Source organism: Pinus tabuliformis, chromosome J (assembly GCF_031772625.1).
Source record: "Pinus tabuliformis cultivar Carrire ecotype Pingquan chromosome J, CPIR1, whole genome shotgun sequence".
NCBI lineage: Eukaryota > Viridiplantae > Streptophyta > Pinopsida > Pinales > Pinaceae > Pinus > Pinus tabuliformis.
Window position 1 is genome coordinate 1,194,877,116 of NC_142295.1, and position 63,973 is coordinate 1,194,941,088.

Here is a 63,973-nt window from a genome sequence, read left to right on the forward strand (position 1 = left end):
TTAGACAGTGGAGCTTCATTCCTCATGTCAGGTGACAAGAATATTTTTAGTACCTTGGAGGAGAAGAATCTCCAGATGCGAATCGAGATGGGCGATGATGGAAAGTACCATGTTTTAGGTGAAGGTACAGTTGTGTTTTAGAGGGAGCATGGAGCTCCTCTCACCCTGACTGATGTAATGTATGTACCAAGTCTGAAGAAGAATCTTGTGTCCGTTGCTATGCTAGAAGGTAAAGGCTATGATGTAATCTTTAGTAAAGGAAAGGTATTCCTGAGGCATATCAGCACTGGATAGACCAAGCAAATTTGGATTCGAGTAAAGAATCTCTACACGCTGGAGGTAGAAAACTGTGCTGCATTGAGTTCCAAAGCTGAGATGGTGTAGAGCCAAGATGTTGGCGAGCTATGGCATAAAAGACTGGGCCACTTGCACCATGGAGCCCTGAAGATCATGCAATAGATTTCTACTAGAATTCCCAAGGGAAAACTGGAGCAGAGGGATACATGCAAAGGTTGTACCTTGTAAGAATGCGAAATCTTCATTTCTGGATTGAGACAGCAGAGCTGGAGCAATCTTGGAGTGAGTTCACTCATATGTTTGTGGACCATTCTCTACAACCTCCACCGCTAAACAAAGGTACTATGTTATTTTTATTGATTATTTTTCTCGTAGATGCTGGATCTACTTTATGCAAAAGAAGGATCAAACCTTCTTGAGGTTTTGTGAGTTTAAAGCCTTGGCAGAGAAAGAATCTAGAAAGAAAATAAAAGCCTTGCATAGCGACAATCGTGGAGAGTATGTCTCCCAATAGTTGAAGGACTTATGCGCTGCAGAAGGAATTAAATGGGAGTTGACGACACCCCATAACCCACAACATAATGGGGTAGCTGAAAGGAAGAACATATTGATTGTGGGAGAAGCTCAAGCGATGTTGCATGACCAAAGCCTACCACTGCATTTGTGGGCTGAGGCATGCAATACAGTAGTATACTTGTAGAATAGAAGCCCGCACCATATACTGGGAATTAAGACACCTATGGAGGCCCATTCCGGGAAGCGACTAGATGTGAGTCACTTCCAAATCTTTGGATCATCAGTTTACTGTCATGTGACCAAAGATGCCTGGAAGAAGTTAGATCCAACAACTAAGTTGGGAATACTTGTGGGGTGCACTAATACACCCCACAACTACCGGGTATACCTGCCTACCAGTCAGAGGACAGTGGTACGTAGGGATCTGAAGTTTGATGAGTAGAAAGCCATGTGAGTATCACTTGAGAGGGAGCTCAAGTTGCATGCAGAGGAGGAACTTTTAGTTCCTAAGGAGGAGGAGCCTCAGATTGATGCGGAGCAGCCGCATGTAGAGGATCCGGGAGTGGAGACATCCACTCATGCTGAGTCTTCCAGAGATGGGTGGAAACGCTCAAGGGAAGCTGACAGGTTGATGCTGGATGCACAGGAGAATGTGGGACAACCATCTTCTCAGCGCAGACAAAGGAGGTCACCCGAGTGGTACACTGGGTACATGGCCCTGGTTGGGGAGTGCGTAGAGTCCAAACCTTCTTCATTTGAGGAGGCAGTGTAGTCTGGGTTGATGCAATGGTAGAGGAGTACGACTCTATCATTTAGAACAGTGTGTGGGATGTTGTCCCAAGACCTCAGGGCAAGTCAGTGGTGAGTTCCAGATGGATTTACAAGGTAAAGTAGGCAACTTATGGTAGTGTTGAGAAACATAAGGCAAGGTTTGTTGCCCGAGGTTTCTCACAGGTCGAGGGGATCGACTACGATGAGACCTTTGCTCATGTAGCAAGGTACTCATCTATTAGATTGATGTTGGCACTATTAGCTCAGATGGGTTGGAAGATCCATCAGATGGATGTGAAGACAACATTTTTCAATGGGAAGATTGAGGAGGAGGTGTACATTGAGAAGTCAGAGGGTTTCGAGACCTTTGATCGTGAGTCGCATGTGTGCTGACTCAAGAGGACTTTGTATGGGTTGAAGCAAGCACCTCGTGCTTATTACACTAGGATTGACAATTATTTCACCAGGTTGGGCTTCACCAAGAGTGAAGCAAATGCGAACCTTTACCACATCATGGTAGAAGGTAAGCCATTGATCATTGTTCTTTATGTCAATGATCTGATTTTGACAGGTGATGATCAGCTGATCCAGTCTTGCAAGGAGGACCTTGCAAGAGAGTTCGAGATGAAATACATGGGTCTTATGCACTACTTTCTAGGCATGGAGGTGTGGCAGAAAGATGGGGAAGTATTTATGTCTCAAGGAAAGTATGCCAATGAGATACTTAGGTGCTTTCACATGAAGAAGTGCAAGCCCATGTAGACTCCTTTAGCTGGGAACTGGAGGAAGGAGGATGCTACTTCAAATGAGGTAGTAGTTGCTACTATTTATCGACAGCTTGTGGGTTCACTTATGTATCTAGTGAAAACACAACCATACTTATTCTTTGTGGTGAACCAGTTGAGTCAAGCTATGGTTCAGCTTACCAAGCGGTTTTGGAAGGCAGCGAAGCATGTGCTGAGATACCTCAGAGGAACATCTTAGTTTGGATTGTGGTACAGCTGCACAGAGGGAGTGAAGCTTTAGGGCTTCACAGATGTGGATTGGGTAGGGAGTCCATCAGATCGGAAGAGCACTTCTGGAGGAATCTTCAACCTTGGTTCAGCTGCAGCTTCCTAGTACAACATGAAATAGAGGTCAGTTGCACTTAGCTCAACAGAGGCTGGATACATGGCTATTACTCAGGTTGCATGTGAGACCATTTGGATGTAGAAGATTCTAGTCGGATTGTTTGGTCAGAGGATGGATCCAACTATGATCTACAATCAAACTTGTATCAAACTCTCTGAGAATCTAGTTTTTCATGACAGGTCCAAGCACATTGATATCCGGTATCACCATCTTCGAGACTGTGTGGTCAAGAGGATCATGTTGTTGCTGTATGTTTTGACCGAGGAACAGGATGCATATATTTTCACTAAGGCATTGTCAAAATTCAAGTTCGAGTTCCACAGAGATAGGATTGGGGTTACTGATAATCCCTTTCTTGTTGAGAGGAAGTGTTGAAAATAGCAACAAGAAATGCTAAATATAGAAGTGCTAAGAATAGCACTGCCATAAATAGCATTTCGGGATACTGTCCTATTTTAGTTAGTCCCTGAACTAAAATAGAGAAGTAAAATTCTAATTTGATCTTAGCAGTTGTTTGTAAAATAATTAATTAATTCATCTTGAGTTAATTAGTTATAGAAAATCAAACATGAAGTCTATGTGGGGACATCCAACAGTTATCCCATTAATTGAGGAATTTATCCCTTAGTTAAAGAGATAAGGATGAGTTGCAATTTGAGTTGTAATTAGTTAGCTCAGTTAACTGAGTTAAGTCCAGTTAGATTAGTTCAAATAGTTGGTTGAACTAATTGCGAGTTCAGTTAGTTAATGCATGCATGCATGTAACTGCTGCACTTTAGATAACTGAATATTTTCTCATAAATAACTCATGCATGTCAGTTCAGTCAGAGACCTAGTTGAGATCAAATTATGGGATAATGTACTATCAGTTGTAGGAATATTCCATGGAGGATATCTCTTGCATGCAGACAGAATTCTTCTTTTGAGGATTGCACAGTTACTTCTTCAGTTTAGTGAGTGTGTGATGAGGCCAATCACACAGGTGGCATCATTGGACCCCAAGAAAAACTGTGCAAGGAAATAGGAGGCTTGGAGGGCTGAGGGAAGGCATATCTTATGTCTATTGAGTTTGTGAGTTGTATTTTTTGATTGCAGAGAGAGCAGGATAGCTCGTGAGCTATTTCTTTATGTAATCTGCACATATTTCCACTTGTATGATAATAAAGAGATTGGGTTTTTAGGCTATGGCTTTCCATGGGTTATTCTTCTGTGTTCATGCGTGATTGATTTCTCATTCTCAGTTATATGTGTTCTATTTGATATTGCTCATATTCGATTAAGCTTCCACAAGTTTGTTGTAGAAGTATATCTTGTATTTTTCTTTAGTATATTGCATAATCTGTTGATCTACAGTGGGAATTTCTACACACATTTTAATAGGGAAGAGTTTAGTCATGTCCTTCTCTTCCTTTTGATGGAAGCTATTCAGATTCACATCCTTTTATATTATAGTGTAGGCAATCATTTCATTTACATATGAGATGCTCTGTACATATTCTTCATTCCACAATGATCATGTTCTTCTTCTTGGCATATTTCTTGTGTTCCTTTGGATCCAACTCTTGTTGTAGCTTCCAACAGTTATATTTTATGCAATCATTGATACTACAATGGTTATAATGGTTGTTTTAATCCCTACACTGATGTGTGTTGGTTGTTGTCTTGTTATCCTTTCCTTTCCACTTCTTCTTTCCCTCCTTCAAAGCATATTGGTTGTATTTCTACTTGGAACCGCCCAATTCTTATTTATTCTTACCCCATATTCTCTAGCTATTGTTCTTGCGTACATGCCTCATCAACTATCCTAGGTTTAAATATCATCAATTACCTTCATAATTTTGTAGATGACCTAGATAATTGAGTAGTACATGTGGGTTATTGGAGAAATCCCCAACAAAATGGCCATTTTTCTAAACTTGGTGGTGTACCCTTGCACATTCTGCCCTTGCTTCTATTGAAAGTAATTCTAGTGGATCAATTGGCCATCTTCATACCTGGTAGGGTATAACTAGGAATTAATGATGATTTTAAACAATTCGAACTTAGTTATTGGGGGATAAACCTCCATCCCAAGCTTCTCCTTGTGACTTTCCCACCAACTTTTGGAATGCCCCTCCAACTTTAGTTAGAAACATGAAATTTTACTATTTTGCTGTGTACTTAACACTGAAAGAAACTTCTTATTGTTGCAAAAAATGATTCATCTAACAACATTAATATCACCTTGGTAGGGTTCGATATTCACTTTTTCTTCCACTTTAAATAGATGTTGATAATAAGTAATGGCACTAAAACTTGGTCTTTCTTTCTCTAAAACCTTTTTCGACTCTTTTTTTGGGTCTTCATTATCTTTAGATTTCCACTATGATCCACATTTTGAGTTGAAGCCACCATACTCCCCAAAAGATATGTCATTTTTCTCTAGAGTTTCCATGAGAATGACCATGTTATGAGATATGTCAATGACTTGTGCTTCTATCTTTGAAACTCTTTATTCTGACTTGTACAATGGAGCATTGCTATACTCATCCACCATGGCTAGGGTTTTCAAAACTTATACCAAGTTCTAGATCTTGTAACATCCCAACAACCCTAAAGAAAAATACTCTAACACTAATATGATGTATCTATTTCCATGGATATTCCCTTGGAATGATTCTCCACAGTATATATTATAATATTATATTATCTTTTCCCATGCAATATTTTTATTGAAGTTTGCACATTTAATGTTATTAATTTTGACACAATATTATTAAAAATAAGTTGACACAAGCTTGCATCAGTGCAGTTGTGACCCTCCAACCACATGCACAAGCCTGCATGAGTGCAGTTGTAACCCAAAATCCTCAGTTCAAAGGGTACAATCCCGAGATCTACGCCACAACTCTAGGCTAGCCTCTAGACCACTACCTAGAACTCCTTGAGACTTTCCAGAATGATAAATGACTTAAATACAATGCTAAACATAAAAAACTTTATCAAAGACTTGACCTAACTAGGCCTACCCATGACAGTCATTTCGTCAAACACATTGTGAACATGTAATCTATAGGTCATGAATGCATATCTAAATATAGGAGTCTTAAACTTATATGAGAATCACAAGGAAGGTATAATTCCCTCTCATAATAGTTGCAATACCATTTGTCAGCCCATGCATTCATTAACCATAAAATATTTATCAAATCCTGCTTAAGACATCACTATAGTAGATTGTGAAGCCATGCTTATAACCAACATATAAACAGATTATTAACCATGACATAACAACCATAAAATAATAATAATAACAAGTACAAGTGCTCATACATTACAATAGGAAAATAACTCTTATTAAGTGATGCAAAAGCCAACCAAGTCAGGGACTTCCACGTACCACTCGACCATAGATTGGGATGAACCAAATATTTCTTTTAGCCAATCACCCCCATGCCATATTCCAAGCAAGAATATGGGATCAAAAGACATAAATAGCCAGGGATTCTTGGATATTAAACCAACTCCACCCTTCGGATACCGAGATCCCGCCAAAATCAGTTAAGAGGTCACTAAGTCCAAAACAAACTTGGATGCCTCAAAGTTTCTTCAACAATACCTTGAGAAATTTTCATGTCTCCACCCACATTTAAAGGTCTTCCTAGAGATTAAACCACCTCCACCCCCAACCCTTGGGAATTTTCCTGAGACCACCTCACCTGGTTCCAAAACCTTCTGACAATCCAAGGCTCAACCGAGAAAAGAATCCCATCACACCATGGCTATTCGGAAATGGCAAGGCAAGGATAACACCACTGTCACACCGGGAAAAATCATGCTAATGACAACAAAAGAACCAAATACAAAAATCCATGTACTATGCATTCACAAACCAGCTAGGAAATCACATATGCAATCTGTTACCTGCAATCCTCCTACTAAAGCTACTTGATCCAACCATCTTTGCTTGTCCTTGCTTTCCTTGTCCTTCCTTTTCCTTCCTTTGCTTTTTTGTTTTCTTTCTCCTCTTGGTGCTCTTCTCTCTCTAAAACTAATTCCAAACAAAAAATTGACAAAAAAAAATGTGAACTGATCCTCATAAGCCTTTTTATCATTTTGGCCTCTCTTTTCTTCATTTTCCTTTATTTTTCCTTCAATTTCCCTCTCATGAAACTCGCAACCTTTCATCTCCTTTTTCACCTATTTTCCTTTATTTTCATAAAAAAATGCCAATTAATGCCTCTTTGCCTTTTCCATTGCCTTTGCCAATTTCCTTAGCCATAATAAACTGAAAGTGACACCCACTAGGATGTTTTTCCCAACATTCAACTTGGAATACATGTCCCAAGACCTTTGTATTATTATTTTTCCTTTATTAACCTTTATTACACGAAATTTTAACCCGGGGTTGTTACAAACCCCTCCCCCTTAGGCGAACACCGTCCTCGGTGTTCTATGACAATTATGATCAGAAAGGCCACTAAAAACCAAAACATACTACCCATAGAGATTTATAACTTAGCTCGATGCAATATTTACAATGAACAACCTGGAAAAGAAAAACCAACATGAAAAACATGACAATATGACAACCATACCACTTATTGGAGCTTTATAACACAACTCATTTGCTATATTTACAATAAAAACCATACATAGATATATACATATCATTATCATTATCTTCCTTACAACTTCTGATATCTACCTTTAGACTTCTCAAGGTATCTGTATATCATTATCATTATCTTATTTGCATCTTCTGATCTCTACCTTTAGACTTCTCAAGGTATCTACTATATCATGAGAGTACTAATCTCTATTCTGCTCATATGAACTTTAAGAAGAGTCTCATGAACTATAGTCCACCATTTTTCTAGTCATATCTGATCTTCTATCTCGTCTAAACATACCATGTAAGATAAACCAAATATAAACATAATTGACATACCTCAATGAAGTTCAGGGGAGGCTATCTCGTCTGCAAAATCAATCCAGATTAGCACGATACATGTATATACATAATCATATCAATATATCAACATCATGCATGATAACACTAACTGCATACAATGACCTCATGCATGGAAACTATAACCATGACAATGCATGCATAACAACCACATAGACATTGAAATGCATGTATGAAGATCACTTTTACCTTGAGGTTTAGTGCTGCAACTGCACTTCGACATCACCTTGTAAATACCCCCTCCCACATTTACCCAATTTCAATGGTTTGTTAGGGTAAACATGATATGAAGAGTTACTGTGACATGAACTAACCTCCTAGCTCCAGTTAAGGAAGTGGGGTCGACAACTGAGACTTACTGACCACAACTTGACATCCTACAGGGCTTACAAGACACTCAGGGGTCAAAGAACCACCCCAGCTAACGCAACCCTGAGCTATACTATTTTTTCAATGACTTAGACTCCCAACTACATGCACACACCTGCATGAGCGCTATATGACCCTCCAATCGCATGCACATTCTTGCCTGAGTGCGGTTGTAACAAAAATCCTCAGTTGAGAGGGTGTAGTCCCAAGATCTGAGCCACAATTCTAGGCCAACCTCCAGGCCACTACCCATAACTCCATGAGACTTTCCAGAATGATAAATGACTTAAATACAATGATAAAAATACAAAAATTTATCAAATACTTGACCTAACCAGGCCTAGCCATGACAACCATTTTGCCAAACACATTGTGAACATGCAATCTATAGGTCTTGAATTCATATTTGAACATAGGATTCTGAAACTTATCTAAGAATCACCAAGAATGTCTAATTCCCTCTCATAATAATTACAATAACATTTTTTAGCCCATGCATTCATTAACCATCAAATACTTATCAAATCTTGAACAAGACATAACTAAAGTACATTTCAAATCCATGCTTATAACCAACATATACCCAGATTATTAACCCTGACATAAAAACCATCAAATCATCATAATAAAAAGTGAAATGCTCATAGATTATAATAGGAAAATAACTCTTATTAACTTATGCAAAAGCCAACCAAGTTTAGGACTTCCATGTACACTCAACTGTAGATTGGAATGAACCAAATATTCTTTAAAACAATCACCCTCGTGCCATATTCCAAGCATGGATGTGGGATCACAAGACATAAAAAACTAGGGATTCCTAGAGATTAAACCACCTCCACCCTTAGGCTACCACGATCTTGCCAAAACCGGTCAAGAGGTCACAAAGCCAAAAAACAAGCTTAGATGTCTTAGAGTTTCTTCAACAATATTTTGAGGAATTTTCCTATCTCCACCCACCTATTGAGGGCTTCCCGAAGATTAAACCACCTCCACCCGCAACCCTTGGGAATTTTCCTAACTTCACCTCACTCGGTTCCAAAACCTTCCAACAATCCAAGGCTCAAATGAGAAATGGATCCCATGACATCATGGCTATCTAGAAATTGAAAGGTAAGGCTAAAACCACTGTCACACTAGGAAAAACCCATGCCAATGATAAAAAAAGAACCAAATACACAAATGCATGTACATTGCATTCACAAACTAGTTAGGAAATCACACATGCAACCTGTTACCTGCAATCCTCCTATTAAAGCGCTTATCCAACCATCCTTGCTTATCCTTTCTTTACTTGTCCTTCCTTTTCCTTCCTTTGCGTTCTTGCTTTCTTTCTCCTCTTGGTGCTCTTCTCTCTCTGAAACTAATTCCAAATCCAAACTAACAAAAAGATTTGAATTGATCCTAAAAAAGGTTATGCTTGTTATCTTCTTAATGATATTTTCTTTGATGAAAAGTGAAGTGTTCACGTGAAACTCATGGGTTAAAATTTTCTATGCATGTAAAACCAAAACTATGAGAACCTTTTTGAATGCCTACTTGGTAATGGACAAAACTATGCATATTTCATGGTTTCACTCTTTCTTAGGTAGATGATGATAAGCTTGTGCCTTGCTGATATATGGTTTTTCTCATATTCAACCCACATGTTCATGTTTTCACCCATTTTTGTGTAGGAAATAATAACCTTGTAACTTGCCCATTCATTATTTCACCATTTCTAAGCACAATCATGATTGAATACATTTCTAAAGAAAAACCTTTAAGAGTTTTCAATGTGGGTAATGTTTTTCAACTTAAACAAGGTGAGAATGTGGTCACACTTGTTTAATATTGTACATAGAACTTAGGATAGCACAATTATCTTTATTATATACTTCTAAACATATATTGATGACGATTTTTATTTATTAATAGTGATGACAAAGGTTTCGATTAAAAAAGGGGTAAAACCATGAATGGGCAGGTTAGAAATGAGGGAAGACTTAACAAGGTTATTATTACTTACTCAAAAATAGTTAAACCATGTAAGTTACAATGTTATGATAATCTACTAATAAATGACATTTAAAACCATGAATGGGCAGGTAAGAAATGAGGGAAGACTTGAACAAGGATATTATTACCTACTCAAAAATAGTTAAATCATGTAAGTTACAATGTTATGGTAATCTATTTATAAATGACAAAACCACTATATTAAAAATGACAAGACCACCATATTAGTTAAACCATGTAAGTTAGAATGTTATGATAATCTACTTATAAATGACAAAACTACTATATTAAAAATGACAAGACCACCATATTAACAAGGTTGTGATGAGGGTTGGAATTTCAAAATAGACCCACTTGTCAAATTTGAATGTTTTCACACTTCTCCATCCTTCTTCACAGTTTTGCAAAATTTTTCACTGTATTTGATGGGAAAATGACCATGTAATGGGAAATTTGCCCATTATAAATTGCATTAGTGATTGTAATAACTTATCTCAAAATAAATAAAAGCATAAAAATTTCATATTTCTACCCATTTTAAAGTAAATTATCATAACTTTTTATCCTTACCATTCTACTTATTTTCAATATATGTATTTATATTTTCAACTATTTCTAAACAAATAATTATATACAAATTCAAGCTCGGTGGTTCGAAAAGCGTGGACCTAAATCTACCAATGTAATGACTTATCTCACAATAAATAAAAGCATCAAAATTTCATATCTCTACCCATTTTTAAGTAAATTATCATAACTTTTTATCCTTAAGATTCTACTTATTTTCGATATATATATTTATATTTTCAATTATTTCTAAATAAATAATTATATACAAATTCAAGCTGGTTGGTTGGTTAGAAAAGTAAACCTAAATATATCAATATAATTTTTTCAAAAATTATTTTCAAATAATTATATATTTATTTACAAATCCACTTATATATTCAAATAATTATACACTTTTTTACAAATCCAATTATTTTTAATTTGCACATTTATATTTCCACCCATTTTCATGAAAGAATCATAACCTTGAAAATTACCATAATGTTGAATAACCTTCAAACTTACCATAATGATGAATGTTACTGTCCACGACCAACTTTAACATGTCTAACCTTCAAAAAGAACACCCACTGGTATATTCATGATTTTGCCATTCTAGAACTTCATACATTATTCCATCCATGCCTAGAACCACCATCCTGTGAGTACGGCCGCGCAGGTTGTCGAACATGGTATCCAATAAAACACAATTATTTTCATTATATAATTTAAATCATATCCGGAGGACTCTAACGGTAGCCAAACAAAAGTTGACCGTTATACGAACTGATTGGATTTTTTAAATTTTTATTATTTATTTGTATTTTTAAGTGTCATCTGCATATTATTTTTAGTTTATTATATTATTATATTGATTTTATTAATTATTTTATTTTTTTATTATTTAAATTTGATTTTTAAATATTCATTTTATTTTTTATTAATTGTTTTCCTTAATTTAATATTAACATCTATATTAAAATATTATCTATTTAATTAATCAAATCTAAATTTTTAATTTTTTTTTTTTTTTTTTCGACTAATCTATTATATTACAAAAAAGTCAAAAATTACAGCATCAGTGTTACAACAGGGCCGTAGCCCTGTGATTCCTGTTAAACATATCCAAAATTACACAGGTATAAAAATTGGAAGCGATGACCAACTAGCATAACGACACAGGACAGTGCATAAGACCGACACCTAAAACATATGGATAGCCGACACTTGGATTTTGAGATCCAACACATACAAGATGACAAGATGAGTGAAAACAGAGATGACAATGAGTGAAAACAGAGAAAACTTTCCCGTCCCAACGACTAAGAGCGAACAGCAGGTCGAGTTATTCATCGTCGGTGGTATGCGGTTCGTCCTCCTCCTTGCCCCTGAAGTGCTTGGGGATGTCCGGGTCGGAGAGATGGATCCTCTGCGCTGGTTCGCTGGGGCCTGCCTGAGAGTCTGGGGAAGAGCTTTCCTTGACGGGGCGTAACAGATCAATAGTAGGCATTTGCATATCGATTGTGGGAACAATCTCTGGAACCCGAGGAGGGTTTGCCTGCGGTGCTTCCTCTTGACCCCATGGATTGCCACAGTGCTCAACAGAAACCGAAACGATGAATGTGGAATTAGCCAAAGAGCAGGGAATTCGATACCTGACCATGGGATGCGCAGAGTGCCCGCAGTCCATGATTTCTCCATGCTCCGTTGCCCTACCGCGGCCAGCTGCTCGTCCCCGGGAGCGACGGTGGTCTGAAGTAACTTCAATTGATGAAGAGGGAGAAATTGCATGCCTCTGAGCCGAAGCACGACCCCTGGAGCTTCCGCGCCTGCTAATCATCCTCAAGCGCTCACGCTGCATCACCAAGTTAGCCAGAGAGCAGGAATATCCCTGCGCAATCTTCCACAGAACCAGAGAATAATCCGACGCTACCACCGAGTGCTCATACCTTATGCAAGAGTGCTGGAGAGTGACAGAGGTGCCAGGCCTTTGTAGCGCCATTTTTCCACTTCCCAGGAGAACAGTTAAGACAGAAATGACTGGTATTAATTCCCGCAGAGGGACAACCGCCGCCAGTCTTAAATAACCACCGGCTCTGTAATGCGTGGCTCGTCCGGGCTGACACATGCCCATGTGACGAGCCATTGGCCTGCTACGCGTTAGAGCCACCCGCATCCGGGAAATCAAATCTAATTATTATATTACAATAATTAATTTTTTTTATTATGACAAAAACTAAAATTTAATTAAATCACTCCAATCATTATGTAATATTCAATGTTAGGTGAAAGTATATATGGAATGTTCAAATAATCTAATTTCACTATGCATATCTACCAGTACACAATTAGCAATAAATACTATTTTCCCTCTCCATAAACGGAAAGAACTGTGAGAAAGGAAAATGTTCAGACCATTCAAACGCGAAAATTTGAATGGCGTAATATTCAATTATAAGGTCGGTGTTGTTAAAGAAAATCCAGGAGTTAAGGTATCGGAACTGAAGCTAACAACAATTATCGACCAGAGCACAAAGCATTAACTGTGCTCTTTTTAACTGTAAGTTATTTTAAAACTAGGGCAGTTGGGCTGTGATCTTAGCGGTAGGCCTGTGGGAATTTATCAGATTGGATTTCCAAAAAAATTGGGTGGTCTATTCAAGAAAATGTTCAGAATATGATATAGACCAATCCATGGTTTTGTGATCTGTTTTTAGTTTTTCAATGTCTTCAACTGGCAACGTCAGCTCTGGCATCCCCATGTCCGGGAATTCCCAGATCGATTATTTTTGCTTTGATCCGGAAATAGACTATGCTCAGGTTCTCACTCAGATGCCATGTCAGGCCGCCTCTCATAAATATTTGCATAAATATTTGCAGTTTGCATTAAGAGAAACCAGAAGAAAGCTGCATTTTACAGTTTTTAAGGATATTATTATATTGTAATGTTTTTTTTAATAATCAGTGTGGCTTTCACAGGTGCATGCAGAAGCTCAATCGCATCAACAGGGCAAGGAGGACGCTTCGTCTGTCTCGCATTTGAAAGCCCCATTGGATCAACTTCAGAAATCGGTGGAGGATTTGAAGAAAAAGAAGTCATGGAAGAGTTCTGTGTTCTTCTGGAGGAAATCCAGTGAGAAGAAGAAGCAGATGAAGAAGGCAGTTTCTGTGTTAGAATCTCAAACCAAGCCAATCTATATGAACGATATCGCTCCTTCCAACAGATCTGGTCGACCGACTTCCATTCCCATTACGCTGGCTGCCATGTACAGTGCGATGCAAAGAAAGAAGACCGATGTGCCCTATATGCCTCTGGTGCATCACAGCCATAGCCATAGTCGTACCAGGGTTTCTCTGTCCAGGCCAATATACTTGGTTACATAAAGTCTCTGTAATTTGAAGTGTAATGGCTCGTTTGAATATCTTGAATTTATATTGATGGTAGATTACTGGACTATTTTGAAATTAGAATATCACGAGATATGAATTGTTCGAGACCCAGCTTTGTAGAGACAAAATTTTAGTGAAAATAGTGGTGAAACATGAAGTGCAAAAGTTTTTTTTTTTTTTCTTGATTTTTATTGATAGGAAGAAATATTATATTGGGACCCTTCATATTACCTAAAAATTGATATAGACAATCATGACTGCCCACCAAGGTAAATATAAACACAGCAGAAACTACTAGTAGCAAAAATTTGCAAGAGGAAACTACCCTACTAGAATGCACGAAAGCTGGAAGCTGGGAACTACAACAAAGTGCAAAGGAAATTCGTTCGGCCTAACAGACTCGACATAGGTAATAAAATATGCTTAATCTATTTTGGAGTCGGAATGCTATACCTATAAAACCCAAAGCGAAGAAATCAGAGGCATTAAAATATTATCCGGTGGAAGATTTCCATGTGGCAGCCATATCAAAGCCACAAAGGCGTGACCTAGAAACCTGGTCACGATGTTAACCGTTTATTGCAGGTCACATGGTAATGATAATTTTGGTTTGACTTGTATATAAAACCATTTTAACCAACACATGGCCATCTGCAAATTAAATAATGAAATTAAATTATGAATCGCCCATGCCAATGCAGAAACATTGTCATTCCACTTCGACTTCGGTCGGATTTGGTCAAAATGTGCCCCCTTTTTTTCTCCCCGGTCCTTAGTTTAGTTTATATTTTATTTCAAATAATAAACTAGAAATGAATAACAACTTTGGAAATGAAATCACTTAATATTTACAATATTTTTTTTGGGTTTAAATATGACTAAAACTAAATCAAACATATATGCTAATTAATTATAATAAAAGAATTAATATTAATTAATAATTTTTAGTCTTTTAAAGTGCCAAGATTTAGTTACGAATTGGTTGAGTTTTTATTTTTAATTACTTTGTCGATTAAGAGATCACAGAGTCAATTCTCTTTGAGGCTTATGGAAAGAAAATTTAGTCCCTAGGATATGGGATCATATCAAATTAGTGGGTTATGAATGGTTCATTGAAGACTCAAAGATGAATGGTGTTGCAAGTATCATGAAGATTACTCATGAAGTGTCATTTACGAAGAAAGGAAGGGGAATTTGAGATCATGCTCGGGGTGGTCTTGTTTAGGATCACACTGAAAAATATTTATCTTTGATGATCAAAGAAGACGCAAGTGCAAACCACAACTTGGAGTGTCTCTATCATGGAATATCCTTCTTAGGCCACAAATATAGATTTCTCACATTTGTTTCATAACCCTTTTATAAACTTATAATCATCGAAACACCAAGAGTGCATCAAACAAGCTCTTCATTATTCTTCCACCCTTTACAAATGAGAAGGCCTCTTCCTTAAATATATTGAGCCTCAATTGGTAACAATGGCCAATTCAAAACAATATTGCTCAAACCATGGGTTGAAAGGCCATAAGTCAAATACAACTCAAAACTACCACCTTTGATAAATTCCCTTTAAATAAGGGTTACATTCCAAATCACGGGCTAATGAAGATCCTTTTGTTCAATTATAAATTAAAATACTTCACGTATAATTGGAAGTTAGGATAATGTTTAAGCTTGGCCATCTTCTTTAATGCTTGTCATTGATTAGAGTTGAAATGTCTACTAAATTTGTTGATGTGGCAACCTTTGTAGAATTGTTCATTGAGATCTTCAATAGAAATGGTCATTGAGATCTTCAATAGAAATGGTTATAAATAGCCCCTTGGGGTGATTAGATGATGCAAATCCCAACAATTCCTCTTGACATAGTATAATCGAAATTTTTTTGTTGAATTCCCTAAGTCTACAATGATAGACATTCACAAACCTTTACACATGCAGTCACAACCTAGGATAAAGTGTGTTTCCTACCAGGCTTAATTGTTATGCCAGGTGGGAGCTCTAGTATGAAATGAAAGGGGAAAACCTTCATGACATAACTCTCAAGCCTTTAAGAGAGTTAGGTCTTTCATATATGTCTATATTTTAGCTAGAATTTTGTCAACAACCTTTCAAGTGGGAGCATAAAGTATTGAGGGGTCATCCCTCTGCATCACTTAATACTCTTAAATAATATGACATTTGATACATTGAACATATGCCTTTTATTTTTATGTTCTATAGACGAGCCAAAGACCACGAGAGAGCCACATAATGACATGGCACCTTACTCAATCTTTATTTGTTTGATATAGCTCTCCACCTCCTTTTCTAATTTAGATATTCTTTAGGCAACATTGGTAATTTTAAATTTATTTAGGATTTATCAATTCATGCTTTCTTTCACACTAAGTTTTTACGCATTGAGCAAACATGAAGGGGGGATGATCCTTGTTACATGAATAGAGTGGAGGCGATGAAAAAAAGGTTGAAAGTGTTGTGTGAGGGGATATGTGGCATTGTAGTAAGTTGACATGAATACCCCTTGACTATGGAAAATTATGCACTTTACAAAGTAGACTATGTGCAATCATGACTTGATGAGACAAAACAATTGCTTGGGGACTATGAAATGATAACAAATTCGAGTCAGGAAAACATCACCACAATCACACTTAGAACCACAACACCATCCAATTATTTGTGTGCACTTTTCAACTATCATTCGTCACTTTGACATTTGAGTTGAGAAAAATTTAAAAAAAGCACCATAGTTGGGCTAGCATACTTGTGAAAAGATAATGAGATACTTGCGAAAAGATAATGAGAGAAAAGTTTAAATGAGAATTGTCACATATGAGAAAATAAATAAATTGAAATCGATAGTATACACCCATGAGGTGCCCTTTCAAATAGTTACCCTTTAAGAACTAACAAAATAAAAAATGTAAATAAAAGAAGTCATAAATGACAAAGCTGTCCATTACACCTAAAAATAAGTAAAACTATAAACATAAATGAGCAAAAATACAATGCCATGATTTCCTACTTAAAAATATACTACATCATGGATACACGAATGAAAAATGAATAAAACCATAACCAAATAAATCACAAAGTTATTATTTACCAAAAAAAATGATAAATCCATAGAGATCCATATTTTCTCCTATTTTCAAATAAACTATAATAACTTTATATCTTCACCATTTTTAACTAACGATGAGTGTTATAGTCCGAGCCCAACTTTAACTTTAACTTTAACCATAAACAAAGAAATCATAAAGTTATTATTTCCATTTTTAACGATGAGTGTTATAGTCCGAGCCCAACTTCAACTTTAACTTTAACCATAAACAAAGAAATCATAAAGTTATTATTTCCAAAAAAAATGGTGAAACCATAAAATTATGTCACAATATTATGATCCATATTTTCTCCATTTTCAAATAAATTTTAATAACTTTATATCTTCACCATTTTTAACTAACTAACGATGAGTATTATAGTCCGAGCCCAACTTTAACTTATCTAACCTTTTGAGGAAAAAATAATGATTTATATTTTCATGATGTTTCCAAATTGAGCCAAAAACATCATATATTGTTCCACATATTTCTGGAACTATCCTTGAGAGACTCAGTGGAGGAGGATGATATCGTGTAGGTCGCGCAAGTTGGCGAACATGGAATCCGATACAAAACAAATTATTTTCATTATATAATTTAAGAACATAATCATTAGTAACGGTTACTAAACAAAAATCGACCGTTAGACGAGAAGAGGGCTAAAGTAAAGGATTAAAAGTACATATGAAGTTTAAATTGAATATATCTTAAGTTGCTTTTCTAGAAGTTTAAAAGTTTTTTATTTGTTATATTAATTTTGAGAAAGAAAATTTTAGGGGTTAATATTTATATGTGGGTTTATTTTTCATGACTTAATAATTAGCGAATCTCCATTTTTTCTGAAAATGATTCGCCAGAATTTTATAACATAAAAATATTTTAGTTTAAAAATCCCTAAAATTTTATGGAGACTATTTAAAATCATTACAAAAAAATGGCCAAGGGTTTTGCAGTTTGTATATTAAAGATTAGGAATATTCGCCAAAGTTTCTAAACTTTAAAACAAATTTTTATTTTTAAAATTTTCCATGAATCTTAAAGTGGCTAGATTTACTGGTGATATTTTCACCATGAAATACCTTAACATAATACCTTGTCACCTTCTACTCTACTCCATGCAAACTATGTGTTTTAAATTTTTTGATTTGTTTTAGATGAAATATTTTCTAGTTAATATATATATATAATTTTTCTAAACATTTTGGATCACAAAAAATGTACCATTTTAATTTAAAAAAATCCCTATTTTGAACTGGAAAAAATACTATTAAAACGAACCAATTCAATAAAAAAAATTATATAAAAACACTCAAACATATTACATTTAAACTACGACTGCCCTTAAATATTTTGCAAACCGTCATCGGCAGTGGCTTGGACTGTGAACTGACACAGCAAGTATGCGGCATTGCTTGTGAGCCTGTGAACTGACACAGCAAGTAGTGCTGCAGGGAGACTACCGCAAAGCCCTTGCAGAGCCACTTGAGAATTTCATGTTTTTTTTCTGAGACTCCCATCATTGACATCATACCTCTGTGCTCTTTGTACATTTATCTTTTGTCCCATCATTGACATCACACCTCTCTCCATGTATATACCATTTATTGTTAGATACCCATCCGATAATGTATATTTACTCTCATGCAGCATTCAATACGCATATTATAGTGACATTCACCTTCGTTTAACATTGCGGATATCGATAAATAATAGTAACATTGTAGAGAATGATTTGAAATTTCTAAAGCTAAAAAAAAGAATTTGAAATTTTTAAAAATTAAAGTTTAGTTATTAATAGTTAAGATTAAGGTTTTGGTTATTGAGTTTATATTTATTAGTGAAAAATTTATCTATATACTTATGACATATATCAATCATATTTATTAATATAATTTTGACAGATATTAACCACATTTATTAATGTAGTTGTGTTAATAATTATATATTTAACAAATCATAAAATTTAATCAACATAATTAAATCTAAACCTAAACAACATGCCACAGCGAACACACCCACATAATTTTTTCATAAAAACTTCATTCATTAATTATACCTTTAAACTTCTTTTAAAATATAATAAATCCACCCCATGAGTGTAACAGACAAAAAGAGCCTCACGAGTTTAACCAAAGAACATGATCAGGGATGAGACTTTGTTTCATGACGTTTGGCACTACATGAGATGTCACATCTTTTGTTATCTTGTGATGTGAAAGTATGAAAGTAGATTGAGAAAGCAATTTCTTAACAACATGATTTATGTGAAATTGTATGGTTATCAAACAAATAAGCCGGAGAAGATAATTGAGATGCATACGACATATATAGCTAAAGCCCTTGCCTCTGTCATATTAGTATTAATGTTTCCTCGTACTCATTTCATTTCATTTATATAAAGAAACAGGTTGTTACTTGAGAATAAATCTTAATTTAAATTTTTTTAATATATTTTTATTTATTAATAAATGAATTTCAAACTGTATAAAATTAGTTATAGGAATGTACTTGATTAATCATAAAATTGGAATACTAGAAATAGTGGCTTCAATCTTTTTATGGTTGCAGAACCTCTTCTATTGTCCATTTTCTCATAGATTTTGAGAATCTTCCTTCCAATATAATAAAATGTCAATCTTCTAAGAGAATGAGGACCATTGAGGTAAGACTTAGCTTTTGATCTGTTATATGAAACACTACATCTTGTAGAAGAAGGGCATGCGATCTTTATCCATGAACTTGTAACAACCACCTCATGTTTATGTTTAAAATTTACCCCATCTGTACCCTAATCCTATGTTTCTAATGGTTAAATAAAACTACTAAAGTCCCTAAGTCAAAATTCATGCATTGCCTTCCATATCCCTAGATTGATACTAACACCACCACAATCCATGTTCTAGTCTTTCCCAAAAGCATAATTTTTTTTTGTAGGCCCTTTTCATGAAAAAACATAGGGGCAATCTCAACCTCGAGAATCTTTCCTTCCCTGCTTTAATTTTATCAAATGTATCATAACTATATAAGTTGTTTCTCATTTCTTGAATTCAGGTCAAGGATTCAAATCCCTCCATTGTCATCATAACTTTTTTCATGTTGGAGTCCATTTTCAACTATAATTTTTTTCATAGGATGAAATAAAATATTGCTAATCAAGAACTTGAAGGTATTGGTCTATCAATATGCCTCAATGGATTCTTATGCCTATTAAAATCAATCAAATGGACATCTTCAATCATAGGCTTGCATATAATTTCAACACATAGGGTTAGACTCTATAGATTGGCAGGATGATTTGAGGATAATCTATTTTGGAAAAATGGAACTATGCAACTATGTTGTTTCCGTGGTGAAACTACATTGGATTATACCAATTTAAGTGTCATAAAACAAATTTGTGTAATTTTGACATTATCCTTGAAACCATAGTTTCTAATAAGTTATGCAATTGCTTTTGTGAATTTTACATTTTTTTTTTTTTTGGTATCAAGGGTTAAAGTTAAAATTCATAATCTACATGAGATTAAGTAAAACATTGTTTCAATCCAATCGTACATCAAGCATTGTCAGAAGTTTTCCAATTATGTATTGGCCATTAGCTTTGTATATGCATTGTTTTTTTGATTTTCCATTTTTTTCCAAGATTTCATTGCCATTAAATTTTCAAGTGATTCTTTATTGTTTTGTACTTTTTCTAACATGTTATACTAGAACCTTAGAAATATCATTTTCTTACTTATTCCTAAATTGTAAGCTCTTTTATATGTGCTCGTTATTGTTTGCACTATTCAAATATTGCACCTGATCCAAAAAATTATGTATAGCTAAAAAATGGGCTTAAGGAAACCTCCCCATAAGATGCTTCAACGTTCTCTACTCTTCCTTTATACATAAATGTTGATTTCCATATTTGAAATTCTACTCATTTGTTTTTACATATTATGTTGCCACCATTTCCTGTACCATCTTAATGGGGATTCTTTTGCTACAACATTATGACACACATAGGGTTGCTTTTCTATTTGCACTTCTTGTGATAGCTTGGCTCATTTGTATCTGTGGAAATGGTATTCACATTGGAATATGAAAGTGTTCCAAGCACTTTCTACTTACGATATGGATAATTTTCTTAGGAAGACAAGATGTAGAGTGTTGGGTGTCCTTTGGAGGTATAGTCCTTTGCATCATAGGTTTGTGCCCATATCTCACTCGACCTTCAAAAGTGTGTTTGTGGTATTTGTAATCTTGTGTGATTTTGAATATTGAGGTTATGGAGGATGAAAATACATAAAAATTTAATTCATTTATATTAGTTTTCCAATGTGTGTTTGTTAGTTTCTAGCTTGTGATGCTATGTTTGCTGATTTGGGACATTTCACCCAGTTTTCAATTAAGGTATGTACATAATTGTGTATAAATAACTTCATGTATCTATATTCAATATAAATATTCTTTGTCTCAATAACTTCATGTATCGACATTTAATCTTCCAATACATTTATTTTTGAGTATGTTACCACATATGGCTTTCATAGGGTTGGTATATCCTACTTGATTATTACATACATAGGCCATGCTACTTTCCTCTCCAAATGTAAGTAGATGTTGGAGGGGCTTCAGATAAGCATATAATGTAAAGATGATTGTTAAGATAAGTCAAAGTAGTTAAGAAGTTTGGTCGGGCAGTTAGATTGTTATAACTGTCTTGACATGGTATAAATATTTGTTTATGTATCGATGTATCAGTTCAAATTTCCTTTTAACAGACATAACATAAAGTGTGGTTTTGTTGGTTCTCCATTACTTATCTCTTCTTTTCCTTTTAGTTGTGTTATTTTCTATGTGAATACTTGATGTCTATGCTACTGGTAACTATGTACACTTTTCCCTAGATTACAACATTGATTCCGTTGTCAGTATTCTGGACTCGAGTCATGAAAATGAAATCATAAATGTTAACTTTATAAGAGATACAATTGTGGTGGTGTTGTAGAGGCTACAAACTCCCTCCAAAATTTTGCCTATGCTTCATTTTGGAGCCTCCCTTTTAAACCACAACAACTCATCTCGTACTAATCCAGGTACTTGCACTTTGATTGAGATTTATTACTTTCATCTTGGATTGTGTTTGCTCACTTGGTTAATTTTCTAACCCGCAAGGCAATCTCTTGATTTGGTCTTTTGACAGTTCCGGACTTTCCTGAGAGAACTGCGTAATTCTTGAGGGCAATTAGGCTTTCTCTTGGGAATTGTGCAGTCCTGATTGCCAATGAGCATTGATCTCAGGAAATGCATAGTACTGGATGGAAGCCAACCTTGAGTTGGGAAATTGCGTAGAAAAGAGAGGTAGCCCAGAGCCACTCAACCCAGAAATTGCGCAGAACCCACTGCGCTCAGAAACTGCGCAATACATGAGCCTCAAAGTTGCCTGGTTCTTCCCAAAACTGGAGAATCTTTTCGGGCAATGCATGGCATTTTTCCCAAAAAAGAGAAAAAGAAAAAAAAGCAAAAAAAACATCCATAAAAAATAGGGACCTATTTTTAGCAACTCAAAGGAGGCACTTGAGTTGTTTTGGAAGCTGCCACCAAATGTCACTTTTCCCTTGATTTTTGGCATACGCGTCATAAAACCTAACTTGACCAAATCTATTTAATCGATGTTGCTAGAGATCATTTTCAAAATCGATCTTGGAGCTATAGAATTCTCGAGGAGATCAAGGACCCTTCGGTGTGATCGTCGTCACTTTTCTGGGTGACTATTTATTTTTTAGTGTTTCACCACTTTTTCTATCACTTTTTGTCGTTTATCTTGTGAGAGTGTTGTTTCACTTGTTTCTTTGAATGACTGTTGGTTTTTTAATTTTTTTTAGCTTGTAGAAGTGTTGTTTAAAGTTTTAGATTGACTTTCCCAAGTGTCGCATATGTTAACATTTTTTTGCACCAACTGTCACCATTGCAACGATTCATTTCACATGCTTCATTTTCCGTCAGTTTAATTGATTCATGCGCTTGTTTCACATGCATGCATTAACACAGTCATATCTGCACTCATCATCACACCATCCTTCAAATATGCTTGTTTTCCACACTCCCCTTGGGTAGATATTGCCCCCCTTACCCAAATCTCACACTTCACTACATACACTGTGCAATATAGGAGCTCAAGGCCTTTGCCTTGGCTTTTGGAATTTCACAAATTCTGTCCTAGCTCGGCTCCAACTAGGCACTACGTAGTTCAAGGAGCTAGCCTCCCAGCTTGGCCATTGCGCAGTCTCTCCCAGCCTTGGCAGAAGATTGAACTGCACATTGCACAACTCTAGTCATAAAGCTTCTCGATTGACTGTTGGGACTACACAATGTGTAGTTTCCACAATCAGCTAGTGGCCTCTGTCAGCTAAAATTGTGCAATCTTTCCCATCATGAGCTTGACTTGTTGCTTAATCTTGCCTTGAAGTTGCTTTGGCTTTAAGCTGACATTTTCTTGCCATGGGTGTCCTCTATGTCCCACAGGTACACCATTTGTCAGGCATCTGTCTAGTAGTTATAGTTAACATGGAATCCAAGAGAGCTGTATCAAAGGAAAGAACCGAGAGAAATACTGGGGAAGCAGTTGAGCAGCTATCAGTTGATCTATCAGTTTATGCATATACTTGGTTGTTCATCGAGAATGGTTCAACATTGACATGGAAAAAAATCAAATATACTTTCACAGAGAAATTCAAGGAAGGCTTAGAGGACTGATAGGTTTATCCTAGTATCCAACAGTAAGGCTTATACAAGGTTACATGTAGGTACATCGCCTTCCCATGTGCGAACATTATCAGCTAGATTGTCTCACACAAAGATGAATAGACTATGATATTGAGTAGTGCTAGAAGGATAAATCTTTTCACCTTCAGGGCAAAAAAATTCTGTACATTTATCATTTACCCCAGCCGGTGAAGTGCATGGACTCATTTTTCTATGCCACCCATAGCTTTGTGAACACTAGAGATATCATCAAGCGCTGGGTGAAAGAGCCGGCAAATTTTAGATAGACACCCAATCATGTTTACAGGACAAAGTCCCTCAGGAAGGCTTATTAATTCTTGATCATCTTTGTCTGCAAAATATATGGTTAAGAAAACACAAAAACCTTTCCTGAAGGGTAGGTAGTCATACTGGACCAGTTGGTGAATGATGGGAAGCCATTCAACTAGTTAAATTTGTTGGCTCAACAGTTGAAGATCCATGTGACTTACGCTCGAAATCCGTCCAAGAATGAGAAAGAAGGGTTTTACATGTCTGCATCTTACTAGATGAAATCTGTGCCTAGCAGTATTTCCCTGGCATGAGTTAGAGATGGACACCAAAAGAGGCTTTTGTCAACATATATTGCAAGTTTCTTTTCGATTGTAGTTATCGAGGAGTGATGGCAAGGCTAACTAACCATTTTATCATCCCATTGCACAAGCTTATATTTGAGTAAGATCCACCTTGAATGCCCCGAGAAGAAATGGAGGTAATAGTAAACATTGCAAATTGGTATGCCTCACCAAGTGGCACCTTCATCAGAGTGTTTGGCAGAGACAAGCCTCCACATGTTCTACCAAGGTATGCCATTGACAAGTTGATCATGCAAGAAGTGTCATATCACCTCTCTACAAGGTTGTCAGTAGGACTACATAGGAAGAAGAAAGCTCCATGTCCCGCTCTTCCTTTGCAGATTAGATTATACAAGATTAACAACTTGAAATATGCAAATGTAAAGGCTAAGGAAATAGTGAAATTCAAGTTCGGTACCAAGGACTTTAATTCATATGATCCCCACGGTATTTGCAAGACCACTGTGAGAGGGTGTATTTTCCATGGATCCATGGGGCATGTGATTGCCCAAAGGAGGACCCTTGGAGGTACTGTTAAAATTCCTCCAAACTCCATGAGCCAGTCAGTATAGACACAACTTGGAAGGTTGCTCTGCAGACAATAGAAACTCCGAAAGCAACAACAATAGTAGCAATAGGTAGTAATCTAGTGCAGGACAAAGGGAAGAGGAAGATTGTTGAGAACCCGAAGGCAAAGCAAAGCTAAAAGATGAAGGAAAATCCTCTCTTGGAGAAATCATCTTTGGTAGCGGAATAAAAGAGGGAGTAGTGCATAAAGAAAGAAGAGCGAAGGAAGAAAGAAAAGAAGAGGCTACATGAAGCAGAACTGAAGTTGCAGGAAATGAAGAATAAGTTGAAGGAAGAACATGAACTGAGGAGGAGCGAAAGAGTAGAGAAGAAAAAGTAAGAAGAGGAACAAAGGAAAGGTGCGATGATGGATAAAACAAGGCCCATACGGGTTGACGATTCAGAACAACCAACAACTAAGGAAGAGGGTGAACAGATGTAGGATCGAGAGCTTGTGCAATAGATTGAGCAACTGATTAAAGTGATAGAAATGGAGATGGAAAAAGCGCCACATAATGATGATAATGACCTTATGCCGAGAGCACTAAAGGTAATCTCTCAATTTGCACCACATCTAGTGTCAGAACCTGTAACATCCCTGGTGAAAATTTCATGTAATAAATGTTAAAAACAATAACCACAGATGAATGGGACACTTATTCCGAGTTGAATGTTGAGAATTTCATCCTAGAGGGTGTTTACTTGGTTTTTCATGGCTAAGGAAATTGACAAAGGATATGGCTAAGGCTTTGGAAAGGAAAAATGGCATTTTTGGCACAATTATTTATGAAAATAACGGAAATTAGGAGAAAAGGGAGGGAAAGTTCACAAGTTGCATGTGAGGAGGAAAATGAAGGAAAATAATGGCAAATGAAGAAAATAGAGGCCTCATTCATAAAAATTCTTCTAAGGATCAGATGGTAACCTTTTTTTAGTTCATTTTTGGAGCACTCTCATTATTCTCGCTCTCTCATACTCTTGGATAGTTAGCATTTTTCTTGGAGGACCTTGGCATTGGAGAAAAAAAAGGCAAAGAAGGCAAGAGAAACAAGCATCAAGGAGGGAAAGGTAGGATCAAGTAGCTACAATAGGCTTCATTGTAGGTATCAACTTGCATGTGTATTTTCCTTGCTAGATTTGGCATGCATGGTATTGCATGTGGTTCTTTTCTATCATGGCATGGGTTTTTCTAGGTGTGACAATGTTTTCAGCCTAGCCTTGTCATTTTTGGATAGCGATGGTGTGATGGGGTTCTCATGTTTGGTTGAGCTAGATTGCCAGATGGATTCAAAGTTGAGTGTGGTGGATCTTCAAAATGATAGAAAACATGGCCTAGTAACCCCTGAACCAGACTGTGGGTTGCGGTAAAGCCATATTTTGTGTTGCCTTGGATGGCCTAGGAATCCTTTGTGGTGAATGGAAGGATATACGGTAAAGCCTAAAGGTGTTTTTCTATTCGTTGGGGCATAGTAATCCTGGTTTGGGATATGGGTAAAGCTTGGAGAGTGGGTGTCGGTTTAGGGCCTAGTGATTCAGGTTTGGATTGCGGTAAAGCCTGAGAGACTAGGAGACAGGAAATTTCTCATGGTGTAGGTGGAGAAATCTGGTGGCTTCCATGTTTGTTTAGCCTAGTGATCAGGTGTAGATCATGGTAAATCTAGTTATGATGTGTTCATTGTGTTATCCTAGTGATCCATGATGGATTACAGTAAAGCATGGTTTCTATTGATGAGGGTGAGGTGGTTTAGCCTCGATATTCCTTGGTTGAGTTCTTTTGGTGTGAATCCCACATTAATGATTGGAATATGTAACGGGGGTGAATGGCTAAAGAGAGATTTGGCTCAAACATTCTATATTCGGGTGGAACGTGGTAGTCCCATCACTAGTTGGTTCATTGTACTCATTAATGATAAATTCATTTCCTTGATTTTATGCTGGTTAGATGTATATTTTGTCACAACAACTATGTATGGCTCTCAGCATGTTTTTACTAGTATGTGAATGGATAATGTGTCTATGACCTAATAGATGAATATGTGGCAAAAATATGAATTTTTCTCCAAAAATCTGCTAACCGAGCAAGAATTATGCCATGTGGTGGGCCATAATCGGTCAACACTGACTATCCATCATAAATCGATGGAGCCCTACAGTCTTATGGACTGTGAACTAGGCAGGCGATATGCGATTGCGATTTAGTTGACCCAACAAAATTCTTAATTGGAGCTTATAATTGTATCATGTCTGGGATCCTTTCATAATCAGTGGAGTACTGGGGTCCTGTATATGGAGGACTTTGTACTGTTTTGTGATTTACAATTGTGATATCGCATTGCAACCCAAACCTGCCAAGGCCGATTCTGTAGTGCTGTTCGATATGTGCGATCGCATCACAACTTGGTACCTGCCGGGTGTCAATTCTATAACACCTCCCTTCACCAATGTGTGATTTGTGAAATGCAGGGACCAAGGGTGGCATACCACCTGGCACCTCCCGATTTGCTGATGGAACCTTTCATGTCATCCAATCCTGCCATTTGAACAAGTCAAACCTGAATTTTGACTTGCTCTAACTTCTGCATACGAGATCATATTTGAGTGCCGTTCACATCGTTGGAATCATAATGATTAGCTCTTTGATATGAAGCTAAGTTTAACAAGATTCTGGCACTTTTATTTTTGAGCCTAATTTTGAGCACCTGATGACTTATGGTTGACATATATATATATATCTATCTATATATATATATATATATATATATATATATATATATATATTCTCGCTTCAATCATAGTATGGTATTGTTGAGAGTATAAGCAATATACGTTTAGTTTTTCGCTTTATTTATATACTTTAATTCTCATTCCAATTTCTTAGGAAATGTTGTTGAGGGTTATGTCTTCAAACCATATGAGGAGTTTTCCTCTTTCAGCGAGCTTTGTACCAAAGATTAATCATACTTCCAGTAACATTTTCCCCTTCAATCCATGCTTCAATCATGTGGTTTCGAATGGTACAATTTTCCATAATTAGTATTCGAATAAAATCATCTCTGATTATTTTTCTCCTACCTAACATGAAGCCGGGAGGAACACTTAGGGAAAAAATCTAAAATAATAACATTTCTTTTTAATAATGAAATAAATTATGGGTCCTCTAAATCTCTATCATAGAAAATGGAACCCTCTCTGAGTCAAATTTTTTGGATATTTTGATTTTTTTGAAGTTCCATCTCTCTAGGTTTGATAATATCAATTTAGAAACTAATTTTATTTATCCTTAACTAAAACCTAATATAACTTGTATGAGTGTAGATTTTCCTGTACTCATTAAGAATACATAAATGCACAGATAACCCTGTGGTCAATAAGATTATAGAGGAACAACCTATAATTGTAATATAAAATATTGGTATGTTTGGCTTCAACGCCAACGTAATTTATTCCATCACAAGCTGTTCTGCATGAAATTGTTTTTCTTTTTCTTTACAATAAGCCTCTATGTCTGTCCAATCATGATCAATCAAGTATTTAGAGATTCATAGTGTGTATGTTTTTTTCTATGGAATAATAGAAAACTATAAATTGTTTCGTTCCATATATTTTAATGGTTCCTGTGAGAATAATTTTTGTTCTACCAGTTCGAATATTTGAGAGATATGTTATGTTTTTTTGTCTACTCTTTTCCAGATTATCTGGAATCATCACGGTTCTATATTGATGTTTTACCATTAAAAGAAATAAGGAATCTATAAATTAAAGTGTATAAGTACAGACATAGTGAAATGCATTGTACTCTAGACATAACCCGACTAACTCTCAAATAGAATCATTTTTGTACCTTAAAGATGTCAGTACATAATCTAGAATTCACAACTTCTACATTAAATAATTCGGGAATCTCATTTGTCTACTATAATAATAAATTTCCTCTTTTATGCATGTGAGCATTTACTTTTGAATATATTAAATCTCTTTTTTTCCTTCTAGGTATCTACTAACTATTATTGAGTTTGCAATGCATAACTACACCGATCAATAAATTTGACATGAGGTGTTTCCCTTAAACCATCTCTAATCTTCGTGATCCCCCCTGCCCCAAACAAGATCCAAAAACATGTACATAATATATTCATGTACAAACTATTTAAATCACATTTAAGCTACTGCTAATTGTAAATATAACTTTTCCCACAACTCAAAAAACAACAAAACGTTCATATTGTAAACACTCAAAATGGTTCATGTAAGATAATAACTAAATAAATAAACATTCATTTAAATAAGTAACCATAAATTCTAGGCATCACACTTCTCAGATGTAAACAACATAATGTTTTTTCTGTAAATAATAAATTAACAACTAGAATCTCTCATCGTAGGTCAATTGGATCTTCTTGGGATGAACAAATTTCCACCCAAACTTGAACCTTCACCATTGGTTCCCCCTTAAGATGAGATCTCAATACCCCTAAATCAACAACCTCTTGTGATTCTACTTAATATATTTTTATGCCTTGCTTCCCTAGCAAACTTTCCTTAGTGACGTCCCGCTTTCTAGGGTCTGCCAACCCAATAGCCTAGGATTTTTCCTATATTTCAAAAAATGTATCTTACCTTTTTCTGTAAAAGCTCTCCTTTTCCTCCTGTGGTGCTTTATTCACCCTTACTCATTGTCCTTTCTATACTAGTGATTTAATAGATTTTTTTTTCTCCAATCATATTAAATCTCATCAAACAACCCATAGGGATTTTTAGGAGTAAAATTGAGCGAATTTTGTCTTGATATTATCCATCTACATTAGTTTTTGGATATGGGTAATGATATCTTTAACTTAAGTGTTCTTTCCCAAGTAAATCTCCAATTTTTTTATTTATTAAAATTTATTTATGACATCATCATAATTTATTTCCAATTGAGTTCACTATAGCTTTCTAGTCATCACAACTAAAAATATTTAAATCTAAACAAAAAATATTTACATAGGAATAAAGGGGTATTTCATTTCCACACCTTCTGCGCGATGTATAAATTGAGATATTTTTTATAATTTCATAGGTCAAAATTGTAGAAATTCTCACTGTAGATCACTTGATAATGCAATGTAACTAAAGAAAAATACTTGATCTACTTCTACAAACAAACTTGCGGAAGCTTAATCAATTTTGAACAAGATCAAATAGAACACATATAACAAAGAATAAGAAATCAATCACACATGAACACAGAATAATAATCTGGGGAAAGCCTCAGCTAAAAACCCCGATCTCTGTTTTATCATACAAGTGGAAATATCTCTAGATTACACAAAGCTTTAGCTCACAAGCTCTCCAGCTCTCAGTACAATCCCTCACTGCTGCTTATAGATAGAATAGACAACATATATGCCTTCCTTCAGTCCTCCAAGCCTCCTATTTCCTTGCGTAGTTTCTCCTGGGTCCTCAAGCTGCCACTTGTGTGTAATTACCCCACACACTGCTCACTAACCTCTGAAATAACTGTGCAATCCTCAAGGAAAGAATTCCTTTTGCATGCAAGAGATATCCTCGTGGGAATATTCCTACAACTGATAGTACACTGTCTCGTCCTTTGATCTCAACTAGGTCTCTGTCTGAACTAACACGCATGAGTTATTTATGAGAGAATATTTAGCTATCTAAAGTACACTAGTTGCATGCATGCATGCATTGACTAACTGAACTCACAATCAGTTCCACAAATTGTTGGAACTAATCTAACTAGACTTAACTCAGTTAACTGAGCTAGCTAGTTACAACTCATCCTGATCTCCTTAATTAAGGGATAACTATTGCATGTATTCACATAGACTTCATGTTTGATTTTCTCCAACTAATTAACTCAAGATGAATAAATTAATTATTTTACAAGCAACTATTGAGCTCAAATTCGAATTTTAATTCACAATTTTAATTTAGCGACTAATTAAAATTGGAAAGTATGCCGAAATGCTATCTATAGGAATACTTTTTTAGAATTTCTTGTTGCTATTTTCAACACTCCCTCTCAACAAGAAAGGGATTATTTGTCACCCCAATCCTGTCTTTGTGGAACTCGAATTTTCATTTTGACAATGCCTTAGTCAAAATGTCTACATCCTGCTCCTTGGTCGAAACATACTGCAACAACATGATCCTCTTCACCACACAGTCTCGACGATGATGATACTAGACATCGATGTGCTTGTACCTCTCATGAAATATTGGATTCTCAGAGAGTTTGATACAACTTTGATTATTGCAATTAATCACAATTGGATCCATCCTCTGATCAAACAATCCAACTAGAATTTTCTGCATCCAAATGGCCTCACATGCTGCCTAGCTTACAGCCATGTATTTAGCCTCTGCTAAGCTAAGTGCAACTGACCTCTATTTCCTGTTGTACCAAGAAACTATAGTTGAACCAAGGTTGAAAATTCCTCCTGAAGTGCTCTTTCAATCTGATGGACTCCCTGCCCAATCTGCATCTGTGAAGCCCTGAATCTTAACTCCCTCTGTTCGTCTGTACCATAATCCATACTGAGATGTGCCTCTGAGGTATGTCAACACATGCTTATCTGCCTTTCAAAACAACTTGGTAGGCTGAACCATAGCTTGACTCAGCTGGTTCACCGCAAAGCACAAATCTGGTCGTGTGTTCACTAAATACATCAATGAACCCATAAGCTGCTAATACACAGTAGCCGCTACTACCTCACCTAAAGTAGCATCCTCCTTCCTCCAGTTACCTGCTAGAGGAGTCTGCATGGGCTTGCACTTCTCCATGTGGAATCTCTTGAGTATCTCATTGGCATACTTGCCTTGAGACACAAACACTTCCCCATCCTTCTACCACACTTCCATGCCTAGAAAGTAGTGCATGAGACCCATGTCTTTCATCTCAAACTCTCTTGCAAGGTCCTCCTTGCAAGACTTGATCAACTGATCATCACCTATTAATATTAAATCATCAACATAAAGAACAATGATCAATGGCTTACCTTCTACCATGATGTGGTATAGGTTTGCATCCGCTTCACTCTTTGTGAAGCCCAACCTGGTGAAATAGTTGTCGATCCTGGTGTACCAAGCATGAGGTGCTTGCTTTAGCCCATACAAAGCTCTCTTGAGTAGGCACACATGTGACTCATGATCAAGGTCTCAAATCCTTCCAGCTTCTCTATGTACACCTCTTCCTCAATCTTGCCATTGAGGAATGCAATCTTCACATCCATCTGATCGATCTTCCAACCCATCTATGCTGATAGTGGCAACATCGATATGATAGATGAGTACCTAGCTATATGAGAAAAAGTCTCATCATAGTCAATCCCCTCAACCTGTGAGAAACGATGGGCAACAAACCTTGCCTTATGTTTCTGCACACTACCATCAACTGCTTGCTTTACCTTGTAAAGCCAATGGGAACTCACCACTGACTTGTTCTCCGGTCTCGGATCAACATCCCAAACACTGCTCTGAACTATGGAGTCATACTCCTCCACCATAGCATCAACCCACACTGGCTGCTGCACTGCTTCCTCGAAGGAAGATGGTTCAGTCTCTATACATTCCCCAACAAGGGCCATGTAACCAGTGTACCGCTCAGGTGACCTCCTCTGCTTGCATTGAGAAGATGGCTCTCCCACATTCTCTCTCACATCCATCAATAATCTGTTAGCTTCCCTTGAGCATTTTCGCTCATCACTAGAAGACTTTGTATGAGTGGATGTCTCCACTCCAAGATCCTCTCCATCTGGCTGCTCCACATCAGTATGAGGCTCATCCTCCTTAGGAACCAAAAATTCCTCCTCTGCATGCAACTTGAGCTCCCTCTCAAGGGATACTTGTATGGACTTCTACTCGTCGAACTTTAGATCTCTGCGTACCACTGTCCTCTGAATGGTAGGTAAGAACACCTGATAGTTGTGGGGTGTATTAGTGTACCCCACAAGTATCCCAAACTCAGCTGTTGGCTCAAGTTTCTTCCATGTATCTTTGGTCACATGGAAAAATATCGATGAGCCAAAGAACCTGAAGTAACTCACATCTGGTCTCTTCCTGGAGAAAGCCTCCTCTGGTGTCTTCATCCCCAGTATGCGATGCAGGCTTCTATTATGCAAGTATACCACTGTATTGCATGCCTCAACCCATAAATGAAGTGGTAGGCCTTGGTCATGCAGCATCACCTGAGCTGCTCCCACAATCGTTCTATTCTTCCTTTTGACCACCCCATTCTGCTGTGGGTTATGGGGTGTCGTCAACTCCCATTTAATTCCTTCTACTACACAGAAGTCCTTAAACTCTTGAGAGACATACTATCCACCATTGTCGTTTCACAAGGCCCTTATCTTATTTCCTGATTCTTTCTCAACCAAGGATTTGAACTCACGAAACCTTAAGAAGGCTCAATCCTTCTTCTGCATGAAACAGATCCAACATCTACGAGAAAAATCATCAATGAAAATAACATAGTACCTTTGTTTAGCAGTGGAGGCTGTCAACAATGGTCCACACACATCGGTATGAACTTGCTCCAAGATTGCTTTAGCTCGACTATCTCAATCCTAAAAGGAAGTTTTTGCATACTTACCTAAGGTACAATCTTTGCATGTATCCGCTTGCTCAAGTTTACCCTTGGGAAGTCCGGTAGAAATCTGTTGCATGATCTTTAAGGCCCCGTGGTGCTAGTGGCCCAACCTTCTATGCCATAGCTCACCAATATCTTGGCTTTGCACCAACTCTACTTTGGAACTCAATGCAACATAGTCATCTACCTCCAGCTTGTAGATATTCTTCACTCGAATCCCAATCCTTTTGGTTTGTCCCGTGGCAATGTGTCTCAGGAATGCCTTTCCTTTATTGAAGACTACATCATATCCTTTATCTTCCAACATTGTGATGGATACCAGGTTCTTCTTTAGTCCAAGTACATACTTTACATCCATTAGGGTGAGAGGAGCTCCATGCTCCCTCTGAAACACAATGGTACCTTCACCTGAAACATGGTACTTTCCATCTTTTCCCATCTCTATGTGCATCTGGAGGTCCTTCTCCTCCAAGGTAATGAACAAAATCTTGTTACTGGTCATGTGGAATGAGGCTCCATTTTCTAGGTACCAAACACAACCCACCATCGATGAAACCATGCATGCGATGAGGGTAAAATCCAATTCGAACTATGAGGCTAGTGCCTCACCATCTGATCCTTTCGAGGATCCCTTCTTGGATTTCTTCTGTGGAAAATTTGTTGCATAATGGCCCACCTCATGACAATTAAAGCATCGCACTTTAGATTTGTCAATCTTCTTCCCACCATGGGAAGAACTCGATTTGGAATGGGAAGCCTTCCCTTTCCCTTTCCTCGCCTTACTCGCTAAGGCTAGATTTTCTTCATCATCATGCTTTGATGAAGAACCATCTCTGGTGCTTCTCTGATCTCCTCCTGCATCAGATCAGACCACAGTCGTTCCCAATCTAGCAGTTTCTCTCTTCCATTTACTGAGTCTTGGTAGCTATGCCAGCTCTTAGGAAGACCGAGGAGAGCAAGACTCACCATGTCATCATCGACTATCATGATTCCTACACTTCCAAGCTCATCCCTGCAGGTGGTGAGCTTGTTTAGATATGTAGAGATCGTGTCGCCCTTTTCATACTTGATTTTCCGAAGCTTGTCTTTCAACACCAGCTTCCTCTGATTGCTTCTGTTCTGATATAGATCCTTCAATGTTTTCCACATTGAAAATGGTGTCTCCTTCCCATGGAGACTCAAGACAATATTATCTCGAACTCCCTCCAGAAGAATCCTCCTCGCTCAGCCACACATTTCTTCCATTCCGCTAATTCTTCGGCATCAGTTTTTGCTGGCTTAGGGAATTCTTGATCAATGAAGTCCTTCAAACCATTGTCCTTTAATACCACTTCCATATGATCCTTCCAGGCTATGTAATTTGAGCTGCCATCTAGCGCATACTTGAGTCTCAAACCATTGAATGCCCTTGGTGAACTTTGAGATGTGATAAGAATTCGATTTCTATAATCAAGAACTTCAAACTTCGAACTTATCCATTCTTTGTATATTGTTCTCTGCTTTGATCACCTTTGCTCCGATACCATGTAGAAATTCTCATTGTAGATCACCTGATAATGCAATGTAACTAAATAAAAATACTTGATCTACTTCTACAAACAAACTTGCGGAAGCTTAACCGATTTTGAGCAAGATCAAATAGAACATATATAACAGATAATAAGAAATCAATCACACATGAAAACAGAAGAATAATCTAGGGAAAGCCTCAGCTAAGAACCCCGATCTCTATATTATCATACAAGTGGAAATATCTCAAGATTACACAAAGCTTTAGCTCACAAGCTATCCAGCTCTTAGTACAACCCCTCACTAATGCTCATAGACAGAATAGACAACACATATGCCTTCCTTCAGTCCTCGAAGCCTCCTATTTCCTTGCGCAGTTTCTCCTGGGTCCTGAAGCTACCACCTATGTGTAATTACCTCACACACTGCTCACTAACCTCTGAAATAACTGTGCAATCCTCAAGGAAAGAATTCCTTCTGCATGCAAGAGATATCCTCATGGGAATATTCCTGCAACTGATAGTACACTGTCCCATCCTTTGATCTCAACTAGGTCTCTGTCTGAACTGACATGCATGAGTTATTTATGAGAGAATATTTAGTTATCTAAAGTACACTAGTTGCATGCATGCATGCATTGACTAATTGAACTCACAATCAATTCCACAAACTGTTGGAACTAATCTAACTAGACTTAACTCAGTTAACTGAGCTAACTAATTACAACTCAAAGTACAACTCATCCTGATCTCCTTAATTAAGGGATAACTTCCTCAATCAAAGGGATAACTATTGCATGTCTTCACATAGACTTCGCGTTTGATTTTCTCCAACTAATTAACTCAAGATGAATTAATTAATTATTTTACAAACAGCTACTAAGCTCAAATTCAAATTTTAATTCACAATTTTAATTTAGGGACAAATTAAAATTGGAATGTATCTCGAAATGGTATCTATAGGAATGCTATTTTTAGCATTTCTTGTTGCTATTTTCAACAAAAATTTAAAAATATATACCTTGTGGACGACATTCGCAAGAATGATGTGATCCTTTCATAAAATCCATGCAAATTCACATCACTTCTTGGAAAACGAGCAAGTGAAGGAATGACATAGGAAAATGACACTAAGGTGGAAACACAACCATATGTGAGAATAACTTGACTATGAACATATGCAGATGTAGGAACACCTATAGGCACTAGAATTAACTTTGTTTGTGTTGTCTTTGCATCATCCCTAGGAGCAATAGGCCATGTTGGAACATCTTTCGTAGTGCATCATTAACGGGAAAAAGAGATTTTATAAAAAACCACAAAACTAAAACTAGCTATGTTACAATTTGAAGATGCTATAACCCTGGGACATTAATAGGATCAAGATCTAGAGACTCTATAACACACCTTCAACCTCGAAGGGATTCTAGGTGAAATTTTGGTGGAAGAGTGGGAGATGGTGCCTCTGCCTCTAACTATGATGCCTTTTCCTATGCCTTTGTGGGTTCTCAGTTTAGATCACAAAGTAAGTGAATCTATGATATTGAAGTAAAGGTTGTCTCATGCTTTGATTCCTTGATTGGGCTATTAAGACCCAAAGGTAGTTGTTTACTCAAAATCCATTGTAATAGTTGTAGCTTTGCAGACGTCATAGTATTTGTAGGTATATTAAAGTGCCTATGTAACAAATTATGCCTCTCAAACTATATCAATTGGAACATATTATTTGATTAGACCCTCTGCTGGTGGATATACAGGTTCTGAAAAAGTGCTAAAATACATTGGATCAAGATCAATTGTTTCAAGTTTATAATATTATCTAATATACCACAACGTATGCAAACACATAGAAATAAGTACAATTTTATCACAAATTACATATAAATACCCTTTGTATCCCTCACATGCAGTGGTATTTCATGCACTTGAAAACTTGCATAGTTTAATTTTCTAAAATTTAATGGTTATAATTTTTTTAAATATTTATTAAGTGTGGAGGTGTGGAGGTAGCACAATGAAAGTTTCCTCCACACCTTCGCACTCCGCACAATGCTTATAGTTTAATGGCATACATATTTGAATGTTGTTTTTATATTTTATATCTTATACATAACTGTAATAATTGAGCTAAAGACCCAATTAAGTGGTTTGATCACCTAGTTAAATTGGAAGTTGTAGAAGACCATAAATAATAGTTCTTTTGTTGAAACACCAAAATTGATAGTGGCATCCACGTTTGAGACATATGCGGAGTGTGGAGGCGTTGAGAAAGAAAGCTTCCTCTGCACCTCTGTATTTTACACAATTTATCAATGTTATGGCAAGCAAGCAAAATACCATTCACGTGTGTTCTTACCCATTTTCTTCTTATCACTTGCAAACTGAAAGGTTATAGTTGGAAATTGGAGAGTATGCAGAGCTTTCGAAATTGCCAATCATTGCAAAAATGATCTAAACTTGTAATAATACATGCATTAATTGGACAAACTAATATAAGTCATTCAAAAATCAATGATAATACTTCCGCTTCCATTTTCTTAAATATGCTTCTATGCAGCTATACCCTTGTTTTAAAATACACCTAAGTCAAAAATAAATCAATTCTACCTCTTATACAATGACTCAAATCTAAAACATGCCTTTCATGCTATTTACTATATTTACCAGTTAAATGTCTCTACTGTTAGGATATTCCGACACATAGGAAATAGTTAAGTATAACTTGATCTAGTATAGAGTTAGGTAAGGTGTGTTTCTTTACTATGTACTTTTGTAACTTACAATCTGACGGTCACGATATGTTCTAGTCATGAAGTGATCCGATAGTTCATTCTCTTCTCGGTATTACTGACACTTGATCCGTGGTTTAACACCCGATTGGTCCATGATATCTATTTAAATAGCATGGATGGTAATTTATAGGGTGTCCATGCATAAGAAAAGTTTATGTAAATTTTCATACTTTTATTAATAAATTGCCTGAAGTGGTCACGTTGGCTCAGGTCGTGGACTATTTCCCTCTTTAAGGGTTTTAACCACGTCAAGAATACTGCTGTATTGATTTATGATCTGTTTGTGAGCGGTGTCCTTTGGTGTTCTATCTGAGGAACTTACCTTGTAAATTCCTACATGGTATCAAAGCTATTTGAGGGCTGCATCCGTTGGTGATCCAAATCTGAAGCCGGTACAAGTGCATGTGACTGTGGCTTCCTAGATCTACTGTTTCTGACTACCTTCAGGCCAAGAGGATTTCTCTATTGTGTTAGGAGCATCTATTCCAATGAGGAACCCCTTTTGTTTCACGTGAAAAGGTTTCCATTAGCCCTAGCTACGTCATTTTTAAGATCTGGAGGTATATAATCTTTATTTGAAGTTCTATTTATTCATCTCTCTGTTTATTTTGATTTATTTAGCTCTCTGTTTTTTTATTACCAGATCTATACCTTTCATTTCTGTGTATGCTCTTTTCCCTATGACTCTATGCAATCTGGGCAAATCAAAAACAAAAAGGAAGGATTTTTCTCATGTGTATGCTCTTTTCTATTGCACCTTAGTGTGATCCTGGAAAATTAAAAACTTTGAGGAAAATATTTAGTTTCTGGCAAAATGTAACTTCATGCCATAAGGTTTGTTTTTTTGTATGTCTGTGTTAGGTTGTGTGGTTTTTTGTTTTGTAGGAAAAAAGGGCTTTTCCAAGTAAGCACGCACCTCAAAGCTTCAGTGAAAAAAAAAATAACCCCTTCCTCTTTTCCAAAAATCACTACCCTTTTAAACTAGCTCACTTGGTCCAAATTTACTTTATGAGAATAGAGGTCTTGAATTCAAGTATTTCTTTTTGTTGGGTTATTTTTTAGAAAAGCACATGTAACTTATGTTTTAAAGTTAATTTATGTAAAAGCATTCTCACCCATTATAAAAAGTGAGCCACTTATAATTCTAAAGTCTCTTTATCTTTTATTAAGTTATAATTTAGTGAGTAGCTCATAAAGTACCATTGTAAAAGTGACTTTCACTTATTTATAATAGTGGGTCACATAAAATATTTTTTTAAAGTGAGTTAATTAGATTAAGTTTGGAGGGGGGTTAAATATAACATTATCATTCACTTCCACACATTCCTACACTTCGTCGGCATCTTCAACAACTTTTCTTCAAAAAGCCATAACTTCTTCATTCGGAAGCCGTTTTTTTGAATCAGCCTAATTTTTTGAGATATTTTCATTGGAACACTTAGTTTCAACATCTACAGCTTCAGTTTCTATTAAAATGGAAAGTCCATGCCTAGTTATTCTTGACAACACCAACTACTTCTAATGGTGGTCCTACATTGTGGATTTACTTAGAAGTAAAGGCCTTTACAGAATAGCCTTAGGCCAAGAAACTAAACCTAAAGATGAAGATAAGGCAGCCAAATGGGAAAATAGGCAAGATCAAGTACATGGGTTAATAGGGATTTCTATTTATCCAGGCCTTAGATTCCATATCACAAAACTTGATACCCCTAATGAAGCAATGAAACAACTCACTAAAGTTTTTGGAATTAAAAATGAAATTAGAGCCCATCAACCTGAAAATGAGTTGCTTACGTTGGACCCCAATAATTTTTCTTCAATTGAAGATTTTTTGTCCAAGTTAAAGACCCTTAGACTTCTCTTGGAAGGTGTTAAGGTTAATAAAGAAGATGGTAGCCTTATCTATTCCATTCTTACTAAGTTGGGACTAGCCTACTCTGTGTTTGTTTCCACCTTCCATTCTACTAGAGAAGCCTTCATTTCTCAAGGACAAGACTACAAGTCCCCCTCTTTTGATGCCTTTTGCGATTCTTTAATAAGAGAACAGGAAAAACTCTTACATCTTGGTATTTTTAATCTTGGAAACTATTCTAAGAAAGCCTTAGCCACCTAGCAGCAACCAAATTCAAAGAATCCTAAGAAGCAGTATCCTAAAAAGAATGGTCCTAAATCAAACAAGTTTCCTAAGCAATTTTAGCCTCAAAATGAAAAATCAATTCAACAAAATGATAAGGCAAATAAAAACAAAGGGAAGAAGACTGATAGACATTGCAACTTTTGTAATCGAGATGGCCACTTAGAATCTAAATTCTTTAAGAATATGGAAGCTTTGGAAGCAACAATGAAGAAGCATAACATCCATTTAGAGCACTCTTCAACATCAACGTCATCTTCATGAATTGCGCTTTCTGCATGTGGTTGTCAAGCATCTCGGTCTAGTTATGCACTAAATGTATCTTCTTCTTCTCATTCTCATGAGTTGCTCATTGATTCTGGAGCTTTTTATCACATGGCAAAAAAAATCCATGTTTTCTTCTTTAAATGACTGTAACACAAAAAATATATATGTTGGTGATGATAGATCTCTTAGTGTTGTAGGGATTGGAGCTATTCATCTAGACAATGGTCAATTTAATGATGTATTATGTGTTCCAACCTTATCCTGCAACCTTCTATTTGTATATCAGATAACCCATTCAGGTGAAGGTAAAATCATTGAATTCTCACCTCATGATGTTGTAATTAAGGACCTAAGAGATCCTAGACAAATTTAGCTACTGGTGTTGCTGATGATTCTACAAGGTTGTATAAGTTTAACAACTTTGGGTCATCAACTCTTCCCTTGGTATTTGTTGCTCATAATGATGAAGTGAGCAAACTTTGGCATGAATGATTTGGTCACTTAAACTATGGCTCCCTTCAAAATATATTTAAAGAAAATATGGTGACAAGTCTTCATATGGTATCTTGTAGAGATGGTGTTTGTTCTGGATGTGCACTCGGAAAACATCATCGAGATAGTTTTGAAAAATGTGCCTCTTGGCACGCCTTAGCCCCTTTACAAATTGCACATAGTGATTTATGTGGCCCACTTCCAGTTGTTTCATTCTCTGGCTACAAGTATTTCTTAACTTTCATTGATGATTTCTCCAAACGCACTTGGGTATACTTCTTAAAACTCAAGAGTGAAATTTTAACATGTCCTTGGCCTTTAAGACCTTTGTTGAGAAACAATCTGGAAATCAAATTCTTAAGCTAAGATCTTATAATGGCAGAGAATATGTTAACAACAGATTCATCAACTTTTTCACTGAGCATGGAATTCAAATGCAACATATTGTTCCATATACTCCACAACGAAATGGTGTAGCTGAAAGGAATAATCACATTTTAAAGGAAATGGCTAATTGTATGCTTTAATCTAAAGGACTTAGTCTTAATTTTTCGGCAGAAGCAATTAACTATGCAAATTACATAGTAAATCACACTCCTACTAAGGTTTTAAAGAATATCACTCTAGAATAAGCATGGAGCTCAATTAAACCAGATGTAAGTCACTTTCGTGTTTTTGGAAGTGAAGCATGGGCCCCTATTCCAGATGAGAAACATAAAGATTTAGAACCTAAGAGTGAACAATGTATTTTTGTTGGATATTTTGAAGATGTCAAAGGATATAGACTTATTCCACTTAAGTCCAAAAATGTTATCATTAGAAGAGATGTAAAGTTTGCTGAAAATATATTGGCCTATGACCCTAGTTCGACAGATGTGCCACCTCTCTCTGTCCCTTCTACTTCTAAAAACATTTCTTCTTCAAATGATGACAATGAGGATGACAATCCTCCCCGACCTTCTCAGGATCCTCCTTCAGCTCCTCAACTTCCTAAATGGGTCTGTGCTACTCGAGATGCAGTAGGTGTTCTTGTAGGTGATCCTACATATCAGTGACATACATGTTCTCAGTTCGATAGAGCCTCTTCTTTACTGGCTCAAGCTTCAGCGAATCATAATCGTGACACCTTTTCAGAAGCTTTAGGCCATCTAAATTGGGACAAAGCTATGAATGAAGAATATCTTTAATTCTTGGCAAATGATACATGGGATATTGTTCCTCTTCCAAAGGGACGGAAACTTGTTAGATGCAAATGGGTTTACAGAACCAATTTTGTACCAGATTAAAAGTTGATAAACATAAAGCTCGTCTTGTTGCTAAGGATTTTTCGCAAGTTGAAGGCATTGACTATACTGAAACCTTCTCCCTTGTTGCCAAAATGAACTCTATCCACCTTGTTCTTTCCCTTGCTGCCTCTTTCAAATGGGAAGTCCATTAGATGGATGTTAAATATGCCTTCTTGCATGGGGACTTGCATCAAGAAATCTATATGGAACAACCTCTTGGATTTATACAAACTGAATCCAACCTTGTATGTCAGCTTAATAAATCCCTTTATGGTCTCAAGTAAGCCCCTCGGGATTGGTATGCCAAAATGGATAACTTTATTTTAGATACTCGCTTTTCAAGGTGTCATTCTTACAATATTGTTTACACCAAGAAAGTGGGTAAGTCTCTTATCATTATTGTTCTTTATGTTTATGATCTTATCCTTACTCGTAGTGATCCCAACCTTATAAACCATGTGAAGTCTAGCCTTAAAAAGCAATTTAAAATGACAGACTTAGGACACTTGCATTATTTTATTGGTCTTCAAGTCATGCAATCCAAGGAAGGTATTTCCCTTTCCCAGTCCAAGTATGCTTGTGACCTTCTACGCCACTTTCACATGGAAGACTGTAAGCCATCCCCTTCTCCCTTTTAGTTCGGAGACAAACTTTCAGTCACTTGTACTTCCCCTGAAGTTAATGCTACCTTATACCGTCAGCTTGTAGGAAAACTTTGGTATCTGACCCATACCCATCCTGACCTTTCCTTTGTTGTTGGCCTTATTGCCCGATTTATGAAAAACCCACATGAAAGTCATCGGAAAGAAGCTAAAAGAATACTTTGTTATGTTTGAGGTATAGTTTAGTTTGGGATTCATTATAGTGTAGAAGCATCTCCTCTATTGGTTGGTTTCACTAATTTTGATTGGGCTGGTGACCCTGATGATTGGAAGTCTACTACGGGTTAGGTGTTCACTCTTGGTTCTGGACCTATTACATGGGCTTGCAAGAAGCAAAGTACCATTTTTATTTCTTCAGTAGAAGCAGAGTATCATGGCATTGTAGAAGCTAGTAAGGAATCCCTGTGGCTTCGTCAGATCCTGTCAGAGTTTAGCTTTCAGTAGCAACATCTGACTACACTTTGGTGTGATAATCAAAGTTCCATTCAACTATGAAAATATCCAGTCCAACATCAGCGCAGAAAACACATTGAACTACACATGCACTTCATCAGAAAGCTCATTCATGACCATGTTCTTGAAGTGCAATATTGTTCAAATGATGATCAAGTTGCAGACATCTTTACAAAGGCTCTCATAGAGGTGAAGTTTACTAAAATTTGATTTATAGTTGGAGTTCAGGAAGTTGTCACTAAGGGGGGATAGGCTCTAATGCCTCCTTCCTTCTCCTACTTTGTCATATTTGTACATCCTTCAATCTTATCCCAAGTTGTTCTTAAGGGGGGATGTTAGGATATTCTAACACATAGGAAATAGTTAAGTATAACTTGGTCTAGTATAGAGTTAGGTAAAGTGTGTTTCTTTACTATGTACTTTTGTAACTTACAATTCGGCGGTCACGATATGTTCTAGACATGAAGTGTTCCGATGGTTCATTCTCTCCTCGATATTACCGACACTTGATCCATGTCTTAACACCCGATTGGTCCATGATATCTATTTAAAGAGCATGGACGGTCATTTGTAGGGTGATCATTCATGAGAGAAGTTTATGTAAATTTTCATTCTTTTATTAATAAATTTCCTGAAGTGGTCGCGTTGGCTCAAGCCGTGGACTGTTTCCCTCTTTGAGGGTTTTAACCACATCAAAAATACTGGTGTATTGATCTGTGATCTGTTTGTGAGCGGTGTCCTTTGGTGTTCTATCTGAGGAACTTATCCTGTAAATTCCTACATTTACTTATAATATTGCAACAATGGACAATAGTTACTTACTTATGATATTATATGTTTTTTTTGTGGTGGTTAATGAGCTCAATAGAGTCATCATAGATTTTGTCATTTGAATAAAAGGATAAGACTTTATCTATGCATGGGTGTATGAATAGCTATATCATTCTAGAATATTAATTATGAGTATAAATTATGGAGTTAACAATTTATGAATTACCATTCAGGAGCTAATGATTTTAGTTTTCTTTACCTTAAAACTTTTTAACCTTTGTTTCAACAAACCACCTATTATTTATGGTCTTCTACAACTTTCAATTAATTGGGTGATTTGTATGTGGGAGACATTGTAGACCACTAAATTGAGATTGTGATTGAAGGTGGATGGATTGTCGGGTTCGAAAAATAGGTTGTTCTCCAACAACCTACCATTGTAAAAGCTAGAAACATGTAGGAACGAGACAATATGAGGGATCAACCTCATAGGGTTCTCTAACTTAAAGCTCCTTAGTAAAAAAAAACCCAAAAAACAATACAAGATGATTGATGTTAGTAGCATTAATTGAGCCGAGAGGCTCATTCTACAACCCAGTATGATGTGTAACCATGTTCGTCCATCATCAAAGTTGAAATTTTGTTCATGTTGGCGCAAATAAAAATTTTAAAAATTTTAAACATTTTAAAAATAAAAATAAAATAAATAACTGTACAAAATAGTTAAATAATGTTGGTCATAAAAAATTTACACGTGATGAAATTGGATCCCTCTCAGTTCATGTTAGATCTGTATTTAAGATGGATCTATGCTAGTATTAGATCAAAGCTCAATTTTGTGTAATAAATGATATGATATAAGAGGATCTTAGTATGGGAAGGAGAGGTCTCTCAAATTTGGAAGACTTCGATGATGAAATTATACAAATTAATGTGAGTATTTATAACTTTAGACTAAACTCTTTTACTTCCATATTCATCCTACGATGTTATGACTACCTTCATGCTGGTTTGAATCATTCAACAAAAACCTGTATAGTGGAATGAAGAGATTGATATCAGTGTGAGCTTCGTCCAACTTAGAAGATAAACATTAATGGAAACTAAATGAAAATTCACCTATTACATTAAATAAAAGATACTAAGTATAAAGGGGGTTTTACTTTGTTTGACAAATCAAAGCCTTAGAAATCGAGGTTTTGAATGTCAGTCCATGTTTTAATATCATTAGTAGTTGCATATTAGAAGCGTTAGGATTCAAAGAAATGGTAGCTAGAATGGAATACTCAAATAAAGTTTTTTTAGAAGTTTAAAGAATAACCAATGATGCGAAGTGCGGAGGAAGCTTCCTTTGTGCAATTAAAGCTTTAATTGTAACCTCCACACAATGAAATATTCATACAAGGAAAGATCTGCACAATCATATAGATGGTATAATTGGAAGGATTTGAATATATTTATCTTATTCTTAATTATTTGAAATAATATTGATTTAAGCTTTGCCACTAGTCTTTACCATCGTTTTCACCTCCGCATATTTGTTCAACCACCCCCCATCCCCTCGCTTACGTAACAGACCTAGAACACCATCAGTTTTGGCATCATAGGGAAGATAAGTAGCAGTGTCATGATGTCAATGTTAGAGCATTCACCAATAGAATGACCACTCACAAAATTAGCCTTTTTTATTTTAAAATTATTTATCAGACATTGACAAATACTAAAAATAAAAGGCCCTCCACTAGGGGAATTATGTCTCATCAAGGATCACTTAACCAATGGAAAGTTAGAAATAAGATTTCCAGAAACTAGGAAATTAATTTTGAATTTACACAAAAGTATGAATATTAAGCATTTTCCTGAAAAAATTGGTTAAAGTTGAAAAATATCATCAAAATAAACAAGAGCCAACGAACTTTGATCGTGGGGTGAGTGTTACAATCCCTAGTGAGGAATGGACTAATAAAGAACAATATATATATATATATATATATATATATATATATAATATATATATATAATAAATTAGAAATAAAGAGCAAGTTTAGAAATGATAACACTTAAGTTTATAATATAATTTCTTCTTTTATATTTTTTGGTTTAAATAAATATAAGGAAAACTAAATAAAACATGCATACAAATTAATCATCCTATGAGAAAAATAAATAAATAAATATATCTATATATATATATATATATATAGTGAACTATAAGGTAGGATAAAGAAGATTATTGCCTTGGATAAGGCAAGATAAATAAAATTTATGCCTAGGATATGGGATCTTAGCAAAAGAGAATGTTGAATGGCTCATTGTAGGCTCAAAGAGGAATGGTATCATGAAGATTACTCATGAAGTGCCATTTATGAAGAAAGGAAGGGGAGTTGGAGATCAAGCTCATGGCGCTCTTGTTTAGAATCACACCGACAAGAAAAGGAAATGCAACATTACCAAGACAGAGATGTCAAACCTCAATGTAGAACCTATTTATGTCTGATGATCAAAGAAGAGCCAAGTGGAGACCACAAATGAGAGTTCCTCTCTCATGGAACTAGATATCTTTCTTAGTCCTCAATTATAGCTTTGTATTCCATAGAAACACAAGAGACATGTGTTTCCACCCCAATAACACAAAAATAGATGAAAATTTATATGTCCATCTATTCTAGATTAGGTGTCATGTAATGCAACATGTGTTAATCCCAATAAACTAAAGTAGGATGAATGTCACATAAAATAGGAAGGAGAAAAAAAGGCTTGCATAGATATCTATTATAGTACCTAGAACTTTTAACCATAGGTTTGCATTTGGAGTTTTTTTCTTTCAATGTAGTCTAATAGGTCATCCAAGGTCGAGATAGATATATGCTTGAATATTCAAAATTTGAGAGACCTCATTATCCTCCTCATATGGTCTTGTGCGACAAACATTAACAATCGTGTAGGGTCCTAATCATGAAACAGATGAAACTATGGATGAGAAGGATGGGACCATGATGTTATGATACCCTAAATGGAATTGCATAGAAACATTAATAGGCAAGTTGCGAGGTTAAGTTTCCCTACTAGAAATGGTTTAGATGATGAATAAAGATGGTACAAGGTTGTGGTTGGTAAAAAAGGTTATGCTTGTTATCTTTCTTACTGATATTTTCTTTGATTAAAAGTGAAGTGTTCACTTGAAACAAGTGGCTTAAAAATCTTTTAGGCATGTCAAACCAAAACTGTGAGAAAAGTTTTGAATGCCTACTTGGTAATGGAGAAAACTATGAATAGTTCATGGTTTCACCCATTCTTAAGTAGAGAATCACAAGCTTGTGCCTTGGTGATATATGGTTTTTTCTCATATTTAGCTCTCGTGTTCAGGTTTCACCCATTTTTGTGTAGGAAATCATAACCTTGTAACTAACCCATTCATTATTTCACCATTTCTAAGCATAATCATGATTGAATGCATTTCTAGGCAACAAATCTTAAAAGTTTGTAAGGTGGATAATGTTTGCAAACTTGAACAAGGTGAGAATAGGGTCACACTTGTTTAATATTGTACATAAAATCCAGCGTAACACAATTATTTTCATTATATACTTCTAAATATATCTCAATAAAGATAATTACTTATTAATCATAACTATGACAAAGTTTTAAATTTGAATACACAAAAACGTGTGGAACCATAAACATAAATGAGCAAGTTGCAAGGTCATGATTTCTTACTCATAAACAAGCAAAACCATGAATGTGTAAGTTAAAGGAGGGAAGGCTTATTACCTATAAAAAAAATAATGTGTAAGTTAAAGGAGGGAAGGCTTATTACCTATTAAAAAAATAATAATAAAATCATGTAAGTGGCATTGTTATGATCAACTACCTATAATGACAAAACCACTATATTAACAATAACAGAACCACCATATTAACTACCTATAATGACAAAACCACTATATTAACAATAACAGAACCACCATATTAACATGGTTGTGATGACTTATTTCAAAATAAGTAAAATCTTAAAAGATTTATATTTCTACCCATTTTCAAGTAAATGATCATAACCTTTTATCCTTGTGATTTCACTTATTTTCAATTTACATATTTATATTTTCTTCCGAACAAAGACTCATATACTTATTTACAAGTCCGCTTATTTTCAAGCTACATATTTATATTTCTGCCCATTTCTAATCAAAGAATCATAACGTTGGAACTTACGAGATGACTGTTACGATTCAGGACCAACTTTAACCTGTTAACCTTTGAAAAGAACACATTTATATATTCATGATTTTACCATTTTCGAACTTTACCCACGCCCAGAACAACCATACTTGAGAGTCTGAGTAATGAGTTGGGCCGCCCAGATTGTCGAACATGGATTCCTATACAATACAATTATTTTCATGTATTAATTTAATCAATATCCAGAGGACCATAACCGTTAGTAACGGTAACGAAAGAAAAGTCGACCGTTATACGAACAGAGTGCTCTGATAGAGAATGAAAACGACGGACAACAGCCTATGTACAAAGACCTGGAAACTTGCAAATTGGATAGATGCGAAGCTCCTCATGCCCTCAAATATTTTTGCAAACAGTCATCGGCAGCGGCTTCGAATAATCTAATTTCACTATTCATGTCTACCGGCATGCAATTAGCAATAAATAGTATTTGCCCTCTCCATAAACGTAAGGAACTGTGATGTCAATGTTGCGAGAAAGTAAAATGTACACACCATGGTGACCAAAATCGCCCGTATTTGGGCCAAAAATGAGAAAGTTCGAATGGCTTAAAAATCGCATTTATGAGGTGGGTGTTGTTAAAGAAAATCCAAGAGTAAAGGTATCGGAACTGAAGCTAACAACAATTATCGACCAGAGCACAGAGCATTAACTGGGCTCTTTTTAGCTGTAAGTTATTTTAAAACTAGGGCAGTTGGGCTGTGATCTTAGCGGTAGGCCTGTGGGAATTTATCAGATTGGATTTCCAAAAAAATTGGATGGTCTATTCAAGAAAATGTTCAGAATGTTTTGTGATCTGTTTTTAATTTTTCAATGTCTTCAAGTGGCAACGTCAACTCTGGCATCCCCATGTCTGGGCATTCCCAGTTCGATTATTTTTTCTTTGATCCGGAAATAGACTATGCTCAGGTTCTCACCCAGATCCCATGTCAGGCCGCCTCTTATAAATATTTGCAGTTTGAACTTTGCATTAAGAAAAACAAGACGAAGGTGCATTTTACAGTTTTTAAGGATATTCTTATATTGTAATGTTTCTTTCGTCTGTCTCGCATTTGAAAGCCCCATTGGATCAACTTCACAAATCGGTGGAGGATTTGAAGAAAAAGAAGTCATGGAAGAGTTCTATGTTCTTCTGGAGGAAATCCAGTGAGAAGCAGAAGCACATGAAGAAGACAGTTCCTGTGTTAGAATCCCAAGCCAAGCCAATTTATATGAACGATATCGCTCCTCCCTACAGATCTGGTCGACCGACTTCCATTCCCATTCCGCTGGCTGCCATGTACAGTGCGATGCAAAGAAACAAGACCGATGTGCCCTATATGCCTCTGGTGCATCACAGCCATAGCCATAGTCGTACCAGGGTTTCTCTGTCCAGGCCAATATACTTGGTTACATGAAGTCTCTGTAATTTGAAGTGTAATGGTTCGTTTGAATATCTTATTTGAAGTGTAATGGTTCGTTTGAATATCTTGAATTTGAAGTGTAATGGTTCGTTTGAATATCTTGAATTATATAATTAGATGATCAATTGTTTGACTATTTTTGGATAGCAAAATTCTGAAATATTTTCAAAATATGCAATCATCTATATTTGAATATATTTAATTTATTTAAGCGAAACAAACCCTTGAAAACAAATTCGGTGTTGTTTATCTCCCAGAGATTTTGTTTGCATTGATACTAATTCTGACAACTTAGATGATAACGCAAATGACACCTTCTCCACTTTGTCTCAACTGGGTGATTTTGCATGTTGTATGACCATGCTGATTTTAGATATATACGCAGCGTTTTTCCAAGAATACAATACATGGTATATCATGTCAACCACGATGACGTTGTTGTCGTTATACTTTTATAATCTTTTGTTAAACTTAGCCATGAGACAAGCCCTTTTGCTACTTGAAATGGGCTGAATTTTATTCTAATACCTATTTGAATTCACTTAAGGGAAGGTTACATGTTAAAGGGATCAAAATGAGTCAAAGACATTGATAAAAGATACAATAAAAAGGGATAAAAGATACAATAAAAGGGGATTTTTTTATAGATCTGAGAAGTTCAAGTCATTTGAAATTTCATATCAGAAGGAATTATAAATTGTAATTGAAATAGACACTCGAATAGCCCAAAAACTTCATCAATACGAGGTCCTTGGTAGAACTTACGCACCAACCCAGCTTTGTAGAGACAAAATTTTATTAAAATTCCTTAAATAATGAATCTGATAAGTGAAAATAGTGGTGAAACCTGAAGTGCAAAAGAGTTTGTTTTTTTAATTTTTATTTTTTTTAGTTTTACAGGGTGAATGGGTGATTGCCAATCTTAATGGGAGACCTAGGATCAATCCAGGTAGTTGCCACTATAACACCAAGAGTACATCCAATTACCTGCAAGTCCATATACTAAGATCCTATGGTTTTAGCAAAAGCAAGACTCTCCGTGCCTCCAAGACGTGGGTGCGTGTTAATGAGATTTGAACTACAGTCTCCCAGGCTTCCCACAAATTGACTTACCGTCAAGCCACACATCACTGTACTTCTTGGAATGATTTTTATTAATAGCAAAAAATATTATATTGAGGACCCTTCCTAATAGCTAAAAATTGATATAGACGATCATGACTGGCTACCAAGGTAAATATATACACAGCAGAAACTACTAATAACAAAAATTTGCAAGAGGAAACTACCTACTAGAATGCACGAAAGCTGGAAGCTGGGAACTACAACAAAGTGCAAAGGAAATTCGTCAGGCCTAACAGACTCGTCATAGGTAATAAAATATGCTTAATCTATTTTGGAGTCCGAATGCTATACCTCTCAACCCAAAGCGAAGAAATCTGAGGCATTAAAATATTATCTGGTTGAAGATTTCCATGTGGCAGCCATATCAAAGCCAGAAAGGCATGAGCTAGAACCCTGGTCACGATGTTAACCGTTTATTGCATGTCACATGGTAATGATAATTTTGGTTTGACTTGTATATAAAACCATATTAACCAACGCATGGCCATCTGCAAATTAAATAATGAAACTAAATTATGAATCGCCCACGCCAATGCAGAAACATTGTCATTCCACTTCGACTTCGGTCGGATTAGGTCAAAATGTGCCCCCTTCTTTTCTCCCTGGTCCTTAGTCTATATTTTATTTCAAATTTATCCTGTATTTTATTTCAAATAATAAACTAGAAATAAATAACAACTTTGGAAATGAAATCACTTAAAATTTACCAAAAAAAAAAAACTAAAAATTGTTGGGTTTAAATATGACTAAAACTAAAAACTAAAAATTGTTGGGTTTAAATATGACTAAAACTAAATCAAACATACATGCTAATCAATTATAATAAAAGAATTAAATATTAATTAATAATTTTTGTTTTTTTAAAGTCTTCAGAGTTAGTTTCGAATTAGTTGAGTTCTCATTTTTAAGTATCTTGTTGATTGGGAGATTACGTGGTATTTGGGTTAGGCCTTCTTAGTTTGACGATGTGATCTACCCAAATTTCCCCTCATCAAGAAAATAAAAAGAAGAAAAAAAGAAAAAGAAAAGAAGAAAGAAAGAAAAAGAAGGATAAATAAGATTATTCCCTAGGATAAAGTGGGATAAAGAAAATTTAGTCCCTAAGATGTGGGATCATATCAAATTAGTGGGTTATGAATGGTTCATTGAAGACTCAAAGAGGAATGGTGTCGCAAGTATCATGAAGATTACCCATGAAGTGTCATTTACGAAGAAAGGAAGGGGAATTTGAGTTACCCATGAAGTGTCATTTATGAAGAAAGGAAGGGGAATTTGAGATTACCCATGAAGTTTCATTTACAAAGAAAGGAAGGGGAATTTGAGTTACCCATGAAGTGTCATTTGCTAAGAAAAGAAGGGGAATTTGAGAAAGGAAGGGGAATTTGAGATCAAGCTGGGGTGGTCTTGTTTAGGATCACACTGAGGTTGAAGTTCAAGAAAAGGAAATGCTGTCTTGTTTCTTGACACTGAGGGTTGAACTTCAAGAAAAGGAAATGCTGTCTTGTTTAGGATCACACTGAGGGTTGAACTTCATGGTGAAGGTGGTATTGTTTAGGATCACACTAAGGGTTGAACTTCAAGAAAAGGAAATGCATAACGACTAAGCCAAAAAAGTCAAACGTCAATGTAAAACATATTTATCTTTGATGATAAAAGAAGAGGCAAGTGCATACCACAACTTGGAGTGTCTCTCTCATCAAACTAGATATCCTTCTTAGGCCACAAATATAGATTTGTCCTCCACAGAAACATAAGAAACATTTGTTTCATAACCCTTTTATAGAATTATAATCATCGAAACACCAATAGTGCATCAAACAAGCTCATCATTATTCTTCCACCCTTACAAATGAGAATGCCTCTTCCTTAAATATATTGAGCCTCTCATTACAATTACGATTGGTAACAATGGGCAATTCAAAACAATAGTGCTCAAACCATGGGTTGAAAGGCCATAAGTCAAATACAACTCAAAACTACCACCTTTGATAAATTCCCTTTAAATAAGGGTTACATTCCAAATCATGGGCCAATGAAGATCCTTTTGTTCAATTATAAATTAAAATACTTCACGTATAATTGGAAGTTAGGACAATGTTTAAGCTTGACCATCTTCTTTAATGCTTGTCATTGATTAGAGTTGAAATGTCTATGAAATTTGTTGATGTGGCAACCTTTGTAGAATTGTTCATTGAGATCTTCAATAGAAATGGTTATAAATAGCCCATTGGGGTGATTAGATGATGCAAACCCCAACAATTCCTCTTGACATAGTATAATCAAAACAAATTTGTTGAATTCCCTAAGTCTACCATGACATACATTCACAAAACTTTACACATGCAGTCACAACCTAGGACAAAGTGTGTTTCCTACAAGGCTTAATTGCTATGCCAGGTGGGAGCTCCAGTATGAAATGAAAGGGGAAAACCTTCATGACATAACTCTAAAGCCTTTAAGAGAGTTAGGTCTTTCATATATGTCTATCTTTTAGTTAGGATTTTGTCAACAACCTCTCAAGTGGGAGCATAATGTATTGAGGGGTCATCCCTCTGCATCACTTAATACCCCTAAATAAAATGACATTTGATACATTGAACATACCCCTTTTATTTTGATGTTCTATAGATGAGCCAGAGACCAGGAGAGAGCCACATAATGACATGACACCTTACTCAATCTTTTTTTGTTTGATATAGCTCTCCACCTCTTTTCTAATTTAGATATTCTTTAGGCAACATTGGTAATTTTAAATTTATTTAGGATTTATCAATTCATGCTTTCTTTCACACTAAGTTTTTACATGCCATTGAGCAAACACGAAGGGGGGATGATCCTTGCTACATGAATAGAGTGGAGGTGATGAAAAAAAAGTTGAAAGTGTTGTGTGTGAGGGGATATGGGGCATTATAGTAAGCCGATGACATGAATACCCCTTGACCATGGAAAATTATGCACTTTACAAAGTAGAAAGTGTTGTGTGTGAGGGGATATGGGGCATTATAGTAAGTCGATGACATGAATACCCCTTGACCATGGAAAATTATGCACTTTACAAAGTAGAAAGTGTTGTGTGTGAGGGGATATGGGGCATTATAGTAAGCTGACAACATGAATACCTAGAGCATAGAGCAGGAAAATTATGCACTTTACAAAGTACACTATGTGGAATCATGACTTGATGAGACAAAACAATTGCTTGGGGACTATGAAATGATAACAAATTCGACTCAGGAAAACAACACCACGATCACACTTAGAACCACAACACCATCCAATTATTTGTTTGCACTTTTCAACTATCATTCCTCACTTTGACATTTGAGTTGAGGAAGAATTAAAAAAGGCACCATGGCTAAGCTAGCATACTTGTGAAAAGACAATGAGAGAAGTTTAAATGAGTGTTGTCAAATGTGAGCAAAAAATAAATTAAAATAAGTAATATACACCCCTAGGATGCCCTTTTAAATAGTTACCCTTTAAAGACTAGCAAAATAAAAAATGTAAATAAAAAAAATCATAAATGACAAAGCTTTCAATTATACCTTTAAATAAGTGAAACTATAAACATAAATGAGCAAAGATACAATGCCATTATTTCCTACTTAAAAATAAACTACACCATGGATACACAAATGAAAAATAAATAAAACCATAAACAAATAAATCACATAGTTATTATTTCCCAAAAAAAAATGGTGAAACCATAAAATTATATCACAATATTATGATAAGTAACTTAAAGTAGTAAATCCTTAAAGATCCATATTTTCTCCCATTTTCAAATAAACTTTAATAACTTTATATCTTCACCATTTATAACTAACGATGAGTGTTATAGTCCGAGCCCAACTTTAACTTTAACTTAGCTAACCTTTGAGGAAAAAAATAATGATTTATATTTTCATGATGTTTCCAAATTTAGCCAAAAACATCATATATTGTTCCACATATTTCTAGAACTATCCTTGAGAGACTCAGTGGAGGAGGATGATATCGTGTAGGTCGGGCAAGTTGTCGAACATGGAATCCAATACAAAACAATTATTTTCATTACATAATTTAAGAACATAATCATTAGTAACGGTTACTAAACAAAAATCGACCGTTAGACGAGAAGAGGGCTGCAGTAAAGGATTAAAAGGACAGACGACATAAACTTGGAAATTGGATATACGTTAAAGTTGTTGAATGGTTTTTTTTTTTTAATTTGTTATATTAATTTCTAGAAAGAAAATTTTAAGTGTTAAGGGTTGATATTGTATGTGAGTTAATTTTTTATGGCTTAAAAAAAGAGTGAATTTTTATTTTTTTGAAAATGATTCATCAAAATTTTATAACATAAAAGTATTTTAACTTAAAAATCTCTAAAATTTTATGGAGATTATGTAAAATCATTACAAAAATATGGTCAAGGCTTTTAGAGTTTGCATATTAGAGACTAGAGACTAATAATATTCGCCAAAGTTTCTAAACTTCAAAATAAATTTCTATCTTTAAATTTTCCATGGCTCTTAGGGTGGCTCTATTTTTGCACATGCATTGGCAATATTTTCACCATAAAGTGCCTTAACATAATACCTAATATTTTCACCATAAAATGCCTTAACATAATACCTTGTCAATCTCTACTCCATGTGGACTATATGTTTAAAAATTTTTAGTTTGTTTTAAATGAAATATTTTCTAGTTAAATTGTATTTTTTATTACATAAAATGTGTTTTTAATTATATTTTTATTATTTAAAATGTGTCTTTAATTATATATATGAAATTTATCTAGACATTTTAAAACACAAATCAATTTAAACTTGTAATTTCCAAAAATCCCTCTCCAATTTTTAACCAATTCAATTAACCAAAAAACTATTAAAACAAACCAATTCAATTTTTAACTAATTCAATTAAAAAAACTATTAAAACGAACCAATTCAATAAAAGAACAGTTATATGAAAAAACTCAAAAACATATGACAGTTAAACTACGGCTGCCCTTAAATATTTTGCAAACTGTCGTCGGAAGTGGCTTGGACTGTGAACTGACACAGCAAGTATGCGGCATTGCTTGTGAGCCTTTCTGAAGTGCTGCAGACAGACTACTGCAAAGCCCTTGCAGAGCCACTTGAGAATTCCACGTTTTTTCCGAGACTCCCATCATTGACATCATACCTCTGTGCTCTTTGTACATTTATCTTTTGTCCCATCATTGACATCACACCTCTCTCCATGTATATACCATTTATTGTTAGATACCCATCCGATAATGTATATTTACTCTCATGCAGCATTCAATGCATATTATAGTGACATTCACCTTCGTGCAACATTCATATACAATATCCAATATCGTGTAACATTGCGGATATCGATAAATAATAGTAACATTGTAGAGAAGTGGATAGTGATTTGCGTACCCTTTGTGCTGAATATTTCAATATAGTATTTTCGTTGTGGTTTTATTAATGGCTCTTTTTATGTACAACATGCAATGTGTCATTCATTTGTTGATATGATGCAATGAAGTGATTTCATGAAATCCAAACCTAATATTAATTGCATAAATGGAAATGTTACTCTATTTGCAGAGAGAAAATCTAGTTACTTTTGCAGAAATGAAAGACTATTCTACTTTGCATGAATGTAAATGTTAATCCTATTTGTAAAAATGTAAACATTGACCTATATCCAGAGGGTAAAGGTACATCAAAAGGTTGCCTAGTCTATGCAATAGAAATAACAATGTTGGAAATGGAAACCATAACATAAGATGTATGAAACAAAATGAAATCATTCTTTAATCACTACATTCAAGATAGATTTTGTCGATAAAGCTCACAAAATGCTTCATGAAAATCATCATTACGTTCTTCAATTTATGAATCTTTCTATTAATCCAAAACATCGAGGTGAATTGCAATGGAGAAGAGGCAAGACTTAAGAAGTCTTTTTGTCTTACTAAATCACGGATTTAGAGCATAGGGGTCATGTTTCAAGCCTAAGAGACAAAAACCAAGCTTTTGGAGCAGATATGGTCAAGTTTACACGTGCTACATGAGTGCTACAGGAGGTGCTACAAGAGGTTCTGTTTACTACACGAGCGAGATAACTTGTCGAATGCCCAAGCAAATAAAATGCAAATGGCATGAGACAATTTTTGTTATTAAGTAGGATGTATTAAGACTCTATTCCAAGTGCAATCACTCCAAATACCCCTGTTAACATGTGCTAAAAAATAGCAGAAAATCACTACTCTAAAAATGGAAATTCAAAAACTAGTGAGCTAGTTAACATACCAAATGCCTTAATCAAGTGCAAATGCTATGGGGTAAATTTTGTTACTAATTTGAATGTTTTTATGACCCAATACAAAAGGAATCAACTCAAATGAAACTCATTAACACGTTCTAAAAATAACAGAAAATTACTACTATTCTGCTATAGGAGACTTCAAGAAATTCTAGTTTTGTGAATTAGTAGACCAATCCAAGTAGCTCAATGGTGGATATGACTTTTCAAAGTTTTTATAAGGATGCATCATGCTTGTGAATCTATAAGTAACCTGCAAAACAACTCACTTCAATCATTTAACCATTGTAACGAACAACAAAGGATGTATGAATAGTAAATGCAAAAAATAAAAGATGCAAGTGAAAAAGACATTTAAAGGAAATAAACAAATTGTACAAGAGGGCTCTGAGGCTCTTGGGATGGCCAAGCCAAGAATACTCAGAGTCCTATGAAGGAAACCTAGCTTTAAAAGCTAAAATGACACCAAACTTCATTATTTAAATCAATACAAGTACATCCTGCAAGAAATAAAAGTGGAGCTGCTAAACAATAAGTTTTCTCCACAAGAAAACTAAGAAATACATGTCCCTAGAGGAAAATTAGAATTGGTACTTATATAAATAGATGAGGAAGCATTCTCATGAAATGAAGCAACTTTCCCCTCCAAAATCCCTCAAAAAGTGGATATGGTTCTCAATGCTACGAATCTTCATTAAATGACAGAGAACACATTCTTAGATTTTCTCAGCCTCAAGAATTTGTGCAATAATTTCAATATATATTCTTAATTTATTAACCAATCTTGGTCCATCATGTAGTAGGGAGCAAGTCCCTAGATTATCTCATTCAGAATTTACTCAATATTTTCTCAATTTTTTGCAAAAAATAAATAATATTAAGCACATAATATGCAATTACCTATAAACCTTCCTAAGAAACATATTAAAGCTAGCAAATCTGTTCTTCTTGTAGCAGTGATTTTCCTTCCTGTTGCAGTTTTGTTCCTTACTGTAGCACACACCCGAATCTTGTAGCAACTAATTTGGCATGCCAAGAGGTGGTGGGTCCACTTTTTATTTTTTATTTTTGTTTTTTATTATATCTCTATATCTATCTATCTATCTATCTATCTATCTATCTATCTATATATATATATATTATATATATTATATATATATATATATATATATTATATATATATAGTTTTTTTTTTTAATTTTTTTCTCTTTTTTATTGCTTTGAAAAAATAAACTCAGAGTGCTTTTTGTTAACTGAGTTGGCCCTCACTTACCCCTTCGCACTCCTTGTCCTCCATCATGACTAAATGATTACAACCCACTTTATCAAGTCCTCTTCACTTTTGTCTTGTTCCTCTCCCACATGTGCAGGTGTCTTGGTGGAAAAGTGAAGCTAACTGCTAGATAAGGCCAAGGTTGCTTTCCTACTAATTTTGGCTATAAAAAAACTTTTCCTTCATACACTTGCAATGTTTTTTAAACTAAAATAAGTTCGTAGGAAAGGTTTAGGGGATTGCATACCTGAGCCTTACCCTTGATGTGTTTTTGCAGGTGATATTGAGGCTGCTGATATGACTGTTGAAGCTGCCTTTGGTGGTTCTGACGCTGCTAGTGATGATACTTTGATTGCTTTGTCTCCCTCTCCTTGTGCAATTTCTTGAGAAAAATACAAACATTTTATGTTCTTTGCTGCCTGAAACTTAATGATGCATGTCCTTTGTATTTTGTGTAGATGCTTTTGGAATCAAGTGTCACTGCTTGCTAGGTGATGAAGAATCCCGTAACAGCTATTATGAGGTCATGTGGCTACTGAAGGATCAAAATTGCAATCTTCAAGTGCTCATGGTGACTTAATTCTAACTTTGATGCTCTAGTGTGCTTTGATAGGTGATGTGTAGACTGCTACAAAACTGTGTCTTCCTGTAGCAGTCACATAGACCCTCCTATGACCATTATTTTTTTTAGGTGATTTTTTAAAAAAACTGCTAATTCATGAGTAATCTATTGACAGTGATTAGAGACGTTTTTTGTTGGTGGGAGGGATGGAAGAGGGGGGTGAAAATGAGTTCTTTTCATGGACAAGATGAAAATGAGAGAGTGGAGAAGGGGTCAAGTGGTGTGGAAAATGAATGACGAGGCTCTATGGTGAACCTTCCTCTTGTTCATAGATGAAAAACATAAGATCTGAACCATTTTTCCATGTCAATCACGTTCTTGTAGCAATTCTGGTCACTCCTGTAGCAATCCTGGAATGCTCGTGTAAGGTAATTGTTTTATCAATATATCTCAAATGGTAGGTTGGATTGACTTGAAATTTGGTGAGCACGTTTATATTATTCTTATGCATCTCCCCATAAAAACATTTTGGCCAATAGATGAATGATTCTCAAGAAAAAAATAAAAATCGTTGTAGGTGATGGAGGTCAATTTCTCAAAAAGCGTGCATTGGAATTTGTTGAAATTCCTTGAGCATGTTACCATCATCCATATGCATCTCCCATGAAACAACTCGTCCAATGGATGACGTTTTTTGAGGTATGGTAATTTTTTTCCCTTTGTATTTGGCCTCCTGTAGCAAAACAAAACCTTCATGTAGCATTTTATGACATCGAGGGAAATGGATGGGAAAGGCTTGGAAATGATGGGTGGATGTTTGGAAATGGATGAGGTGATGGATTGACATGACCTTGGCTATTTGGAGCATTTGGGAAGGCGGAGAAAGCCCAAGTTTGACTAGGGTTTTGATAATTTTTTTCTTTTGGTGCTAAATGGTTATTGTTGCTTGCAAAGGTTGGAGAGCACCTCCATTGATCAGAGAGAGTACATGGAGCAGATAATTTTTTCCTTTTCATTTTTCATTCCCCCCCCCCAGGTCTACTTCTTGTCGCAATGAGGTTTTCAACCAATAGGTGTGCCTAGGGCGCTCAGAGGAGGTTTTCACCTAGGGTCTTTCCATTTTTTCTCCTTTTTTTTCTTTACAACCTACTGACCACCTCAAGGAGGTTTTCAATCAGTGAGCAATCTCAGGCTCCTCAAAAGAGGTTTTCCATGATATTTTATTATTATTATTATTATTTTTTATTTTTTATCCTACTCTACTTGAAAAAAATAATTTATTTCAAGTGTAGGAATATTTCCAATGGAGCCATGTGCATAACAAGATTATAAGATAAACTCATGTGTAAGCTCGAAACATATGCTTTGACATGCACCTAAATATTAGAGACCAAATGCTTTGACTTTGATGATATCAAGCACTATTGAAGAAGAGAGTGATGCCCCATATTGTTGATTAATTGGAACCAAAACTCATATAGTTTTGATGCCTTGGTTTGCTTGCTCATTTGGATCATTCTCCATGTTTTGTTTTTCCGTGCCATTCAAAACTTCTACTTTATTTTTTTTCGATTAGTCCCTTGCACACATAAAAGATCTGATGGTAAGCATAAAAAAGGTCTTCAATCTCAGGTATAATTAAATGTGATACATGATTCTTTTAGATCTTCTTCTTCTAGACGTTGTTTTTCAATGAGATCATATTTTTTTTTTTTTTGCAATACTCTTCCTGAGCTAAGATGAATACCATTAGATTAAGAGGAGTTGTTTAGAAGTCTTGTACTCAACATTGTAAGTGGGTTGAGTTACTTCTTTGTTTGGGTTTGGAAATGGTGGTACAAGTAGTTGAGTGGGAGTGGATCTTTGAAATGGATGTGGTTGGGGTTATGGTTGTGGTGGAGGTGGATGGTAGGGATAACATGAGTTGGGTATGGAGGATATCGAGGAAAATATTTAGGATATTGCGGATTGCTCCCATAAGTTCTTTTCCAACTTGTTGCCAAGATTGGTTTTGGCATTGAGATGACCATTGTTTCCAAGGAAGGAGTGTGTTCCAATTACTTTGAGATGGATGTGCATAACTTTGAAATTGTGAATTAGGTTCTTGCATCATATCAAATTGACTAGGCTGTCATGGTCTTGTTTGAGCTATATAACATATCTACTTTGGTGATTGACTTGCTCATTTGTCCTCTTGGTAAAATTCCTTCAACCTCAGTAATGATAGGCAATATTTAGTAAACATGTGATTTTTCATGGATAACACAAATATCAATATTATTTTTGTTCATTTTGCATTCTTAAAATTTTTGCTTGTTCATTTAGACGGTTAAGAATTTACATTTTAAAGTTATCAAACAAATTTCCAAGTTCATCTTGACTTACTGATCTTGATGTTGATTTACTTACTCTTTCCCTTCCTCTTTTATGTATTTGCATGTTCACAAATTTATTCAAATGATAATTGGTATACATCACCTCTATCATGAGATCAATCCATTCATCTCTAATTGTTCTACTTAAGAGGGTTTTTAGTATGTCAGATCCTAAATGATATAAATTTCCCCTCTTAACATTATACATGAACATCTCTATTAGATCTCAAGGCTCTCATCTTATTTTTGAGTCATTTTAAATATTTCTTCTTTAAGATCATGATCTTTATATTTTTCTAGAAATATCTTTTGCATATCATTCCATGATCTTATTGAATTAGTCCCTAAATTCATGAACCATTTAAGATCTCTATCCTTAAATGTTTCAGAAAGAACAATCTCAATTTTGAGTGTTCAGTAAGTAACTATAAGATCTACAAAGGATTTTAGATTGAAATAGAAATGTTTCTAGATCTCTGACTCATACCGTGGAAGTTGGGAAGGAAAGATGAAGGGATGTTCTTTATATGAAAACACTGATATCAGTACCTTGAATGGATATACAAGATGATCTTATTCATTGTCCATCATCTCCATCCATTTCTTTACCTTCTCTGCGACCTCTTCTTTCTGCTTACAAAAGTGGATGCTGATGTGGTTTTTATTGCACCATGTGATCAAGTGGGGGGTTGTGGTATTGAAGGATTTTTTTTGGTTTTATGATAATTTTTTTTAATGAAAATGCTAATTCATATTTCTATTTTTGAAATGAAAGATGCTTAATGAATTTTTTTTTTTGTGCTCATAGAATGGATCAACTAGGGAAGAAAACAATGCATACTTTGACACCTCCCTGACAACGACTCAAAAAGTGATGAGCTCAGTATTGCAACAAGAATGTTGCAACTCTCAAGGCTACCAACTTAAATTATCAACCAGAGGTTCGTACAAACTTAAGAGGTGTCGACACTATATGTGGAACATGCAATGCATCCTTTTTTTTGTTGATATGATGCAATGAAGTGATGAATTCCATGAAATCCAAACTTAAACTAATTGCAAAAATGAAAATGTTACTCTATTTGCAGAAAGGAAACTTAATTACTTTTTCAAAGAGGAAATCCTAGTTACTTTTGCCAAAAAGGAAAGACTATTCTACTTGCATGAATGTAAATGTTAATCCTATTTGTAGAAATGTAAACATTGACCTATTTGCAAATTGTAATGGTAGATCAAAATGAAGCCTAGTATTTGCAATAGAAATAACAATGTTGGAAATTGGAAACTATAGCTTAAGATGAATGAAACATAATGAAATCATTCTTCAGTCACTGCATTCAAGATAGATTTTATCGATAGAGTTCACAAGATGCTTCATGAAAATCATCATTATGCTCTTCAAGTTATGACTCTGTTTTATTAATCCAAACTGCAGAGGTGAATTGCAACAGAGAAGAGGTAAGGATTAAGATGTCTTTTGGTCTTGCTCAACCTGGAATTCAAAGCCTACGAGTCATGATGTAAGCCTAAGAGACAAAAACCAAGCTTTTGGAGCATATCTGATCAAGTTTACACGTGCTAATTGAAGTGCTACATGAGGCCTTGTTTTGCTACATGAGTGAGATAATTTGTCGACTGTCCAAGTAAATAAAATGAAAATGGTATGAGAAATTTTTTGTTATTAAGTAGGATGTCTTAGGACTCCATTCCAAGTGGAATCACTTCAAAATACTCCTGTTAACACATGCTAAAAGATAGCAGAAAATTACTCTCTAAAAACTGGAAATCAAGAACTAGTGAGCTAGTTAACCTGCCAAATGCCTTACCTAATCAAGTGAAAAATTCTATGAGGTAAATTTTGTTATTAACTTGAATTTTTTTATGACCAATTCAAGTGTAATCAACTCAAATGAAGCTCATAACACATTCTAAAAAAATAACAGAAAATTACTACTACTTTGCTACAAGAGACTTTCAGAAATTTCTAGTTTTGTGAACTAGTAGACTAATCAAGTAGCTCAATGATGAATATGATTGTTCAAAGCTATTCTAACGATACATCATGCTTTGTGAATTTGTAAATAACCTGAAAAATAACTCACTTCAATCATGTAAACCAACGTAACCTACAACAAAAAAGAGACATGATAGTAAATGAAGAAATAAGAGATGCAAGTGAAAAAGACATTCAAAGGAAAGAAATAAACTGTACAAGAGGGCTTTGAGGCTCCTGGGATGGCCAAGCCCAAGTATACTTAGATTCCTATGTGTTGATAAATCTAGGGCTTAACAATTAAGCGATTTCTCTTCTATTAAAAACTGCTTGTGAGTGCTTTTTACTTCTTTAGATTATGATCTTTTTTACTTAGGTTATTAGTGTTCTTATTCATCAAACAACTATCAAAGCATAAGCAATTAAGATACAAGTGGTACAAAATATACGCTATCAACCAGAGCCAAAACCTCTCCCACTTGAGAGGAAAAGCCAAACAAATTCTTCTTCTTCTATAGTGAGTCCAACTAATGAATACCAAGACCAAGACCCTTTACTTATTTTCCACTCCAAGACCAAGATACAAGTTCCCTTGATGAGATCCTTAGACAATGATAGTCAAATTTATGCTCCTTCCCTTTTCTCGGCTCTTCCACTTTGACCTCCTTCTACTTCAAACTTCAGCCTCCTTGAATTAGGTATGCAATCCTAATTAAGAAACCCTAGCTTATG

General features: G+C 35.5%; 1 protein-coding gene across 1 annotated transcript; it reads left to right on the forward strand.

The window, feature by feature from the left end:
* Positions 1 to 49,017: 49,017 nt before the first annotated feature.
* LOC149231379 (uncharacterized) lies at positions 49,018 to 49,601 on the forward strand. Its single transcript, XM_089376291.1, has 2 exons — positions 49,018 to 49,207; positions 49,252 to 49,601. The coding sequence occupies exons 1-2, from the start codon at positions 49,018 to 49,020 to the stop codon at positions 49,599 to 49,601; spliced, it is 540 nt and encodes a 179-aa protein (XP_089232417.1).
* Positions 49,602 to 63,973: the final 14,372 nt, after the last annotated feature.

Excerpts from the sequence above, each read along its gene's own strand:
- LOC149231379 (XM_089376291.1), top strand. The coding sequence starts at position 49,018 with ATGTCTTCAAGTGGCAACGTCAACTCTGGCATCCCCATGTCTGGGCAT. Across the intron at positions 49,208-49,251 it reads GACGAAGGTGCATTTTACAG|CGCATTTGAAAGCCCCATTG; the intron begins TTTTTAAGGATA and ends TTTCGTCTGTCT.